General features: G+C 40.5%; 2 protein-coding genes and 1 long non-coding RNA gene across 4 annotated transcripts; 1 reads left to right on the top strand and 2 right to left on the bottom strand.

Annotated features, from left to right (window-relative positions):
- Nucleotides 1-1,627: 1,627 nt before the first annotated feature.
- On the top strand, nucleotides 1,628-8,520 carry ODAPH (odontogenesis associated phosphoprotein). Its single transcript, XM_059153736.1, has 2 exons — nucleotides 1,628-1,697; nucleotides 7,902-8,520. The coding sequence occupies exons 1-2, from the start codon at nucleotides 1,631-1,633 to the stop codon at nucleotides 8,297-8,299; spliced, it is 465 nt and encodes a 154-aa protein (XP_059009719.1). The 5' UTR covers nucleotides 1,628-1,630; the 3' UTR covers nucleotides 8,300-8,520.
- A 485-nt stretch (nucleotides 8,521-9,005) lies between these two features.
- Nucleotides 9,006-13,688, bottom strand: LOC131818948 (uncharacterized). The gene is made up of 3 exons (XR_009348982.1): nucleotides 13,549-13,688; nucleotides 10,286-10,442; nucleotides 9,006-9,544 (listed from the first exon to the last, which is right to left on the bottom strand). It is a non-coding gene; the product is annotated as an uncharacterized LOC131818948 (long non-coding RNA).
- A 9,927-nt stretch (nucleotides 13,689-23,615) lies between these two features.
- On the bottom strand, nucleotides 23,616-70,389 carry CDKL2 (cyclin dependent kinase like 2). Of its 2 annotated transcripts, none has more exons than XM_059159054.1 (14): nucleotides 70,254-70,389; nucleotides 62,537-62,735; nucleotides 47,150-47,344; nucleotides 44,590-44,768; nucleotides 42,967-43,079; nucleotides 41,637-41,776; nucleotides 38,891-38,979; nucleotides 36,542-36,677; nucleotides 35,029-35,327; nucleotides 34,341-34,434; nucleotides 31,587-31,710; nucleotides 31,237-31,343; nucleotides 25,258-25,346; nucleotides 23,616-23,759 (listed from the first exon to the last, which is right to left on the bottom strand). In XM_059159054.1, the coding sequence occupies exons 2-13, from the start codon at nucleotides 62,702-62,704 to the stop codon at nucleotides 25,281-25,283; spliced, it is 1,710 nt and encodes a 569-aa protein (XP_059015037.1). In that variant the 5' UTR covers nucleotides 62,705-62,735; nucleotides 70,254-70,389; the 3' UTR covers nucleotides 23,616-23,759; nucleotides 25,258-25,280. The 2 variants fall into 2 exon arrangements, with proteins under 2 accessions (XP_059015037.1, XP_059015036.1); XM_059159053.1 differs by lacking the exon at nucleotides 70,254-70,389 and adding an exon at nucleotides 65,552-66,022.
- Between the last annotated feature and the right edge of the window lie 1,700 nt (nucleotides 70,390-72,089).

Here is a 72,089-nt window from a genome sequence, read left to right as displayed (position 1 = left end):
ACTCCCTAGTTAATATTTGATGTCCCCGCCAGGCCATAAGCCTCAGGAGAGCAGAACCCCATCTCCCATCTCCGAGCCACGGCACCGAGGCCGGTGTCTGGCTTGTGACACGTGGCCCGCAGAGAGCTACCCCGTCAGTGGGTAACAAGTGCCTTGGCCTAAGGAGCTGAGCTCGTTCTCCATGACCCCTGCTTCCTTCCCAAACTGCCGACGACCCTCCATCCGTCCTAGAATTTTGCCTGGGATCATCATCAGGCCAGTGGGATTTGCCACTTTCTAGTTTGTGACTCTGCTTCCTTCCTCGTTTTGGTCCTCGGTTCGGACAGTCTCCCCCCGTTGGAGCGTTAGCCCTTCGAGGCCGGGGACTGGGTTCTGTTTGGCTCTTCCGGCAACGCCCAGGAAAACGTTCTGTTCAGTGTGAAGCCTTTTGAGACACTGAACGACTGGACAAGTATAACCTCCTCAGAGAACAAATTAAGAACTGGAGTCACTGGGGGCGCCTGGGTGGCTCAGTGGGTTAAAGCCTCTGCCTTCTGCTCAGGTCATGATCCCAGGGTCCTGGGATGGAGTCCCGCATCGGGCTCTCTGCTCCGCAGGGAGCCTGCTTTCTCCCCTCTCTCTGCTTGTCTCTCTGCCTACTTGTGATCTCTCTCTCTCTGTCAAATAAATAAAATCTTTAAAAAAAAAAAAAAAAGAACTGGAGTCACTGTAAGTTAATCACAACCGTCACCTCTGCCTTCCAGGCACTGTGGTCGGAGCTGAAGGTCAATTATTTCTTCTACTCAGCACAACAATCCTCTGCGGGAAATACCCATTTTACAGATGAGGCACCTTCATGTCTCAGGGACTCACTCTTGGTCACCCACACGGGAAGATAAGGCATCAGAATTGCAACCAGTGTTTCCAACTCCAAGATCCACGCTCTAACTTACCTGTGGCCACCCCCTCCCCTTCCCTCTAGACAGTTCTTCTCTCAAGAAGCAAACCAGGGACTGGTGTATCACGTCCCTGGGCCGTATGATGAAACAGAAGGAGCCCCGGAAGGACAACTCGCTCCGTTACTCTCCCAAAACTATTCCTGTTTGTGTAGACCGTGACCATGACAGCTACTTGACAACATAGCTTTCTGATGCTACTGCCCTTGGTTCCTCCACAAAAGCAACAAGAAGAAAAAGTCGTAAACTCTGATCCGAGGCCTGTGAACAGCGTCTTCAAACCACCCGGGTCAGGAAGCCTTTGGATAACGTCTTCCCCATCCTGTTTGGAATTTTTTTTTTTTAAGTAAACCACACAGAGGGAAACACTGTTGAGTACTTCCAGAGAGATTCTTTCTCTTCTAGAGAAGACGCTAACAGGAGAGAAGATTTGAGGGGATTTAAAGGGTAGTGAGGGCGCGGTTGTCCACAATCTGACCCTCAGGACAGAGGAATGAGGTCTGTCCTGACGAGAAGCTTCTGGTTGACAAATGCTGTCTGGAATTTCCTCGCTGACTTCTTACCCTCACACCGCAGGCCCTGATCCCTGTGGTCCGCTGTGCGAATGCAAATTACCTGAATCAGGCTGCGTGACTCACCCAGGCCCCTTTAAAGCAACCTTGGCTTCCAGGCCGCGACAGCTCAGCGTGGGAACCATGGCTCACGGGCTCCGCTTCTCCGACTGGCTGTTGGTCTGCTGGGCGGCGGTAGCTGTGGCAGCAGGTAAGGGTTTTGTGTTTATTCTCCTGTGGGTCCCTAATTAATAAGTTCCGTGAAAAGACAAGATTTGGTTGCGTAGCTATAGATATCCATCAATCAGAAGTGATTTTGCCAGCTTCCACCAGCTTGTCTCTCTGCCTACTTGTGATCTCTCTCTCTGTCAAATAAATAAAATCTTTAAAAAAAAAAAAAAAAAAAAAGAACTGGAGTCACTGTAAGTTAATCACAACCGTCACCTTTTAGAAAGAAGCTAAAATTTACCGTCTGAAGACCTTGGTCCTACTCTCAGCCTCTAACTGCATGATGTCAGACGTACTTAACCTTTCTGGTACCAGTCCCCTTGCACGTGAAGTGACAGAAAGAGTAGTAGGGATAGGGTTTATGAGGACCGAAGGAGCGATCGCCCGAGAAAAGCTCTTCCAGCTTCTAACACGGTAACCAGTCGTGACTGCCGTAGAGCTAACAATTTCCTCCCTTACAGCAATGTCCGCCTCTCACTATCCCCAACAGCACAGTAATTTTGAGGCTGCTTAGTCTCTCTTTGTTAATAGATTTAATTAATCGCAACTAGTTATTTCACAGTTCACCTTAGTTCCAGAACCAGATACTGTTCAGGGAGACGAGACCCAGGATCAAACCAAGTCCCTGCGGGCTCTGCAGAGGCTCGGCCAAACCCGACTCATCCCCCAACACATTCTTTGCTCCCCTCCCCCAAGGCTCACATAGCGTGGAGAGGGACCGAGACCTCACGGCTGGGGAGGACCACCAGAGGTCACCTTGCCCAACCTCTGCCCGAACTCTCTCGATCAGAGAGAGAGGAGATGTTACAAATAACACCAGCCCCGTTCCCAAGACCAGACTCCCAAGCCTCACCTGTGGAAGGTGATATCTAAAAGAGGCATTGTAGGGGCACCTGGGTGGCTCAGTTGTTAAGCGCCTGCCTATGACTCAGGTCATGATCCCAGGGTCCTGGGATCGAGTCCTGCATCGGGCTCCCTGCTCAGTGGGGAGCCTGCTTCTCCCTCTCCCACTCCTCCTGCTTGTGTTCCCGCTCTCTCGCTGTGTCTCTCTGTCAAATAAGTAAATAAATAAATATCTTTTAAAAATAATAGATACATAGAAAAATAAGGCATTGTAAAACAGAACTAGCCACCTGACATCTTTCCAGAAAGTGAAGCCTCTTCAGGGGGAATCATTGTAAATATGCAACTGAACGAGTTATAATGAGATTGCAGGTTTGTTCACATCTAAAAACCACTAATTAAATGGTCAGATTTGACTTGTGGATCTGGCTCACGCTTCGCCGCCGTCCCTGAGACGGCTCGGAAATCCTTCCCGTGCAGCTCTCTTCTGTCTGGGCAGCCAGGGCTCCAGCGGGCGGCTCGAGGACCCAGTGGGTGTCAGGACTCACCCTGGCCTCTCCCACTGCGAGGCTGCTCCCTCTTCCTGCTCTCACCTCCCCCGTGCAGCTCTGTCTCGCCATCAGGACAGCATTGCCCCGCAAAGGCTTTCCTACGACCCAGCTGGAAACTGCAGGCTCTCTCTGTCGCTGACGTCTGTGAACCGTCATCAGCCGCGGCTCGGGCCGCATTCCGCTCGGTGTCCCAGAGCCGTGTCGTTGCAGCACCTGCCCTCCTCTCCAGGCCCGGGCCTGTGTCTTTAGCATCCCCGCGTTTGCCACAGCACCCGGCACAGCAGAGTCTGCACAGGGGAAGGGGCTAGTTGGGAGCACGGAATGGAAACAGGCCTTGGTGACACTCGCTGGCCTCCAAGCTCTTTCTCTGTAAAACTAGAGATTTGCCAAAATAGCCGGTCATGCTGGGGTCTGCAAAATAAACTCAGTTGCCCGTTATTGTGTGAGAACTCATCACAGGACCCGTGTTCCTTTCTGGCTCACCTCCGGAAGCACCCACGATTCCACGAGCCGCATAAAGGAAGAACGGCACACTTGAACTCCATGCATAAAGCTTACTTCTCTTAAAAATCAGTACTGTTCATCACAGACCGGCTGTTGTCTGCCCAAATAACCACAGACTGCAGGTAATTGTGTGTTTGTTTTTCGTTTTAAAGAAAAGGAACTTCTCATCCTTTAAACAACAAAAAAAAAGTCATAGCTTTTGGTATGCTATGCATTTCATGTCTAGACTAAAATAAATCCACTTAAAGTTGATATCCAAACTTCAGGCAATATTTGGGCTTGATGTTTTATTATGCTCTAAATTCAAATGTAAGTTATTATTGAACATTTTCTGGGACTGGAATTAAATACTCACTGAGCTTCACAAAAACCTACAGAGAGCCTTCAGCACCTGCCTGTCTTTCATCCAACTTCTTGACTATGTCCTGGGTGGCTCAGTGGGTTCAGCCTCTGCCTTTGGCTCGGGTCATGATCTCAGGGTCCTGGGATCGAGCCCCACATAGCGCGCTCTGCTCAGCAGGGAGCCTGCTTCCCCCTGCCCCTGCCTGCCTCTCTGTCTGCTTGTGATCTCTGTCTGTCAAATAAATAAATAAATAAATCTGTAAAGTATGATCACATGAGCCCAAGAAAATGGGGCTTATGTTGATAGAATCTTTCCATAACGTTCAAGATGAATAATAACAGTAGAAAACACCTAGTAAATGCGTACTGTGGGTCAGACGTGTTCTGAGCTCTTTACATATCTTATTTCAGATAATACAACAAAGCAGTGAGTATTATTCTCTCCTTTTTCGAAATAAAGAAAAGAGACTCAGAAAAGTTAAGGAACCTGTCAACGGTCAAGGTTCCTAAACGGGAGAACGCCGGGAGCCTGGTTCTAGAGTCTGTGCTTTTACACACTATGCTCTTCTGCTCAAAGCGTTTTCAATCTGCTTTGAAATAGTTGGCCTACTTTGGTCTGATTAAGGTCGCAGGAGGGCTCTCATGTATGACCTTCAGTGCCTTTGGTGGCATGTTAATATGTTACATATTAAAAAACATTTATTTATAATGATCACATTATCCCTGAGAGGTGGAAAGATGGTGACTTTTGCAATTACAGAACAGAGATTTCTCTCGATCGGTTGCATTCCACTGCAGGCCCTGAGCTAGGGGTGAGAAGACACTGGTCTACAGGATGGCCATGTGGGTATTTCAGTGGATGAGGAATATAACCACTGAATAGTCATAACCTGGCTGATGAGTATTCCAAAAATGGACTCCCAGGGTGGTGTGGAAATATACTGCCAAGGGCCTTAAGCCAGCCTCAGGGTAGGAAAGGCTTCCCCGAGGGACTGAGGCATGAACTCTGCTTAAGAGTGATCCAGGCAAAAAGGACAGGAAATGGTGCCTAGACCTCTGGAACCAACGTGGTAAAAGCTTGGGACCATTGATGTTTTTGCCAAAATAGCTTTTGTGGAGTAGGAAAAGCATAGTCATATTCTAGTAGATTAAATATGAGGGGAGGGGTGGGAATTGAGCTGGAACTATGTAGACTTTTCTCTAAAGTGAGAGAAATAGGAACCAAAGAAGTTCATGGCAGATCACTGACGTTTCTTTTCTGAAATATGAGGCAAGGTAGTCTACTTAGAAAGACAGACTTTTGAAGAGAATTCTTCAAAGGAATGAAGAATGAGAATTTTGAAGAGGCTTTGAGAAGAATGTCAAAGGTTTAGAAGACAGCAGGATGGAGCAGAACAAGGAGAAACAAAAGAATGGATGAGCAGCGTCAACTCAGCCGGAGCTGGAGACCATGAACTGCATCAACCTCCTCACTCAGATGTGTGGCCTTACCCTGGGACAGTTTCCCAAATCAATCCCTGTGGTTCCCACATTTCAGAACACTTGTGCCGGCCGACCAGTGACCTGAAATAGTCATCATGTATCTAGTTTGCCAGAAGAATGTAGTTTTATGTGGTCCTGCCACATTCTTGGGTTGGTTGCTGGGACAAGCTTGTATCTTGATCTGGAGACCTTGGAAATACCCAGAAAAGAGCCCTGAACACTGCTGGATCTCCCAGAATTAGAGAAAAGTTGCCTAGCTGGCTCTAATACCCCACAGTCAGCAGGGAGATTTCGTGAGTAGTGTCCGATTTAAGAAATGAGATGAACACGAGAGGCAGGTGGTTGGTTTAACAGCTGGAATACAAGCATACTGAATAGCAGAGCTCGGGCCTAGCTAAGTCTGATCTAATAACAAAAGTGTCAAGATGGAACTTAAGAACAAAGCTAGCTTCTCCGCTAGGGACTGGATTCTCCTCTTACAGAAAGTTTTCATGTTACAAAGGTTCAGAACTGTTCTAACTGTGTAGGAGAAAAGAATAAGTGATGTGGGATTTAATCATCTTCTGTGGTTTGAAACAACTTAATCTAGTTTTAGTCATAGGGTTTCAATACTCAGCAGCCTGGGTGGGTATGCAAGAAAGGGTCAGTATTTAATTCAAGGAATAGACGCCCATTCAAATTAGCTCAAGAAAAGAGTAGAGTTGGAGGTGGAGTGATTACTAACGGCTATGTCCATGAGCCTTGAGCACAGCCAGGCTTCAGAAGGATCAGCCCTGGAAAGTCAAGAACCAAGGCCACTCTCATCACCAAACTGTTACCACGTAGTCTCTTGTCTCTCTTTTTTTGGGTCTTCCCGTGCTATAGCTTCTATGGAAAGACTGGCTTCCCTACTTACAACTGGCCAAAACCTAACACTCTTGTCCTTCCCCTACACTTTCTACTACCATCTTCCACCAACTGAGTCTCTTTGTTGAAATTCTCAAATGAGAAACTGATTGGTCATTGGTCAGCCAATGCATGAGCTGAGTGTCCCTCCGCCAAGGACCTGTAGGGATTCCCGGGGGTTGTGGGTAAAACAGAATCTCCAGAAGGAGCTACGGACACGGGCAGGCGATAGGCATTTCCTGTCCGACCAAGAAATCTGATCTAGGTTGTTCTAAAGGCAAGGGGAATCCAGCTCTTTGTTAGCAGTCAGCACTCTCAGCCTCCTGTGGGGCCTTTATTTTTCCATCATGCACACTCAGCCCATTTCAGGCCTGTATTGTAAGCCTCCAAGAAAGGGAAGGAATGATTTTCTGAAGGAAAGCTCACTACTTCATAGCCAGTTCAGTGGGCTGATACAGAGAAGTAGAGAAGACCTGGACACCAGAGTCCGATCCAAATTTCTTCTCAAAAACTAATTTCATCCTGGTTCTCAGTGCTGGTTCCCCTTCCTCGCTGCTGGGGAAGTGAAGCAGACCTCTTGGATTAACAGCCTTTGGGAGGGGCGGTTATTTTTATTTTCTTAATGTTAATTCTTTTTCTCCACTGAACTTCCTTTATTCAGTTATAATTTATGAACAATAACATAGACAAATCTTAAATGCACAGACTGATCACATTTTACATATACACGTATATGTGTGTTATATGTGTAAACATGTGTGTAAATGTGTGTGTGTGTGTGTACCTCCACATCCATGTGACAACCCCCTGGATCAATCTCAAGAATTCTACTTTTTCCACAAAATAACACATACCTTAAGTGTAAATTAGTCACTTTTTGAAAATTTTTTAACCACAGATCAGTTATATAAGTATGTACACTTTTATGTCCAACTCCTTTTGTCCAACGTAACACCCATGGGAGGCCTCCATGCTGTTGTGATAGTATCTCTTCCTTCTGGTGGCTTCTTTTCATCGTGCACACACAGCTTGGTTAGCCATTCTCCTATTGGTGGACACTTGCCCTGTTCCCCAGCTCAAGTTGGTGTGCATGAGGCTGCTACGAACATTCCCAAGGTAGTCTTTTGGAGATGCACACACTCATTTCTCTTGGGTACATTCTCCAGTGTGGGACTGCTGGGTCATGAGGTGTGTTCATGACTCATTCTTTTTTTTTTTTTTTTTTTTTTTTTTTAAAGATTTTTATTTATTTATTTGACAGAGAGAAATCACAAGTAGATGGAGAGGCAGACAGAGAGAGAGAGGGAAGCAGGCTCTCCGCTGAGCAGAGAGCCCGATGCGGGACTCGATCCCAGGACTCTGAGATCATGACCCGAGCCGAAGGCAGCGGCCTAACCCACTGAGCCACCCAGGCGCCCGTTCATGACTCATTCTGTTGGACCTTTGCAGTTTTGTCAACCACCTTTGAAGCCTTCTCTCGTTCTCTCTCCCAATCTTTCCACCCTGCTACCACCTAAAGTATCTCCTTCCTGCTTCTGTGATCAAGCCTGTTTCCCTGACTTGCCTACTCCTCTCCACAGGACAGAAAGAGGGAGCCACCCCTCCTGCAGGCTTGCAAGATAACGGAGGCCCTACGGACTGCGAGGTCTTCACTCTCACCCCTCCACCCCCCAGGAGGAATCCGGTGACAAGGATCCAGCCCGTCACAAGGACACCAAAGTGTCCCTTTCATTTTTTTCCATGGCAAGGACCTAGAGTCCCCATTAGGTTTCCACACAGACCTTTCCTTCCTTGGAGGTGCAACCACCGGTTTCCGTTTCGTCCATTTTTTTGGCCATACGGTCGCCTTACTCCTCACTATAGGTATATTCCCAGGGGAAGGCTCTGGAGAGGAAGCTCATCTGAGGAAAGCAGATGGAAAAGAGAAGTCCCAAATATGTGGAAGCAAAAGAAGCCACTGGCGCAGAGAAGACTCTAAACCGATTTCTGCTTTCTTCTTCCAAACGAAACCAATTGAACTTGAAGTATCTTAAACACCACAGACTAGAAGTTGTTCTTCTTGTCAGCAGGGAAGATACTGGTTTATAGGTTATTCAGGTTTGCTAATGGGAGCGGTAACTGCATTACTTTACTTTATCCCCGACTGTTAAGATCACAGGATATTGATGCAAATAAAATCCTCCAACAGGTGGTTCCGGGAATTCTTATACAGACTGAGATGACAGAAGAATCAGCTCTCTCTTCTCAATTAAAGTGAAAACATTTAAAGAAACTGATATAAACCAATGAAAACATTAATGACACCTTTTCTACTCACTGGAAAATTTACAGAGCAGGGTGTATTTACAAAGTGAACTTTAAAGGAAATTGCAGAAAACTGAGAGTTTTATTTTATTCTCTGTTTGGCAGTGGTGTAGATAGGGGTTATTCATTTATTTTTTTATTGAGGTGTTATTGACATAATATTCATATTAGTTTTAGACATGCAATGTGATCATTTCATATTTGTATATATTGCAAAATAATATACCGTAAGTCCTGTTAGCAACCATTACCATACACAGTAACAATTTTTTTCTTGTGAGAACTTTCAAGATCCACTCAGTTTCCTATCAACAACAACAACAAAAGAATTATAAAAATTAAAACAAAACAAATTACGGGGAGTCTAAGGTAATACCTTGAAGATATCATAAACTAAACTACTTAACTTAAAAAACTATTTTTAACTGTAATATCTAAAGTTACTTTAATGTTGACTGTTTAAGCAACCCCCTCCTCTCTCTCACTGTTTCTCACATTATCTTGTCCGGATACTAGCTTAAATTGTATAGTTCCCCTAAAATTTTCGACATGTGTCTAGGCCCAACCGTCTGATTAAAAGTTTACGTGGATGTTCTGGTGACTCTAGAGCTCCATGGACGTTAAGTTCACTCAACTCTAGGAACCTGAGAGTGCCAGAGAAGTAAGTCCCGCTGACTGCATTCACCGGGTATCGCTCTAGTCATTCCATAAAACACCGTCTCCTGATTGTGCCGCTCACCTTGCCTGGAACATGGAAACCTGGCTTTTGCATGTGAGGTCAGTGGTTTACACCTGTTCCTCCCAAGAACTATGTGCAAAAGTTGCTGCTGCCGCCACTGTTTCGACGGAGGGAAGAAAGGAACCTGAAGACCTGAGGACGCTGGGAGTGTTGCCTGGGAAAGGGAGAGACCACACTGTTCTGCCGTATGAAAAGATAAAAAGAAAAAAAATCATTTCCTTCATTTACTTCATAGCTAATTGTCTTATAACAGATATTTGCTTCAAAATTACGGGCTTAAATAAAACATATTTGAAATCCTCGCTAAGAAACTCTTTATTTTGTAATATATTTGCTCAATCTTTTGCTTTCTTTCTGACTAGAGGGGCATAACCAGAAAGGGGCCAACATAGGGACACCTGGGCAGCTCAGTCAGTTAAGCATCTAACTCGATTTGGGCTCAGGTCATGATCTCAGGGTTGTGGGATCGAGCCCCAGGTCAGGCTCCACACTCGGTATGGAGTCTGCTTCAGATTCTTTCCCTCGCCCTCTGCCCCTCCTCCCACTCATGTGCACGTGTGCTTGCTCTCACTCTCTGAAATAAATAAAGTCTTTAAAAACGAAAGAAAGGGAGACAGAGAGAGAAGGAGAGAAGAAGGAAGGAAGGGAGGAAGGAAGAAAAAAGAAAGAAAAGGGCCAGCCTTGGGCAAACCTGAAGACAGGGAAAAGGTTTGCGTTGGACTCTCACCTCCCTTTCTGGACCCCCTCTATGCCAGCATGTGCTCACAGGGCCACAAGTTGCCCAAACGAACTTGCTTGGACTGGGCTTTCTCTCCCCAAACATGAGAATTTTGCAATCCCAAACTCAACTGTTCTGAAACCTAGTCCATGAAGACCTGGCTGGTTTGATAGATAAACCTCAGGACACTGAGACAAACTCACCAGCTTCAGGGCTTCTCTCACTGCATCTGTTGGAGAAGGCAGCCTGCACCTGTAGTGTTTCACAGCAAGGACTGTTTTCAGAATAAGGCCGGGTATGACTGCATCATTCCCCACCCTCGGCCATGCGTCCAGTTGCCTATATGAGAAGTGCCTACATCTGTAATTGAAAACACATGCTTTCATGAATTTTTTTAAAAAAACTACATCCTTTTGCCTAATAAATTGTTCTTTAAAAATACAGTGATGAGGCACCTGAGAGGCTCAGTGGGTTAAGCCTCTGCCTTCAGCTCAGATCATGATCTCAGAGTCATGGGACTGGGCCCCACATCGGGCTCCCTGCCCAGCAGGGAGTCTGCTTCTCCCTCTCCTCTGACCCTCCCCCCTGCTCTTGCTCTCCCATTCTTTCTGTCTCTCAAATAAATAAATAAAATCTTTTTAAAAAATACAGTAATGCTGGGGTGTGGGCTCTGCCCTCCACGCAGAGTCCATTTAGGATTTCCTCTTCTCCCTCTGCCCCTCCCCTTACCCTCCCAATCCTTCCCCCTTCCAGTAAATAAACAAATCTTAAAAAAAAAAAAAAAATACAGGGAAGCCTAGCAGGTGTGTTGACTCAGGAGGAGAACAGTCTTCATCGCTAATACTTCAAAGTGAATTTATTTATCAAATATGTTCTTCTTAGGGGCACCTGGGATGGCTCAGTTGGTTAAGTCTCTGCCTTCAGCTCAGGTTATGATCTCAGGGTCCTGGGATCGAGCCCCACGTTGGGTTCCCTATTCAGCGGGAGCCTCTTCTCCCTCTCCCTCTGCTGCTCCCCCTGCTTAGGCATGCTTGCTCTCTCTCTCTCTCTCTCTCTCTCTCTGTCAAATAAATAAAAGAACTGTGAAAAATATATATCCTCTTAGTATACAGGTGATACTTGTGGCTTTTGAAGCAATGGCAGGGTGTGATAACTCTTGCCTGCATCTTTGTTTTGTGGTGTGAATAGCCTGTGCAAGTCTAAAGTTCCAGTCACGCTAAAGAGGCGTGACCTGAACCTAATCATCAGACAAGCCCAGACTGAGGATCTTTGACAAAACACCCGCTACGTACTCTTTAGAAGTGTAGATGTCATGGTAGACAAGGTCTAAAGGAGATTAGAGAGGCATGAGGAGCACCTGGCTGGCTCAACTGGAAAAGCATGTGACTCTGGATCTCACGGTAGTGAGTTCAAGCCCCACAGTGGGTGTTGACGTTACTTACTTACTTGCCTACATACATACATAAAATTAAAGAGATAAGATAACTAAATGTAACATATAGTCCTAGAAGTGGGAAAGAGAGGAGAGATTGCCAGAAAAGATATTATTGGGACAGCTGGCAAAATTTTAATGTGGACCATGTTTCAGGTCTTAATGTCAGTGTTAAATTTTCTGAATTTGATGATTATGTAAGAGAACATTCTTACATAAAAATATGAAGTATTTGAAAATATGAAGTATTTGAAGTACTTGACTATGATTTCTGCAACTAAATCTCAAATTATTCAGGAGGCAGCCAAACCAGGAGAGGAAGGACACGCAGGCTGCATGGGGTTTGCTACTAAATGATTGGTTTGTTGTGCATTAAAACACCAGGGTTTGCTAAGCTCCTGATTAAAAATGAAAAATTCAGAAAGAGTGGAATTATTTTATAAATATTACTTTATGGCACCTGCAAACTTAATTTAGGAGGTGTGTAAGTTTGGTGGCACTTCTATCACCAGATGCCACATAGTGGGTGGCTTAAACAATCCGAATTTACTTTCTCACAGTTCTGGAGGCCGAAAGTCAAGAATCAAGCTGTCAAGAGGATAGCTTTCCTCGGAGGCCTCTCTCCTCCGCTTGCAGATGGCTGTCTTCCCCTCTTCCTGTCTCTTTACATGGTCTTCCCTCTGGGCATGTATGCCCAGTGTCTTTCCTGCATATGCAAACTTTTTCTTCTCTATTTTGTTAAGATTTTATTTTTTTATTTGTCAGAGAGAGAGAGAAAGAACATAAGCAGGGGGAGCAGCAAAGGCCAAGGGAGAAGCAGACCCCCCACTGAGCAGGGAGCCCGATGTGGGACTTGATCCCAGGACCCTGGGTTCATGACCTGAGCTGAAGGCAGAGCTTAACTGACTGAGCCACCCAGGCGCCCCTAAATTTTCCCTTCTTAGTAAGGATACCAATCAGATTGGCTTAAGGACCACTCTAAAATCCTCATCTTAACTTAAATCGCCTCTCTAAAGGTCCTATCTCCAAATAGAGTCACATTCTGAGGTCCTGGGGGTTAGCACTTGGACATATGAATGTTGGGGGATAAATTTGGACCCTAACAGGAAGTATCCAATTTTGATAACAGTTAGCAACTAAACTCCTAGAAATGATCTAGAGAAAGCTGGCTTTGATTCTAAAGAAAAGAGCATTACAATGCTCAGGTACTTTCATACATAAAGAAATAAAGAGAGAATCAGCACTTTCCTGTTTTAAGCACAGAGCATATTTGACTTGTTTTTATAACAAAATGTAAGTGACTATCAGGTTCCCAGTAGAACCTCCAGGCTTGTTCTAAAGAGACACAAAGAAAACAAGGATGGAAGATCCAAGAAAGAATAGACACAAACTGAAACAATGTGCTTGGACCATTGGTTCCATATACCGCAGCAACTCCTAGGATCAGTGCCAAGTAAAACCGCTGAGTCATCATGAAACAGCTCTAAACTGGAGACACCAAGTCCATCCATCCACAGTAGAACTGATGAATCGTTACTGTATCATATACCCAAATACTGCACAGCAAGGCAGGACCATGGATTACGGCTTCACACAACAGCATAAATCAATTCCACAAGTTCATGTTGATGAAAAGAATTCAAATGCAAAAGAATAAGATTTGGGCGCCTGGGTGGCTCAGTGGGGTTAAGCCGCTGCCTTCGGCTCAGGTCATGATCTCAGGGTCCTGGGATCTAGTCCCGCGTCGGGCTCTCTGCTCAGCAGGGAGCCTGCTTCCTCCTCTCTCTCTCTGCCTGCCTCTCTGCCTACTTGTGATCTCTCTCTGTCAAATAAATAAATAAATAATCTTTAAAAATAAAAATAAAAATAAAAATCTTTAGTGCTGCAGTGTGTGGGAAATATGTAAATACATGCTAACTATAATTGTAGGTTTATCAAGCAAGCACTCAAATATCTATGATCAGTAGTTGGCAAGCTTGTGTAAAGTAATACTTCACTGATAAGTCAGACAAACAAGGACAAATACTGGGGCACCTGAGTGGCTTGGTCAGTTAAGCGGCTGCCTTCTGCTCAGGTCACAATCCCAGGGTTCTGGGATCGAGTCCTGTATTGGGCTCCCTGCTCAGTGGAAAGCCTGCTTCTTCTTCTCCCTCTGTTGCTCCTGTTTGTGCTCTCTCTCTGTCAAATAAATAAATAAAAATCATAAAAAAAAACACCAAAAAGACAAACTATATAATATATATACTGTATAATATCACATATATGTGGAATCTAAAAAAGCTAAACTCCAAGACACAGAAAGTAGAATGGTGGCTACCAGGGCTGACAGGCAACACAAAAAAATGGGGAAATATTGGTCAAAGAGCATAAACTCCCTATCATAAGATTAATATGTTCTGGGGCTCCTGGTGTGCCTCAGTGGGTTAAAGCCTCTGCCTTCCGCTCAGGTCATGATCCCAGGGTTCTGGGATCGAGCCCTGCATCAGGCTCTCTGTTTGGCAGGGACCCTGCTTCCACCCTCCACCCCTGCCTACCTTTCTGCCTACTTGTGATCTCTGTCAAATAAACTAAATAATTAATTAATTTTAAAAAAAAGATTAACATGTGCTGAGCATCTAACGTACAGTTTGGTGCTTACACCTAATAATACTGTACCAGAGAATTGAAAGTTGCTAAGAGAGTAGATCTTAAATATTCTCACCATGAAAACAGAACTGGTATTTATGTGACAGGATGGAGAGTTTAGCTAACACCTTTGTGGTAATCATACCGCAATATAGAAGTATGTCTAAGCACCATGTGGGATACCTTAAACTTACACAATGATAGATGTCAACTGTATTTCAATAAATTGTGGGGAACAATATTTCACTGGATCATCACATCGTAAGAGTAAGCAGAAGACCGCATGTTTTTTAGTCTGTACCAACAAGCGTTTGTCTTTCCCAGCTAAGGCAAATTTAAAACAGAGTAGTTTGAACAGCCTTAAATATAACCCTGTATGGGGGCGTCTGGGTGGCTCCAGTGGGTTCAAGCCTCTGCCTCTGCCTTCGGCTCAGGTCATGATCCCAGGGTCCTGGGATCGAGACCCCACATCGGGCTCTCTGCTCAGCAGGGAGCCTGCTTCCTCCTCTCTCTCTGCCTGCCTCTCTGCCTACTTGAGATCTCTGTCTGTCAAATAAATAAAATCTTAAAAAAAAAAAAATATATATATATATATATATATATATATATATATATATATATATCCCTGTATGCTTCATACAGTTGGTGAGCCAAAGAACCACACAAAGAGATTAACACACCTTCCAAACAGAAACTCTCACAATTTTGACATCGGAAATGTATGATAAGGGTTCTTATTACGACAGTAGCAGTTCAGTGATTTGTACAGAAGGGGCCACGACAAAGCATGATATCTGAAACCTCCTGACACAGACGACAGGGCCTCCGAGCGGCCTGCGTGACGTGGCTCGCCCCTCCCCATGCCCAGCCTCTCTCTCTGACCTCATCTCCTACTACTGTCTTCCTCTCTCACTGCACTCACACCCACTGCATTCCTGGCTGTTCCTCAACACACCAGGCCCGCTCCCTCCCCAGGACTCCCAGCACCCTTGCCCCCCTCCTTCTGCAGCCCCAGAAACCCACATGCTCCACCTGATCCTTCCCTCACTTCTCTCGGCACATTCATAAAATGCCACTTCTCCGCTCCCTGGAGATCCTAGCAAAATGCGCAGCCCAGATGCTCTTCCTCACCCCGTTCCCAGCTGTGTTTCTATCCCTAGCATGTGTCACATTCATTACTCTTAATGCCTTCCTAGTTATCTTTTTTATTTTTTGTCTTTCATCAGAAAATAAGTTCCTTGGGCGCCTGGGTGGCTCTGCCTTCAGCTCAGGTCATGATCTCAGGGTCTCTGCTCAGCGGGGAGCCTGCTTCCCCCTCTCTCTCTGCCTGTCTCTCTGCCTACCTGTGATCTGTCTGTCAAATAAATAAATAAAATCTTTTTAAAAAGAGAGAGAGAAAAAATAAGTTCCTTAAAGGCAGTGCTTTGTACCTATTGTGTTCACTCATTTATGTCCAACACTGACAATAACACCTGCATATACTAGGTGCTCAATAAATATTTGTTAATAAACTTTTAAACTTCCTGATATTCAACCATAGTTGCTTCCAAATCAGTTTCTACATATCAGGGGAAACCTCAGGATTTTAAAATCTCCCGAAAAAAAAGGAACTTCTATTGAGAAGTTCAAAAAAAAAAAAAAAAAAAAAAGCTGCTGCTACCCATGCATATTTTTTGCCTTCTTTTAGGAATTTTAACATGAATATTCCTATTTCACTGCTGATAACATTTCTCTCTCTTTTTTTAAAGATTTTATTTATTAATTTGACAGACAGAGATCACAAGTAGGCAGAGAAGCAAGCAGGCAGAGAGAGAGAGAGAGAAGCAGGCTCACCGCTGAGCAGAGAGCCCAATGCGGGGCTCGATCCCAGGACCCTGGGATCATAACCTGAGCCGAAGACAGAGGCTTTAACCCACTGCGCCACCCAGGCGCCCCCACATTTCTCTCTTTTAGGAGTTTGTTAGAGAACAAGTTGGAATGACAACCAGAGATAGAGAATCTACCAATTTAACTGCTCACTCATTTTGTAAATTTTTTTTCAGGTTTTTTAATAGCAACACCTGTCACTTTAAAAAAAAAAAAGAAAGATCTGAGTCCAGTCATCCTCGTAAAGTTTTCCTCCATGCTCAGGCAAGACATATACATTTGCTGGGAGGGCTAATTACCTGAGGTGTCTCTTCAAACTGCTATTCTTTAAATATCTGTTCGCCAGGGAGGAGAAAGTGATTTTCTGGCAAAATTAATAACACATCTTGGTTCATGTTCTAAACAGAAGGTTTATTACATGTTCTGTACATAGTAAATAATTTCTTTAGAACTTTCAAAATTTCCTTCACCTGGAGACTCAGATGCCCACCTTCTGTCAGAAGAGAGGTAGAGTCCATCCAGTAACTGTAATAAAGTTGTATTCAAAATGTGTGTTCAAGTTCTGCTCCCGTGTTGGCCAAGTATTTCTCGTTTTCCATAACTCTTTTTCAGTTTTGTTTGGTGAACTTTTCTCAAATCAACATGTGGAGAAGGACATTAAGGGCTTAAATTTTAGACACAAAACGGATCGCTTATTCCCCCTCAGCAGCATGCTCTACACTCCCCCAAACGCAGAGTCCCGGAGGACTGACCGATGACGTCCTCACCCCGGCCTGCTGACGTCACGGCTGGCGCGTGGCTGGGCCGCACGCTGCAGACCCCCGGCCGCACGCCCAGGGATAGGCGGTGTCAGGGCGCCCCTGCCAATTCCCACTCGCCGTGGGCATCAGCCCGCGTCTTGGGGCTCGTACAGAAACCGCACGGGAAAATCGTGCTTCCCCCGGACCCCAGGGTGCTCCGAACCCGCTCTGGATCAGCGCCCTTGGAAGTGCCGGATCGCAACCTCCTGCCGCTCTGCCTCGGCCCTTCTGCTCACATGTCATCGCTCGGAGGCAGATTTCCTTCCATAATTCTCCAGCTACGCCTCCTCTCAGGGTTGTCCGTGAAGTCCACGTGCTTCCCCACCCGCCCCACGCTCCCACCGGCCTCGCCCTCCTCCAGCGACGGCTTCTGCCTTCCGACCCGAGTCACCAGCCCCCTGCTGACGTCAAGGGAGCACTGACGTCATGCTGGGACGGACTGCGGGCGCCGGTAACGACCCATGTCCACGAGAGGGCGCCACTGCGCCGGCCGTACCGTGGGAGGCACCGCGGATCTTGGTTCCCCTTCGCCGCCCCCTCGGTTCAGACAGATAAGAACTCATCAACATTGAGCCCTTAAAGTGGAAAAATGCCCTTTATTGCATGAGCAAAGGGAACGGATGACACCCCTTAAGTTCATCACGGCTCTTAGGCCCTTGCCCTGTGGGTTGAGCGCCGTGAGCGGGGCTGCGCTGCCGCCTCCTGGATGGCGCCGGCAGCACGGGGCAGTCCCGGAGCCTGAGGAGTGGGGGTCACCGTGGTGGAGTGGATTTACAGCCAAGTGTGGCAACCCCCAAGCTCAGAACTTCCATAATTCTCCTTAAATAATCCCTATCCGCCCACACAGAACTGACTTCTTCTTCAACCTCTACCCTAGAAGGAAGAAGTATTTCTATTTCTTCTCAGATGCAACAGAAGAATGGGCAACTGACCACCTTAAAGACAAGTGTATTTAAGAATACTTTCTGTTGTCCAAAATCTATAAAGAACTTAGCAAACTCAACACCCAAAGAACAAATAATCCAATCAAGAAATGGGCAGAGGACATGAACAGACACTTCTGCAAAGACGACACCCAGACGGCCAACAAACACATGAAAAAGTGCTCCATATCACTTGGCATCAGGGAAATACAAATCAAAACCACAATGAGATATCACCTCACACCTGTCAGAATGGCTAAAATTAACAAGCCAGGAAATGACAGATGCTGGTGAGGATGTGGAGAGAGGGGAAACTTCTTACACTGTTGGTGGGAATGCAAGCTCATGCAGCCACTCTGGAAAACAGCATGGAGGTTCCTCAAAAAGCTGAAAATAGAGCTACCCTATGACCCAGCAACTGCACTACTGGGTATTTACCCTAAAGATACAAACATAGTGATCCGAAGAGGCACGTGCACCCGAATGTTTATAGCAGCAATGTCCACAATAGCCAAACTATGGAAAGAACCTAGATGTCCATCAACAGATGACTGGATAAAGAAGATGTGGTATATGTACACAATGGAATACTATGCAGCCCTCAAAAGAAATGAAACCTTGCCATTTGCAACGACATGGATGGAACTAGAGGGTATTATGCTGAGTGAAATAAGTCAATCAGAGAAAGACAACTATCATATGATCTCCCTGATATGAGGAAATCGAGAAGCAATATGGGGGGTTTGGTGGGTAGGAAAAGAATAAATGAAACAAGATGGGATTGGGAGGGAGACAAACCATAAGAGACTCTTAATCTCACAAAACAAATTGTGGGTTGTGGGCGCGGGGCGTAGGGAGAGGGTGGTTGGGTTATGGACATTGGGGAGGATATGTACTATTGTGAGTGCTGTGAAGTGTGTAAACCTGGCGATTCACAGACCTGTATCCCTGGGGCTAATAATATATTATATGTGAATTTTTTTAAAAAAGAATACTTTCTGTTGGCTGGCACTGTGGAGACAGTATGGAGGTTCCTCAAAAAATTAAAAAGAGAACTACCATATGATCCAGTAATTCTACTACTGGAAATTTACCCAAAGAATACAAAAACACTAATTTAAAGGGATACATGCACACCAATGTTTATTGCAAGCATTATTTACAACAGCCAAATTATGGACAACCTAAGTGTCCATCAACAAATGAATAGATAAACAAGATATGGTGTATATATACATACTGGAATATTATTCAGCCATAAAAAGAGTGAAATCTTGCGATTTGCAATAACATGGATAGATCTAGAGAGTAGCATTAGCCAAGCAAAATAAGCCAGTCAGAGAAAAACAAATACCATATGATTTCACTCATACATGGAATTAAAAAAAAAAAACAAAAAACGAATAAAAGGTGGGGGTTGGTGGTGAGACAAGCCAAAAAATAGACCCTTAAATAGAGAACCAATTGAGGGTTATTAGAAGTGGGCGGCAGAATGGGTGAAATAAAGGGGATTAAGAGTGCACTTACCTTGATGTGCACTGAATAATATAGAGAAATGCTGAATCACTATATTATACACCTGAAATGAGCATAACACTCTATGTCAGTTGCATGGAATTAAAATAACATTTTTAAAATAAACAAGTAAATACATTCTGTTGGCTGGGCTGCATTTCCCAATACAAAATAATTTTGGTCTAAAATACAGCTTGAGGGACACCTGGGTGGCCCAGTCCGTTGAGCATCTGACTTTTGACTTCAGCTCAGGTCGTGATCTTGGGGTCCTGGGGATCAAGCTCTGTGTCAGGCTCCTTGATCAGCGTAGAGTCGCTCATCTCTCTCCCTCTGCTCCTACCCCCCGCTCTCTCTCAAATAAATAAATAAAATCTTTAAAATATAGCTTAGGCCAAATTGTATTATCTAAATCTGATGTTTGCCTTTGTTTTCAATAGGAAGGAAAAACATTTACAAAGGAAAATCTCCAAAACTCAAGCTACAATCTACTTTACCTTTTTTAAAAGACCTTTAATATCTTTTATTCACAGGAGGAGGAAACCAAATGACTGATACACAAAAAGAAAATATATGTAAAAATACATGTAACCTCAGTAGTAAACAAGAAAATATAAAGCAAGATAATTTTTGCCCACCAGATTGGTCAAAATGGAAATTATTAGTAATATCTAACATGGTCTGGGTGTGGAGAAATAAACTTCCTCAAACACAGTGGGTAGAAATATAAAATGGTGCAGCATTTTTGGAATGCAGTTGGGCAGAATCAGTCAAAATCTACAATGAAACATACCTGGAGCTCCTGGGGGGCTCGGTGGGTTAAACGTCTGACTCTTGGTTTCAGCTCAGGTTCTGATCTCATGCGTCATAAGATCGAGACTTGTGTTGGGCTCCATGCTTAACGGGAGTCTGCTAGGATAGTCTCTCCCTCTGCCCCTTCCCCTATATGTGTGCCCTCTCTCGCTCCCTCTAAAATAAATAAATAAACAAATATTTTAAAAATAAAAATAAAGGACGCCTATTTGGTTCAGTCAGTTGAGTGTGTGCCTTTGGCTCAGGTTGCGGTCCTGGGGTCCTGGGATGGATTTCCATGTTGGGCTCCATGCCCAGCAGGGTGTCTGCTTCTCCCTCTACCTTCCCCCATGGTTGAGATCTCTTCCCTCTTACACTCAAATAAATGAATAAAATCTTAAAAAATAATTAAAATAAAATGAAGCAGGGGCACCTGGGTGGCTCAGTGGGTTAAGGCTCTGCCTTTAGCTCAAATCATGATCTCAGGGTCCTGGGATTAGGCCCCACATCAGGCTTTCTGCTCAGCAGGGAGCCTGCTTCCCTTCCTCTCTCTCTGCCTGCCTCTCTGCCTACTTGTGATCTCTGTCAAATAAATAAATAAAATCTTTAAAAAAAAAAAAAAAAAAAAACAGAACCACCATATGATCTAGTAATTCTACCATGGGGTAGTGGAACACAAAACTACTAATTGTATTGAATACAATACAAAGAATACAAAAAGACTAAATCAAAAAGATACATGCACCCCTATATTTACTGCAGCATCAGTTACAATAACCACATTATGGAAGCAGCACGAGTTCCATCTACAGAAGGATGGATAAAGAAGTGGAATGCAATATTTTTCAGCCATTAAAAAAAAAATGAAATCTTGCTGTTTGCAACAACATAGATGGCTCTAAAGAGCAGCATTAGCTAAGTGAAATAAACCAGTCAGAGAAAGACAAATACCATATGATTTCCCTGACGGGGAATTTAAGAAACAAAACAAACAAAAGGGGAAAAAAGACAAACCAAAAAACAGACCCTTAAATAGGGAAGAAACAGAGGGTTACCAGAGTGGGGGGTAGGTGGCGGGATGGGTGAAACAGGTGACGGGGATTAAGAGTACACTTACCTTGATGAGCTCTGAGTAATGTACAGAATTGCTGAATCACTATAGTGTACACCTGAAACTAACATAGCTCTATGTTAACTATGCCGGAATTAAAATAAAAACCCAATTTAAAAAAAGACAACTTGCCACCCCTGTATCCAAGTTTCCAAAAAAGAATTAACAGATTATTTCAAATTTATTTGTTAAATTCCATACAATATTGTATACATTATTTGTATTCTCTTAAATAAATGCAAATGAAATCATCTATGGAGCTCAGTAAGATATAATATTTATTAATTGTAAAACATACATTCAACAGCAAGCCCATTTCTCCCGCCAAGACATACACATATTTCCGATTATGTTTAGTCATATCCTTGTAAGGAAAACAGAGTAATCTTAAACTGAAAGAATTATTTTTGATTCAGTATCTATAGCCCCAGTTTGCAAAAATCTTTTTTCAAGTAGTTCCGCCCAGGTTCTAACCAGATATGATCCTCAAGTCTCAACTTGCACTTAGAGTAAATTATATTTAGTCCCTTAATTCTAAAGTTTACACAGTGTTTTAATAGGCGAAAGATACCAAAAGCAAATACAGATAATTGATCCTAGATCCTCACACATTGAGGTGATATGTACACACTGTCTTTAAATAAAAATTACATCAAAATAAGTTGGAAAGCCACTTGGCTTTTAAGTTCTATCTGCTTCCCACACTGTACAGTCTGTTGGCAATACATTTTAAAGTAAAAATGAAACAATATTTTGTAGGCTATTAATGCCTACACATTAATTTTGTCTAGCATGTTAGTCATACCAATTTAGTCAAACACCTGGTCAGAGTTTAAAAATAGAGCTTCAAAATCAAGATAGAATTTTAATTGAACCACCTATAGATTTCCAATTGGAACCCCTCATTTTGTCTCTTCCTGAATGTCCTGCTTTTTTGAGGACCAAGTATCTAAATTCAGAATTTCAATATTAAGCTCCACAGAGTTATAAAGAAAAGTGCTAGTTAAATTCTTGGGCTAAGTTCTAGTCAGTGTTTTTTGGAAAAAAACATGTTGTTAACCGGTTAAGGCCAAGAAAAACACATAAGTTCTGGTCCCCCTAACAACGATTCTCTAAAACAATAAATGCAGAGTGTGACCAGCAAACTGGAAACCAAAAACCTAGAGTCAAACTGGCTTCAGCTTCCCACCCGGAAGCCGTGGACTGGGGCATGAGTTAAGATGTGAGGACTGTAGGTAGGTAGATAGTTTTGCCAATTGGTGAAGAACTTTTGGGAAGGCCTAAGTGAGGAAACGAGAAGATAGGAACATCTCTGGGTTCTATCTGCTATCACCTTCAAACCACCAGTGGACAGGAGAGAAGTCCATAACAACGGATGTTCCTTCCCAAAGCCTCTATGGGGCGGGGGTGGGGGGTGGGGTGGGGGGTGGGGGGGTAGATCAACAGTAATTGGCCAAGATAAAGTAACCAGTCCTAGTCGGTCAGTAAGCCAGTGTCCCACTTCCTAATTTTGCACATATATGCTTCCTTTCTCAAAGGCACAGTCCTCAACTTGAAGGTACACCTACAAAATTCTCCTTCACTGTTCTTACCTCAGTCCTGTTCCTGTACGCAGGAACACTGGCACCACAGTCTTAAAATACAGAGGATTATCTAAGGTCAGGCCATACTAAATCATTAGACAAAAAAATGTCCTTGAGACGTTTGCAGTAGTGTGGTTCTTAGAAGATCAGCAGAGAGGCCAGATTCCCATAACACAATGATCAAACATCAACAATAATCACAGAAACCAAAGACGGACGCCTATCCACAGAGAGCAATTACTTATCTCCCTAAAGCCTAGAAACAAACAAGCTTTTTAAATGTGTATTTACAGTTAAATTAGGGTAAAGGAAACATTTTCTCTTACTGATCCTAATTTTTTCATTTCTTCAACTGATCCTAGTTTTTAATCACTTACCTCCACCAAACCCATTCCTAAATAAATGTATACATTTATATAGATAACACAGAAAGTTCATATAACATGACCATTATAATGATTCTTTCTCTCTTTTTAAACTTTTTTTTTACTCTTGGGTAATTTTAAATGCACAAGTTACTAACAGTAAATACACATTCATGTAACAAGAACCATATCACTATTCTTCCATTGGATATATCCTGAAATAGCAACAGAGACCTTGAAAGGTGACAAGATAGCAGTCGGGGAGGAGCACTTATTCAATCTTGCTTGGAAACACTTGGAAGTCTTTTTTTTTTTTTTTTTTTTTTTTTTTTAAAGATTTTATTTATTTACTTGAGAGAGAGACAGTGAGAGAGAGCATGAACGAGGAGAAGGTCAGAGAGAGAAGCAGACTCCCCATGGAGCTGGGAGCCTGATGCGGGACTCGATCCCAGGACTCCAGGATCATGACCTGAGCTGAAGGCAGTCGTCCAACCAACTGAGCCACCCAGGCGTCCCATAAACACTTGGAAGTCTTTATCTTTTTTCTTCTGCAAGGCCTTTCTCAGAAAATGCAGTTCAGAAGTAAAGGACAAAACCACGAATCTCTCTCTGTAGGATATCAGCACTTCTGTTGCAAGGGGATGTCATCTCAAGGGCTAGAGCAGCATCTAAAATCACAGGGGAACATATGCCCAATGGTTTACATAAGATCTTTCTAGAAATCCATTTCTATCTCACTTGCTTTCTCACATTGAAGATATTTATAATATTTTAAGTATTACACACTCTAAGAAAACTTTAGACTAAACCATATATATCAAAAACAAGATTTTAAAGACATTCTTTAGGATAATTGTCAATCGAAACTATCATGTATAGCATATCATCTCCTTGTCTGTAAATGATGACTGGTTTTGACAAAACAGATCCGAGTTTCACAGAGGCTACAGTTCATACAGTATGTGTAATGAGTTCATCGCCAAGACTTCTCCCAGAGTTTTGGAAGGGACCCGTGCCAGTGAGGAATTAAGACTTGTTCACTTCATAGTAAATTCACATATGACGGCACAGACATTCAAAATGCTTTGTGGGGATTAATAGATTAATGAAACGACATATTTATAAGAAGGTGGGATTTTATTATCATCACATTTTATAGCTAATAAGATACTAAACATTGGATGACTTGTCGCATAGTAAATTCGCACTCAAAAGGTCTGATTTTGGGGCACCTGGGTGGCTCAGTGGGTTAATGCCTCTAGCCTTCGGCCCAGGTCGTGATCCTGGAGTCCTGGGATCGGCCCACCTTGGGCTCTCTGCTCAGCAGGGAGCCTGCTCCCCCTCCCCACTCTCTGCCTGCCTCTCTGCCTACTTGTGATCTCTGTCTGTCAAATAAATAAGTAAAATCTTAAAAAAAAAAAAAAAGATCTGATTTTTGTTTTCCATTTTTTTAGTACTAAACAGTTATACTTAAAGGAGGGAAATTCTGTTACCATTTAAAATTGACATTTGATTTTCCAAGTCATTGTTGATGCCTAATCACTTATTATTAATCTATCCTGCTTTCTTTAAAAAAAAAAAAAAATGTGTGACTTGTATTTATCCTGTGAATAGGTCCACAATGAGGTGGGAAGGTGTTCCAGGGCCCTGTTTTCTCTGCCTGGAGCTTGCAAGGCTGTTTTTCCTGTGGTATAGTAGCAGGACAATGTAAAGACCAGTAGAAGCAAAAAATAAAAATAAGTAAATAAATATATAAATGGGAAGCAATCATCTGGTATAGTGCTAATCCTTCTTTATAGGGAAGAAGATTACCAGGCAATCATTTTGTCTTTCTTGCTTTAAAAGCCCAAAGGGACAAATGACTGATAAGGGAGATAAGTATATATCCTTCCACAGCACTCGCCATCCTAAATTCGCATTACCGGAGCGAATAAAATGCAGGAGATTAGTTTAAAAGCAAGAAATGTAAGCTCTATGAAAAGGGATTTCACCCCAGAAACAAATGTCACTTCTGTATTTTTAAGTGACACAACTCTTTCTCCATCAGGAGTTCTCATGGTATCAATCACTGGAGATTACTTTAGCGGCAGAATCTGAACTTCAGAAAGCTACGAAATATTCCTCATGGGAGAATACTTTGCTTTAAGTATGAAACACCTGACATACCCAGTTCAGAACCAAAATGGCTCTCAGTGCTGGTGTTCCATTCGAGGCAAATCAGCCTCCAGGTCATCTGACGGGGGAGATCCGGATACCTATAAGTGAATAATCAAGCATCACAGTATCCAAATAGTTGTAGAAGTCCCACTCCTCCCAAAATCCCAATTCTTGTTCCTCAAATACCAGATGCTTAGAATTAACTATTCATAGTCCCAGCTGCTGCCACAGAAGAGGCTCACGAAGTAAAGAGATGTTATTCTTCGACCTCTTTGTTGATACGTAAGTTAAAGAGACTTCTGATGTGCGGAGGTAGTACAAACCCACTATAACCCATCTCTCCTACTTATTACCAAACCAATAAAACCCTTTTGGAAAAATATAAAAAAAACAACTGAAGATTAAGCAAAGGAGTCAGAAGTTGGCGATGTGGTCGTTCACATGGATGTAGCTTCCCAACTTAGTTTTTTATTTCTGTGCCTCTGTCCAAAAGGCAGGCCCTAATCTCAGAGCAATGAAGTAGTACAAGAGGCCAAAAGTCTGAAAGAAACTCCCTTGTTGGGGAGCCTGGGTGGCTTAGTGGGTTAAGCCTCTGCCTTTGGCTCAGGTCATGATCCCAGGGTCCTGGGATCGAGCTCCGCATCGGGCTCTCTGCTCAGCAGGGAGCCTGCTTCCTCCTCTCTCTCTGCCTGCCTCTCTGCCTACTTGTGATCTCTCTCTGTGTCAAATAAATAAATAAAATCTTGAAAGAAAGAAAGAAAGAAAGAAAGAAAGAAACTCCCTTGTTATCCCAGAAAAAAAAACAAGAAAAAGGGTCCCTGAATGCCAGCAGTTATGTGGGGAGAGGGATGGTCCTGGAGGGGAGAGGGGTAGAGGAGGGGCCGTCTCATTCCGTGTGCACCCCAGGAGTCTCAGCTCAGTTCCTGCAGCATGGCAGTGCTCCACCAACACAGCAGAGGCTTGAGAGAACCGAACTGAAATTTGAATTGCCTGTACAAGTCTCTAGCTAACCCCAAAGCCACGTAAGCACAAGACAGATGTGAACTAGGATATCAAAGACTTAGAGAACTGAGATTTGAAACACTTCTCACAGGGGATAAGGCAGAATGTATAGTGTGAACAAAAGGGTTGCCGGGGGGAGGGGGTTGGGGAGAAGGGGGTGGGATTATGGACATTGGGGAGGGTATGTGATTTGGTGAGTGCTGTGAAGTGTGTAACCTGGTGATTCACAGACCTGGGGATAAAAATATATGTATATAAAAAATATATGTTTATAAAAAATAAAAAAAAAAAAAAATGAAAAAAAAAAAAAAAAAAAAAAAAAAAAAAGCTGAATGACCGCCTGCTAAAACAAAAATTTCAACATTCTCCAGAGGATTATGAAGGATTAAAACAGGACCCAGAGGCTACAAAACATAACATTCACAGTTTCCAAGATACAGTCAAGATTTTGGCCATAAAAAGATCTATTGGGGCGCCTGGGTGGCTCAGTTGGTTAAGCGTCTGCCCTCGGCTCAGGTCACGATCCCAGGGTCCAGGCCTACTTCTCCCTTTCCCTCTGGTTGCCACTCCCCTTGCTTGTGCTCTCTCTCTGTCAAATAAATACATAAAATCTTAAAAAAAAAAAAAAAATCCAGGAAAGTGTAAACAATTCTCAAGGGAAAAGAAAATCAATAGATACCAATCCTGAGATGGCCCAGATGTTGGGACTTTATAAACTTAGGGAAGTTATATATGAGGATTTGTCACTCATCAGACCTGCTCTGGAAGAAATGCTAAAGAAAGTTTTTCAAGCTGAAGAAAAATGGTACCAGAAAACAAAACTGTAATCTTTAAGAAAGAAGGTAAGAACCACAGAAATGCAAGTGGTTAGGTAAATAGAGAAGACTACTTTTTTTCCTAAATTGCTTAAAATATTTATGACTATTTAGAGCAAAATGTATGACCTAGTACAGTTTTCAATAAAAGATATAAAATTCTTATATAAAGTCTAGGTTGAAGTAAAAGGAAATATGTCTGCAAGTTTTCTGCATTTTATAAGTGGTACAATATTTAAGTACACTGTGAGAGATTAGTTATGTACATTGCAAAACCTAGAGCAATTACTAAAAAAATCATACCAAGAAATATCCCCAAAAAGCCAATATTAAAAATATTCAAATACAAAACAAGACTGGAAAGGGAAAACAAAGAAATAAAAAAACCCAAATAATATAAAGAGCTAGATCTTATATCTATATGAGATATATATTATATATATATATAGATCTTTATACCTATATAATATATAGAGCTAGATCTAGATATATCAACCATCACATTAAATGTTAATGGCCTAACTATTCATTAGCAGGCAGAATTCTGAAGCTAACACCCTAAGTTTCCTGTCCCTGCTTAGTCAATCAAAGTAATTTAGCGTCTGCTATGAAGCAGCTTTGCGCGTGTAATTAATGTTACTAATCAGCTGACCCTCAGATAGAAAGATTATCCTGGCAGGCTTAATGTAGACCTGGTAAACCATCATGTGCACTCTTAAAAGCAGAAGAGTAGGGACGCGTGGGTGGCTCAGTTGGTTAAGCGGCTGCCTTCAGCTCGGGTTATGATCCCGGTGTCCCAGGATCGAGTCCCACATCAGGCTCCATGCTCGGCGGGGAGCCTGCTTCTCCCTCTGCCTCTGCCTGCCACTCTGTCTGTCTGTGCGCTCTCTCTCTCTCTGACAAATAAATAAAAATAAATTTAAAAAAAAAAAAAAAAAGCAGAAGAGTAAGTCAGAGATGAGACAGAAGGGGAGGCAAGAGAGGCTCAAAGAGTAAGAACAACTTGACCATTATTGTTAGCTTTGCAGATGGAGAAGTAGGCCACAAGCCAAGGAATGTGGATAGCCCCTAGAAGCTGACAACAACCCCCTACTGAAATCCTGATTTCGACCTGTGAGACACAAGGAGAGAAGCAGCTCTGCCCAGGCTTCTGATCTATGGAAACTGTGAGATAATAATTATTAAGTTGGCAGGAGTTTATTAGAATGCATAGAACATAAATACACATTTCAATTAAAAGAACTGAACTGATAGAACGGATACAAAAGAAAGACCCTACCTACAGGAAACACGGTAAATTTTAAAAACAGATTCTACAAAAGTAAAAAGATATACCACGGAAACAAGTAAGTATAAGTAAGCTGGAATGGCTGTCTTACTCTCATATAAAATGGACTTTGTGGCACAGAGCACTGTAAGAGGTAAAGAGAGATGTTTTATCATGATAAAAGGAAGAGTGTATCAGGAAGACAAAAACAATTATAAGTGTGTATGTACCTAATAATAGAGATGGAAAATACATGAAACAAAAATAAACAGATATAAGAGAAAAATAAATAATTCCACAGTCAGTAAAAGATTTTACTGGATTTTTCTATTTAATGTTAATTTGGGGACTATTTTCTACTAATTTAAATGTTATTTAAATAATATGTGATGTTAAAAAAAAAAAAAGATTTTGACAGCACTCTTTCAGGAACCGATAGGACCAAACAAAAAAATCATGAAGAACACAGAAGATCTGAAGAACACTACAACCACCTTAATCGAATTTCACATTTAGAGTAGGCTATGTCCAACAACTGAAGTATATGTTGTTTTCAAGGAAACAGGTTCATTCACCAAGACAGATCCTATGCCAAGTCATAAAACATACCTCAATGAATCTAAAACAATCAGAATCATACACAGTATCTTCCCTGACCACATGGAATTAAATGATAAATCAATAATAATAAAATACTAGGGAAACCCTAAATATCTAACTATAAAACAACACATTTCTAATTAATTCCTGGGTTAAACAAGAAATTACAAGGGAACTAAGAAAATGTTTAGACTGAGTATAATGAAAATACAACATATTAAAATTGGGGGGATGAAGCTTAAACACTGCTTGGAGAAAGAACTGTGTTGCAACATACATAGAAAAGTATATAATGGGTGTAAGGGTGTAGGAAGGGAGCGAGCGGAGACAGATTCCATGGATTATGCCATACTTTACTTACAAAAATCTATCTTGCAGACGTTCCACAAGTCTATAAAGATAGGCTTTTATACATGTGAGAATGTTTGTGTTAGGCGCAGAAACAAAATACAGTTCAACGTATTGATCCACATCATGAAGAGGCGAGTAGAGTCCCAGCTTCTGCCAGAAAGTCACTTGCTTTCAGACTCCTGTTGTTTCTCTTCCCATTCAGATTTTCCACACACAGATTCATCTTATTTTGGTATTAATTTGTGTTTTTCACTACACCTACTTTCTCGTTTAGTGTATTTAAATACAACTGGGAAATGAACAAGTAAACTAAGAGTAAAAACGCAGAACCAATTTATAAATATAAGAGGATTGGTTCAAAGGAACAAATAAAAATTTGAAAAATGAAGGCCGCCAAAGCCTTCTTCCATTTCATGAAACTAGATTTAGTTATGCGACTCCTGAAAAGTGGTTTTGAACAATACTACTACTCACAGAGAGCAAGTGAAAAATTCTGCACCTTTAAAATCTACATTCAGGGGCACCTGGGTGGCTCAGTGGGTTAAAGCCTCTGCCTTCGGCTCAGGTCATGGTCCCAGGGTCCTGGGATCGAGCCCTGCATTGGGCTCTCTGCTCAGCAGGGAGCCTGCTTCCCTTTCTCTCTCTCTGCCTGCCTCTCTGCCTACTTGTGATCTCTGTCTGTCAAATAAATAAATACAATCTTTAAAAAATAAATAAATAAAATCTACATTCAATTTAAGATTAGAAGTATACAAGGAATTTATTGAGAATCTCTAGTTCCTAAAAGTAAAATGTGTGATGGTAATTAATCTTCACACAACATGAATTTGTTTAGTTTTTATTAACTTGCTCCAGAAATTGTTAGCAGGAGTTAAGGCAAAGTGATAGCAGTCAATAAACCCGTTTCTCGGTATCTATGGGTAACTACCACTGTAATTTGTTACCCTCAACAATATTATTCCCTCTTGTAGAGCTCTACAAAATCACTGAAGGAGTACTGGTAGAAAAAAGCGCCCACACAGATTCAGAAGCAACATACGGGTGCAATCCAGGAAACAGAAATGCTTCAATAATGAGGATGGAGAAATACATCCCAAAACAAAAGCTGTCCAGCACCAAGGAGAAGTGAGAAATCCTTAAGTGAAATGATACATATCCAAAGTTTATAACTAGTTAGGATTGGCTCAGGAAATTTAAAAGTTTGCCAGTGTTCTTACTGTGAAAATGAGTGATATGACTGTTACTGAAGCAGCAGAAATGTAACTGTTCTGAAGAATTAAGAGAAGTAATAGAAAAATGATTACATATGGAAGAACCAGTCTTTAACATACATGGAGCGGGTTGTCTTGGGGGAAAATGTCAAATAGATGATACATTAAAAAAAAATAAAAACAGGGGCGCCTGGGTGGCTCAGTGGGTTAAAGCCTCTGCCTTCAGTTCAGGTCATGATTCCCAGGGTCCTGGGATCGAGTCCCGCATCAGACTCTCTGCTCCATGGGGAACCTGCTTCCTACTCTCTCTCTGCCTGCCTCTCTGCCTACTTGTGATCTCTGTCAAATAAATAAACAAAATTTAAAAATAAAAAATAAATAAAAATAAACATAAAAATAAAAACAATTCAAGGAGTGAAATATGGGTTATAACATTTGGGTGAATGCAGTGAGATAATATAAATTACCACAAAAGTTTTATAAAAGTCATAGCTAGGCTGCATACACGGTGAGCGCATTTTTAATCTATAAAAAGTTGATGACTGTGCTGGAAAATGTCTATATAAACATATGTGTGATAAAGGTACTAGAGCAATGAACAGTAAGAAAAAATTTAACAAACAAAATCATACAGATCCCACCAATAGACACGCCTAATCCTTAAAAGCGAACTTTTCCTAAGCTACTTTAATAAGGAAGTATAAGACCCAAGTTCTATCCAACCTAGAGAGGATTCCTGTACCTGATGTAATGCGACACTGGGCGTATGCAAGTCAATAGTGGCCAGAGAAGGAATTCGAGATTCTGAGAGATTCTTGTTCTCTTTCCTTATTAACCTGGAATTTCGAGCTAAATAAAAACAACCATAAACACAGTGAAAAATTAGACATTTTTGTTAGTTTTTCCACATTCTGTATCTGTCCCTCAGTATATACTCAGTGTACATATTTACTTACATAAATCTGTACATATTTACATAACTATGTAAAGTTACTACATTTTTTATTTTTAATATTTTGTTAGTTTATTTAACATATATTTTTAATAATGTATACAAAAAAGGCTGCAAAAGTAAGAGCATTATAAACAAACCTATGCCTTCCAAGGCTCTTAGTTCAGGGAGATGACTGTAGTTTAGTTCAGGCAAACGGACATCTGTCTTAGAGTAGTCCCTTCTTTTCTTATTTGCCTGAAGTAGGTTCTTTTCACTGGCGACCTAATATCAGAATGATTAACACAAGTGAATTAGCTTCCAGGTAAGCCTGGCTTGCCCCTTTTGTAACTAATATATTGATATCCTAAACTTCAGGAGAATTTAAGAATAACACAAAATTTCAGAAGTCCTGCAATGAGCTTTTCAGTTTTTTATTTGGATGTTTCTACTCGTTCTTTTATTAAAGTAAGTACTAAGGTCTTGGTTCAAATCAGTTATAAAATAAATATTTAGTTCAAAAAAACTGTAAGTACAAAAAAATGAGTTCAGACTACTAGATATACATATTCAAAGAGTGACAAATAAAATCTATGAGATGTTTATAATAATACGCTATTCAATCTCAGAATTAGAGCAAGAGGCAGGGGAGCAGGATATGGGATCTAAACCTAGATGTTGAAGAAAGTTTAGGCTTAATTCTGCCTCAATTAATTTTCATCATGAAAAGACTCAAGTGTGTCTTCTCCCCACTAATCTCTACCTCCTCTCTTTTTTTTTTTTTTAAAGTTTTTTTAATTTATTATTTATTTGACAGAGAGATCACAAGTAGGCAGAGAGGCTGGCAGAGAGAGAGGAGGAAGCAGGCTCCCCGCTGAGCAGAGAGCCCAATGCGGGGCTCGATCCCAGGACCCTGAGATCACGACCCGAGCCGAAGGCAGCGGCCCAACCCACTGAGCCACCCAGGCGCCCCGTCTCTACCTCCTCTCTTAACTGCCTCTTAAAAATAAGGATAAACAGAAATAAGATCTAAAAGTAACAGCCAGCTCTGATTACACAACGCCCGAAAGAAGGCGCTATCAAGTCCAGCAACATGGGATTGAGCCAGCTACTCTGAAAAGTCCTGCCGATCAAAGTAATCTTCCAAAGCAGACCAAGAATGTAAAACACAAAAATATCTACAAAGAAATCAGAAGGGTGTGAAAAAGAGTACTATGGTTATAGAAATCATGGGCCAAGAATAATGAAAAGAAAAGCAGATGTAATGCCAAATCAGGAGAGATATGAAAAGAAGGTTATATTTTTCAGCCTGAAGATAATGAGAAGGGCAGAAGAGGGAAATCTGGGAGAAAAACACTCCTTTGGGAAATCCGCATCTCCCATTAACTGGCAGAAAAATTCACTCACATCCCTTAAGCATCTTCTATGTACTAGAGTAGATAAGGGTAGTGGGGTGGAGCTGTAAGGAAATAAACAAAGCACATATTCCTGCCTTGGAAACTTACATACTAGTTGGGAGAGACAGACGATAAAGATAGAGATAAATGCATATAGAGCTCGCTCTCTCTCTATATATATATAGATAGATAGATAAATGCATATAGAGATCTCTCTCTCTATATATATATATAGATAGACAGATAAAGATATAGATAAATGCATATAGAGGCTTTAGGTGTATGCAATGGAAAAAAAATTTAAGCAAGGAGAGAGGATAGAGAGCAACGGGCAACAAAATGAATTAGGATATTAGGGAAGCGCTCACAATGAGGATTCATGTAAGCCAAGGAGGAGTAAAGGCAAATTCTTTGGGTTATCTGGGGAATGTTCTAAAGCAGAGGAAATAACAATGTTCTAAAGCAGAGGAAATAACAAGCTCCCAAATGTAGGAGCAGGTCTGGTCATGTTCAAGAAATACAAGGAAATCAGTGGGTTGGAAGAGTTTGATCAGGAATGAGAATAGCCCGGGGCGCCTGGGTGGCTCAGTGGGTTCAGCCTCTGCCTTCAGCTCAGGTCATGGTCTCAGGGTCGTGGGATCGAGCCCCAAATCAGGCTCTCTGCTCGGTAGGGAACCTGCTTCCTCCTCTCTCCCTGCCTGCCTCTCTGGCTATTTGTGATCTCTATATGTCAAATAAATAAATAAAATCTTTAAAAAAATTTTTTAAAGGGGGGGGTGTTAAAAAAAATAGAATGAGAATAGCCCACGTAGAATAGAGGGATGGGGAAGTAGGTCGAGCAGGGACTTGAAGGCCCCATCAAGGACTTCGGTCTTTACTTAGAGATGACAATGGAGGGTTTTGAGTGGAAAAATAATGATGCTTTAAGTTAATTTTAAAAAGAGGCATGCTAGCAGTTATGTTGAGCATAATAACCCTCCTATGAATCTTCAGAAGACCTGTGAACCTTATGCATGCTTCTACTATTATAATCCGACACTGGTTGAATTCATTAATCCTATACTAGACCATGAACTCCTCGAAGAGAGGGATTTGATTTCCTCATTTCCAGCGTCTCATACAGTATACATAATCAATAAATATTTATGAACAAATCAACAGAATACTTTCACCAAAAATCTGGCATGAGTGAGGTACCACGATTTATCTTGTCACCTACTCTACAAAAGAACTGATCACCAAGTATTAAGAAAATTTACTATTACCAAAAAAATTAAAGCAGATGTCATTTAAACAATATCTTATATTTAAACTTCCAGACTCGCAAAACTGACTTAAACTTTAACAGTTTCACATTGTTTCTTATGACAGGTTGGGATGATATACATATAACTAAGGTTCCACTTTACGATATTTCTCCAAATAAAAGTCTCAGTTTTTCATTACTATATTTAACACGAGTGGAAGTCTGGAAATGACTAATACTTGCTCTTCTACCACTGGGAATAGTTCACTTACGGATGTGGTCACATTAATATTATAAATGCCTGATGGAGAATGTTTATTTGGTTTAACAAATGGGATACAATACTTCTTGGTTTTTTCATCCACTCTGTAACAACAACGAAAAATTTAAGTTAGAACCAGCGGTAATTATTTTTCAAGCACAAAACCACAAAACCAAGCGACCTGCAGTTTAATCAGCATTTAATGCCTGTTCTTAAATACACAATGAACATAGATCTGGTGAAACATTCAGTCTTTTGCCACTACCTTCACGACCCCCACCTACCTCCCAACTCCAACCAAATGAACTACTTTCCTTCCAGCAAAATTTCCAAAGTGAACATCTTTGGACCACCAAATGCCCACAGCCATTCCATGTAGGCAGACCCTTAAAACCAATTACTTCCTTTATTATGATAATCTCCTTTCACATTTTTAGACTAAATAGTTGTAGACCATCTTCACCTTAAATAATACAATCCTTCTTTCCTATTACTCAGGTGAATTTTGTTTGTTTGTTTTTTATCAAATGTTAGTAAGTTTCGTCAAGTAGGCCAAAAAGGCTTTTGAAACAGAACCTGACAGGAAGGAAGAGACCCCAGAAGCCTGGACGTAACCCAATGTGGCTGCATGGACAGACACTTGCAATTCGTAAACACACCTTTAAATGACACTTTGTTCTTAGTTTCCTAATTCATACCTGTAACTCTGAACTCCCGGGATAGTCACCATTCCAGAATTAATACCGGGAGCCACTGCAGAAGGATTGTGCGCAATGGGCGGGATCGCCACGGCCGGATTTCTAGTGTGATCGCCGCCGCCGTTGCTGCAATCCCGGAGGCTGGTTGAAGGCACGGTTCTGACGTGGCTCGTCCCATTGTCGGGGAGACAGCTGACATTGGAAGTTCGACTGACTTTTTCAACTTTTTCTCCATCCATTTTTGACCCTTTTATTTTAAATACTTTAGAATCTTTAATTTTGGGATCAGCATTGGTATCCTGACCATTAAAAAAATGGTAATAACATTAATGATCTGAAGAGATTGAAAAAGCACCTCTTATAAAGAATTTGTCAACGAAAGCAGAATTCCATAAATGTCACCTTACTGTACCCCTGTTTTCTTCATTCTATCTATGGAATTAAAATTAAATCCAGGATTCTTGGTCAGACATTTATTTTGAATAAAAATGCAACTCATGGGCTACCTGGCTAGCTCAGTCAGTAGAGCATGCAACTCTTGATCTTAGGGTTGTAAGTTCGAGCCCCATGTTAGGTGCAGAAATTACTTAAAAAAAAAAAAAATCTCAAAAAAAAAAGAAGAAATGCAGTTCACACTAGCTCTGAGATAAATATATACATATATATATGATTAACATGACACATACATATATTAAATTTATATATATATATTTTAGTAGAAAACAATGTGAAAGAGGAATTAAGTATGCTCCTTTTTGTTCTTAGGAATCTAAAGTACAAAACTTGAAATACAAAATTGAGAATTCCCTTCAGTTCACTTGAGAAAATGGCAGTGGGTTGGCAGTAGACGTGAATTACCTCACCAAGAACAGATTCTGGATAACCTACTTGCAAAAATAAACTTTAAATAAATATCCAAACCTCAATTTTAAAATGCTCTATGCAAAATTTTTTAATGATATTTTTCACTCCTATCACTTAAGGGAAAAAATGGTATGTGCATGCGTTCGTGTCCTTGTGACTATACGTGAGTACATGTGTCTAAATGCTCTACGGTAAATGTGGTTTCCTGACAAGACCTATTGCACAGTCTGATATACAGTAGGCACTCAATACATGATATGTTAAGAGAATTTTTTAAAAGGTAATGTCCAAAGAGAAGATAACATTTTTTTATAACTAATCTAAAAGTTAACGTGTTCAGCACCAGAAAACATTTTTTATCTTCATTTTTTAACTCCAAAAATTTAAAGATAAATTAAATCTAAAACTTAACACTGGAGCACCTGGGTGGCTCAGTCGGTTAAGCATCTGCCTTTGGCTCAGGTCATGATCCCAGGGTCTTAATATCAAGTCCCTCATAGGGCTGCCTGCTCTGTGGGGAGCCTGCTTCGCCCTCTGCTCCTCCCGAACACCCCCATCTTGTGCGCGCTCTCTCTCTCACATACAAAAATAAATAAATAAACTTAAAAAAAAAAAAAACCTTAATGCACATTAACACATGGTGATTTACCTGTACCACAAGTGTTTTTCTCTCTTCACCTAAGGAATCATCTTTTTCCTTTTCCTTCTTTCTGTTCTGAGATTTTTTAGATAAAGAAATATTTCTGGCATCTTTCTGTACTTTTAACTGTAGCTCTTGAGAAAATCTACGTAAAAATACATTTGTCAATTCAATAAAATTGTATAAGACAGACAAATCTAGAAAAAAATTCACTTTCAAGATATTGATTTTAAAAATTGAGTATTAAGGAGCACCTGGGTGGCTCGGTTGGCTTAGCATCTACTTTCTGCTAAAGTCATGATCCTGGAGTCCAGGGTCGAGCCCCGTGTCTAGCCCCTTGCTCAGCGGGAGGTTTTCTTCCTCTCCCCCTGCCCCACCCCCGGCTCCTTCGCTCGCTCTCACTCTCTCACCCTCTCACCCTCTCTTTCAAATAAATAAATAAAATCTTTTTTAAAAATTGAGTATTAAACTAGACTATGGGGTGCCTAGGTGGCTCAGTCAGTTAAAGCATCTGCCTTCAGCTCAGCTCATGACCCCAGGGGCCCGGGATAGGGCCCCGCACTGGGTCCCCTGCTCAGCGGGGAGTCTGTTCTCCCTCTCTCCCCTGCCTGTGTGCTTTCTCAAATAAGTAAATAAAATCTTTAAAAATTAAAAGAAAAGAACAGGAACGGTGTGATTATTGGAAATACAAACTCAACTAGCCACTCCTTTCAGGGAACATTTTTAGTTGAAGAAAGACTGACAGAAAACTACTACTACCGTTATTCAGACTTGGTGTATCCTGCAGACATTTTTTTTTAAATGAACAAAAGAAAACAACAGATATTTGTGTTAATGATAAAATTCTAATTTTTAAGAAAATTAGAATTCTGTTAAATTTGTGTCCACTACTGTGCCCTTAACAGAGTCCCAATACCTAAAAAGACTTTTCTGATGATGAGAATGTGGCTTTTTGATACCATATAATAAAATACATTATCATTTTAAAGAGCTACATTATTTAACAAAACAGTATTTTCCAAATGACTCATAATGATGTTACAAAAGCATGCACAGGTAACAAAGATCTACTCAAAGTGCAAGATAGACAAATGGATTTTAATGTAATAGGGTAAGAAAAGTTCACTGATATGTTCCAGACTCCATAATACAACCAGTCTTTAAGAAACTACCACTGTCAAGTTTTGATATAGTATCAGAGTTTGGGGTATGGAATCAATAAAGAATACTAACAATTATCTAAAAGGGTTATTAAATGGGTGCCTGAGTAGCTCAGTGGGTTAAATTAAAGCCTCTGCCTTCGGCTCAGGTCATGATCCCAGAGTCCTGAGATAGAGCCCCACATCGGGATCTCTGCTCAGCAGGGAGCCTGCTTCTCCCTCTCTCTCTGCCTGCCTCTCTGCCTACTTGTGAACTGTCTGTCAAATAAATAAATAAAATCTTAAAAAAATAAATAAAAGGGCTATTAAAATACTCTTCCATTTCACAACTATACATCTGCTGAGGCCAAAGTATCTTCATATATCTCAATCAAAACAATATATCACAACTAGGTGAATGCGAATGCAAATATGAGAACCAGGATATCTTTCATTAAGCTCAAGATTAAATAGATTTGCAAAAATATAAAGCACTGTCATTGCCACCCATCTCACTATTTTTGGTTTCATCAACTGCATTGATGCCAGCAGCTGGGACAGCACAAGAGACCATGCCAACGGGTCTGGTGCACCCAAGTTTGGCCCAGCAAGGTCCCAGCACAGCAGTGGCAACAGCATCATAGGACTGGGTGTGGTGTGAGGTCAGCGGCAACAGGAGATGGCATGTCTGCAGTGCATTAGCTCTCAAGATGACGGCATCACACAGCTGGTAGCAACATACAAATCAGTAACCTGAGTGGTAGATGTCACCCGCAGGAGCCAGAAAAAAAAGCATGAAGTGACTGTTTCATGAAAACCAAGATCCTTAACTTAGTGAATTCAGGGGACCATTCCTAGGAACTGCATAATTGCTAAGGGTGAGTAGTGGTAAGGTGGTAGATATTTGAGATCCTATAAAAGCAGGTGGTTGGGCGCCTGGGTGGCTCAGTGGGTTAAGCCGCTGCCTTCGGCTCAGGTCATGATCTCAGGGTCCTGGGATCGAGTCCTGCATCAGGCTCTCTGCTCAGCAGGGAGCCTGCTTCCATCTCTCTCTCTCTCTCTGCCTGCCTCTCCATCTACTTGTGATCTCTCTCTATCAAATAATTAAATAACATCTTTAAAAAAAAATAAAAAAATAAAAGCAGGTGGCTAAAGAAATAAGAGAATACCCTTACTTTAACTCTAGGTTGGGGTACCCCAGAAAACATGAGTACTATACCTCTCGGCAAATCCATCCTTATGAAAGAAATCATGATGGAGGAGTTCAGCACAGAAGGGTCTTTTGTCTGGGTCAATATGTAAGCATTTCTGGAAAAACAAGGAATATACACAACTCATATCAATGATAAACTGCCTACATTTAGATTCCTAAATATAGAAAAATAGAAAACTGGGGTATCTGGGTAGCTCAGTCATTAAGCATATGCCTTCAGCACAGGTCATGATCCCAGGGGTCTTGGAATCCAGGCCTGCATCAGGCTCCCTGCTTAGTGGGGAGTCTGCTTCTCCCGCCCCTCTGCATCTCCTGTCCCCCTCCCCCACTTTTGCTCCCTCTCTCTCTCAAATAAATAAAATCTTTGAAAGAAAAAAAGAAAGAAAAATAAAAAATTACAATTTATAGTCAGCAAATTTTAAAAGCATATAATAAATGATAAAGAGAAAAGAACAAATTTAGACAATGACCACCAATGGTTGCTAAATCACAAAAAGAAAGACTACCAGACATTTTATGTCTCTAGATGGAAACATACAAATTTCTGATGTAGTCTTGTAAAAGTCAATCTGATTCTGATCAAGCTCTAGTTCTATTATGAGTTTATAAGAAATACAGGAAACAGAGGACCATATTAAACTATACTCTGTATAAAATTCTAACGGTCAGGACACCTGGGTGGCTCAGCCTCTGCCTTCAGCTCAGGTCATGATCCCAGGGTCCTGGGATCAAGCCCCTCATCGGGCTCTCTGCTCGTCGGGGAGCCTGCTTACCCCTCTGTCTCTGCCTGCCTCTGTCTATTTCTGCTCTGTCTGTCGTATAAATAAATAAAATCTTTTAAAAAAAAAATTCTAAGGGTCAAACAACCTACTTTCTTTATCAAATAAGTGGCAAGATTTAAATAAAAAAGAAAGGCATGAATATGAGCTTCTACATTAAGATATATCAACCAGTTGTGATCTACAGACATCATGTACACCCTAATTCAAACTATAAAAAGAAATTTTGAGAAAATCAATGAAACTTTGAGCATTGGCAAGATGTTTTATAATATTGGGGAATTATCACGAATTTTTAAAATCTAAAGGCCTTGCAGAATGGAAAGGAAAGGGCCTGTTCTGTGTATATTATTGTGCTGGACACTTTATGCAGATTATTTTATTTTAATGCAGGTCTTGTTCTGATTTATTGGAACCACTTAATGCCAGAAAAACGGAAGGAACTCCATAAAGAGCTTTAAGCGAACAAGAAAAGCTCTACAAATAATTAAGGAATTTATAAGTGAAATAATATAGTATCTGGGATTTGGTTCAAAATACTACAGAAAACGAAGTTGAGGAAGGTGAAGATAGGTAAAAGATTGTCAAAAGATTATTAATTGCTGCAGCTAGAGGATAAGTACATGAAGGTTCATTGTATTCCTATATTCTTTCTACTTCCTTTACTATATCTGAAAATTTCCATAACAAAATTATTAAAAGTTATATAATTATATAGTAAGGGACATAAATTGAATAAAAGTTTTACTTTAATTCCCTTTAAATATCTATAGACATCATAAAGTTGGTCTCAATAAAAAATGTTTGAATCTGCTTTAAGATTATGCAGAAAAGTAGAAATTGTTCTAAAAACATAATAACTTTATAAGCTTACTAAACTTTTTTTAATGAGTTATTTCAAAAATTTAAGAAGCAAAAAAACCTTGAGAAAATGTCACAGGATCCTGGTGTTTCAGATAAACTGTACTTACTTTATCAATACTCCAGGACAGTCCTTATAAACAAGAATTTTTTGAGCTAGCAATTACAAAGGTCCAGTGAGAATTTCCCTAACATCTTTCTCAAAGACAAAGCAAAGATGATGATCTTTTATTTTTAAGTTCACTTCATTGAGCTTCCCAGGGAAGGGGGCTTGGGAATACGACACATATGGGCAAAAGCCTCTCTAACAAGGCAGTACCGGTCATGATCCTATGCCTTATATTTTAATATTTTGCTACTGCTTTACCTTTCTTTTTATTTCCTTATCCTACTTTTCTTCTCTTTTCCATTTGCGTAGGCTTACATTTTAAGTGTTAAGCATATTGTTGTGAGGATGTTTTCACACTTACAACATGCTAGATAGCAACACTAAATGGTTTCTTAAGCAAGTTTTTCAGGTCTTTCTCTCTGAAAATCACCCTGCCAAATTATTTAAACTCTTTCTTTATGTACAAAGATAAAAATCAGGGGCGCCAGGGTGGCTTGGTCAGTTAAGCGTCTGCCTTCAGCTCAGGTCATGATCCCAGTGTCCTGGGATCAAGTCCCATACCAGGCTTCCTGCTCAGATTTTCTCTCCCTCTGCTACTACTTCTGTTTGTGCTCTCACTTTCAAATAAACAAATAAAATCTCTTAAAAAAATTAAAATCAGTAGAAGGGCACTTGGCTGGCTCAGTCAATGCAGCATGCAACTCTTCATCTGAGGGTTGTGAGTTCAAGCTCCAATATGGGCTAAGAGCTCATTGGCCAAAAAAAAAAAAAAAAAAAGAGGCAGGGGTGCTGACCTCATGGCTGGTTCAGTTGGTAGAGCATGTGTCTCTTGACCTCAGGGTCATGAGTTTGAGCCCCATGTCAGGGGTAGAATTTACTTGAAATAAATTAATTTAATTTAACTAATTCAATATTGAAATTATTAACCTAAAAGATCAACTAGACAAGACAACCAAGACTCTACGATATAAATTCACTGTAAGAAAGTGAACAGTACAATTACCTTTGCTAAATCTATCACAACTTCAGAGAGTTTGGGATAACGTCTTTCAAGAGGTTCTATTTCCTTGATTTCTGGCAACCTTACTCCAGCAAACACGGGATTTTTATAAAACAGCTCCTGATGTCTTGGAATGAGATTACCTGAAAGTGGGAACAGCACACATCTCTGTCATTGCACATCATGATAAAAAGAGCAAAGAAACAGATAATGTGGAGTGGATAAGAGTAGAACACGGCTTATGGACTTGGGGTGCTTTCAATACCCAAATCAACTGAAAACTGTGTTCTTATGGTGGTGGCACCTAGCAGGCTTCACAGTGGTGATGACACAAGTTAACTCAAGAAAATTAACATTCTTATCTCAACCTACTGATTTAGAAAATTCACAAGCCACTATGTATAGAACTGAAATCATGAGGGAACAGAGAAAAAGCACAAGGACATTTTATAATTTTTTAGATATAAGTACCAACACTTCATTCCTAACAACAAAGCATGAAGTGCTGTCCAAAACAAGGAAATTTTATTAGTCATATGATCAGAATCGAACATAGATAAATCAGTTCCACCCTTTAAGTAGAATTCTAAATTCAGATTAAATTGTTTTAATTTTTTAAATTAAAACTGTTTTAAAATTTTAAAAATCTGATTTTATAACTGTGTCCAGGGTCTGATTTGAGCACTTTTCATCGTCTTCTTCCATTTTGATACCTAATCTAATATAAAATATGAAAATTCTGCTGTGAGAACCTAGTGTATTGTTTATTGAATTTCTACCTGGGAAACTGAAAGTCCAGTTGTTAAATAACTCAAGTATTTTCCCATTATCTCCATTTTCCAAGTTCCATCTCCCAACATAAAGCTGATATTTCAACAAATGTGAAAAGAATTTGATAGTCTAGCTTTAAAATTCTGTTCAAAGCACTAAGATTAAACTACCTAGGAAGTCTTTGCGTCTCTTCATTTGAAGGTGAGGATGACGGTACCAGTCATTACATGAACTGCTTGCTAACCCAAAGAAAATAAATGATCATTTGCATCCCCTACATGTGATATATTGAGTGCAAAAGTGCAAAGAAAATTCTGTCTTTGCTCCTTTCTTTGCGGAGAGTGTGAGAGGAGGGTAGAGGCAGCACGCATGAGGCTGCATGTCAGATAAAGCAAAGCCACTCTGAGAATGAATTAATACAGATGGGGGAGATTTCCCCATGCTCCCTCCTGCCACCTAAAACACGTATCATCTTGAATATACCAACAACTTGTAAAACCAGTATGAGCAAAAACATAAGGGAAAAGCCTTGAAAATTTAAAATGCAGAGGTATAATCTTACCTAAACACATCATAATATGATATAGCTGATCAATATCAGAATCTCCAGGAAAAAGGGGTTCCCCCATGAGCATTTCCGTTACCAGACAACCAATGGCCCATACATCAACAGCCCTGGAATAAAAGCAATGTGGTATAAAATCCGGCATCCCACTACATTCACTGTGACTGAATCTGTCCTGCATATTACTATTTGGCATTTTTGGTATTGAGAATAGTAGTAGTAAGCTTCAAATTACTCATAAAAATACATTTCCCTATAAACTTAAAGTACTAATTCCCAATTTTACCCAAGTTAGATCTCCAGGAACTTCAGTTATTTGACTTAAGAGGGAAAAGGCTTCTGGAAAGTCAAAGTCGTTATTACGTGTACTTTATTCTGGAAGTAAGCCTTCTGGGTTTTCATTCAGAGCCTATTTGTTCTTGGTTTACACGTAACTGTAGTAAGGTTGATCATCTATCCCGCCATACCCTGAAAACAGCGTATCAGAGGTTGTCGGAGACACATTCAGTAACAACAAAGAGAACTGATAGCTAACTGGGGAAAAAATTAAAAAACCGTCTTAAAAATCAGTCACAAGAATTTAAAGAAGAATATGCTGGTGTCATTAGAGTAGGGACAACTACCTTGAAATTTAATTTTTTAAAATATTTTATTTATATATTTGACAGAAAGTGCACAAGCAGGCAGAGCGTCAGGCAGAGGAAGAGAGAGAAGCAGACTCTCCACTGAGCAGGGAGCCCAACAACATGCTCCCAAGACCCCAGGATCACGACCTGAGCCGAAGGCAGAGGCTTAGCCAACTGAGTCACCCAGGCACCACTACCTTGAAATTTCTTAGGGTCATAGCTGAATTATAAAATGGTACAGTGGCGCAGTCAGTTGGGCGTCCCACTCTTGATTTCAGCTCAGGTCATAACCTCGGCTCAGGTCATGATCTCAGGGTTACCAGATCCAGCCCTGCATCGGACTCCCTGCTCTGCACAGAGTCTGCTTAAGACTCTTTCTCCCTCTGTCCCTCCCCCTTCTCTAAAGTAAATAACTTCTAAAAAATAAAATAAAGTGGTATAAAAGCTACAGTATAAAAATAAAATGAGAACTCAGAGTAATCAAGAAAATATTAAATGATGTGTGCACTGAAAACACAGAAAGTACAGAAAACATTTTAGGAAGATTTCTACCCAAAGGAGTAAAAGTCACCATCCCTTCTAATCTGAAGAACTCATTCATGCAGGTACTTCATGTTTCAGAAACATTTCACTCAATTATGATTCTACCCTCATTCTTGCCAACTCCAACGTGTCTCATTCCGACAGTGTCAGACTTGCCCAGTCAATGTTCTAAATGTATCTATTTCCAAGCCGCTGTACAAAACAGACCAGGTATTCACCTTTATTTCCTTACCTTTAAAATAAAGTATGTTTTCTCCAACTCATTGCACAAAAGACATTTAAAGGGGAAGCACCAAAAAGAACAAGTCACCTTATAAAGCTCCCTAAATGCAAAAATTCCTTTCATTGTTAGAGGGATCCTTTATTATATTAGAAACATATTCCATTTTATCAAGAAAAACAGTGTTAAATCGGCCCTCCCGGCTCCCCCACCCCCTAGCTGATGTCTTACTTGCCATACTTGACATCACCGACCAATAGCTCTGGAGCTCTGTACCATCGGGTCGCCACGTAATCCGTATAAACTTCCCCGGGGGCTGCCAATGTTCGCGCAAATCCAAAATCACATAATTTGACAACGCCAGACTGTGAGACTAATATATTCTCTGGCTTTATATCTCTGTGTATGATCTAAGACAAAAAACAGAATATGACACATATGGGCACATCGAGTTAAGCAAATCATTTTTTGAGCACCTGCCATGTGTACTGTACTGTTTTTGTCCCTCTCGTGAATACAAATAAAAGCATATGAAATTGTTCCCAGCTTTGAAGTAACTGGGACCTGGCTAGGCAAGAAAGGACACTCACGCTTGAAATTTCACTTAAACAATCAAACATATTAGATGAAACATTTATTACTAGATACCAGATCGATTGTTCTATTAATGACTACTCTCAAGACTAAAAGAGTAAGGCTATCATTGAAGACTAGGGTGGTCATGGAAAATTTTTATGAAAGGGGTCGCTTCTAAGGTAGGACTCTGATTCTACGTGCAACCTGGGTAAATACAGAAATGGAAGGACGATCTGAGTGAAGGAGAGTAAAAGAGTGAAGACCAGGGGCGCCTGAGTGTCTCAGGTGGTTGAGCATCAGGCTTGATTTCGGCTCATGTCATGATCTCAGGGTTGTGGGATCCAGCCCTCTGTCACACTCCCCACTCGGGGGGGCTCTCCCTTTTCCTCTATCTCACCTCCCCTTTCTCTCTCTTTCTCAAATAAATAAATAGGGGTGCTTGAGCGGCTCAGTCATTCAGTGGCTGCCATTAGCTCAGGTCATGATCCCAGGGTCCTGGGATCGAGCCCCGCATCAGGCTCCCTGCTCAGCGGGAAGCCTGTTTCTCCCTCTCCCTCACCCACTCCCCCTGCTTGTGTTTTCTCTCTCACTGTCTCTCTGTGTCAAATAAAGAAAAAAAAATCTTCAAAATTAAATCAATCAATCAATCTTTTTTTTTTTTTTTTTTTTTAAAGAAAAATGCTGAAGAAAAAAATAGATTAGGAAACTCCAGGGAAATGTTTTCCTAAAGTAAAGGTTATGTACTAGGGAGGAAGACTGCCTCAACTGCCAGCCTGGGAAGTCTGAGATTGTGCTAAGACTTCCCAGGGAAGGGGCGCCTAGGTGGCTCGGTTGTTGGATTGTCTGCCTTCGACTTGGGTGGTGGTCCCAGGGTCCTGGGATCAGCGTCGGGCTCCCTGATCGGTGAGAGGCTTGCTTCTCCCTCTTCTACTTCCCCTGCTTGTGTTCCCTCTCTCACTGCCTCTCTCTCTCTCTGTCAAATAAATAAAATCTTTTTTTGTTTAAAGATTTTATTTATTTATTTTCTAGAGAGAAAGAGCAGGAGAGAGAGAGCAAGTGAGCAAGAACACAAGCGGGAGAACAGCAGAGGGAGAAGGAGACACATGCTGCCTACTGAGCAGGGAGCTCTATGTGGGATTCAGTCCTAGGACTCTGGGATCATGACTTGAGCCAAAGGCAGCTGCTTAACCGACTGAGCCACCCAGTCATCCTTAAAAATATATTTATTTTAAACTCTTTCAGAGGACAAAAGCAACCTGCTATTGCTGAGCATTTTGCATAAGCTACCAACTTCTCTTACATCCTAGACATTCGTGGTGAGGTCACAGGATCAGCCCCACAGCTACTACTAGCATTTGTTATTTATCTACTCACACACATTTAAAAATATGGCAGAATCAATATATTGAGTTATTTATTTTATACTATATTTGTAAGTGTCATTTCACCTAGGGGGCTTTTATATGATTCTCAAAGGATATAAAATTAGGAGCGCCTGGGTGGCTCAGTCCTTAAGCATCTGCCTTCCGCTCAGGCCATGATCCCAGGATCCTGTGATGGAGCCCAGCGTCAGGCTCCCTTCTTGGACAGAAGCCTGCTTCTCCCCCGCCCCCTGCTTGTGTTCCCTCTCTTGCTGTTTCTCTCTGTCAAATAAATAAATAAAATCTTTTTAAAAAATAGATATAAAATTATGATAGACTATAGGGTAAGAGCAGGGATTTTCATACTTTACAACTAGGATAGAGAATTTGAACTTAAAATTTGTGCATTTCACCCAGCAAATGTTACCTAGGGGGAAAGAAAAAAAAAATAGCAAAACTCTAGATTAATATTCATACCTGAAGTATTCAAAGTTGAAGTGTACTGATATCTGTAACTTACTTTCAAATGCATAAATTAATAAGACAGGTTAATGGGTAAATGGATGACTAATGCAAATATGGCAAAATGTTAACAAGTATAGAATCCTTGTGGTAATTATATGGGTGTTCATATACATGCTTTCAACTTTCAGTACAGCCTAAAATTTTTATAGTAAAATATTGGGGGAAAGACTCCATGTTATTATGAAACATGAAAATTGGCAGTATCAAAGTAACACGTTCATTTCAATTACTTTATTGGTCCAAACTTCAGGCTAGGCAAGTATCTCATGAAGTGATGGTATCTGGTAAGTTAACCATTGGCAAAGTAATTATTTAAACTAAATACTTACATTGTGACTGTGACAAAATCCAATTCCATTAATAATCTGAAACAAATACTTTTGAACCAGTTGGTAGTCTAGACCATTAGGAAAGAGCTCCAAGTCATCAAGAACTGTATGGTCAACAAATTCAAAGACCAGGTACCATCGTTTTTTTTTCTTACACACTTCCAACAAATTCACCAGATTTTCATGCCTCAGTTGCTGTTGTAAAAAAAAAAAAAAATGCAAAATTGTTTTTACAACATTGAATTATTTAGCAGTCACTAAAATCTTCATGTAAGAAAAATATATAAATAAAATTTATAAACAGTATAAATTGTTAAAAGCATATTTTGGTTTTTTACTTATAGTCAAAAGGCCATACTTTCCCCTTCTCCTATCAAGGAATACAATTAAACTGATGAGAAAAAAATGTAGCTCCGTCTTTGATGAAACTAAGCAGGATCTATGACCCCTATCCACAACAAACAAGGTGGCACTGCCAAATGTAGTCAAGATCAAACAGAAGTTTATGAAGATACCAAGAGATTGCCTGTAGCTAAAGAGCTGGGGAGAGCACAGTAATCCAAAATTGGTGACATACCCTGAAAAGGGAAAAACAAAACAAAACAAAACAAAAACAACTCCTTATTTGATAAAATAGGAACAAGATTTATGGGCTGTTAGTGAAAGCAACCCTAGAACTGAATGGTACCAAAGAGCAGCAAGGAAAGGAGGCCTGAATAATCACACAAAAACTCATTTGCTGGAAGCAAATCTCTTGGTGAGGCCAAGTAGAAGGCAAAACAACTCATTATGAACAAACCAGCAAATGCAAGTATAACAGAAGTCAATCCCACAAACCAGGATTGCATTGTAAGGAACATCATTGGGAACCATGGTGGAGTCCTGCTAGCCTAGAACAAGATCACAGCTTCTCCCCCAAATGAAATAGTCCAGGAAGGGCTCACTTTGTTACAAAATAAGAAACAATAAAAAAGAAAATAATCCAGGATCTATTCAAAGATACTCTAAGAAAGAAATGGTGGCTGAATACTCATTAGAAAATGTTGCCCCATTCAAGGGAAAGAAACTACTAGCACACAGCCCTGAAAACCTTCAGTGAAATAATGATCCAGGAAATTTATACCCAATAAAATTGTCTTTCACGTAAACAATGACAATGAAAAATTTTGAACATTAGCAGTAAATCCATTAGTGCAGGACTAAGTCTTAGACAAATGTGGACATCAGGGTCACAAAACAGAAAGTGAATATTTAAAACTTAATAGGGCACAAATGATATTACTAAAAAATTTTGAAGAAAGAAGAAAATGCAAACAAGAGTGTATGTACGCTGATTTCCTTGTCAATGGGTCAAAATTATTTTCAAATTGAAATTTTAAATTACAAGGCCTAATTACAAGTTACATGGTAACACTAAGAGAAATAAGATGTCTTTGAAAATCAAATGAGTGAGTGGGAGAGAAAAGGAAACAGAAACATAATAATTAGTTTATAAAGGATTACATATTTTATATAATGCTATAGTTATGAAAGTAACAGATAGTAAAAAATACTAAAAATAAAAATAAAAAACAGTAACAAATAATTACAAAAAGTAATTTCCAAGTTATCAAAGGAAACATATCCAGTATTTTAAAAATAATTCAGAGTATATAGAAAAATAATCTTAAAGGTGTACTAAAACATCATAATACAATAAATAATAATAACAAATATTTACATACTCTTTACTATGTTCCAGACACTATTCCAGCACAAAAACCCTATGAAATAGGTACCATTATTATTTTATTTTACAGATGAGGAAACTAAAGCACGTAGAAGTTAAATAACCTATCCAAAGTCACACAGCAATAACTGCTAGGAGGCCTCTGTCTTTTCCTAAAAACACTTCATTTTTGTTTAGTTCCTTGTTCACTTCCAGAATGTCTGCAAAGGAAGCACACCCAGATCTGCAGCTGACTTGAATGCAGAATATTTAGATTTCTTATTCTTAACCACTAAGCCATACTGACTCCTTTTTTTAAAAGATATTATTTATTTATTTGAGTGAGACAGAGAGAGAGAGTAGGAGAAGGGAAAGGGAGAAGCAGACTTCCCACTGAGCAGAAAGCCCAGTGCAGGGCTTGGTCCTGGGACTCTGAGATCATGACCTGAGCTGAAGACAGATGCTTAACCAACTGAGCCACACAGGCGCCCCCATATTGACTCTTAAAGGGGAAAACAATGAAAACTAAGACTGTACTTATCTGTTACATAATAACTCTAAATGGGCTAAACTCGCCTATTAAAAGATTCCAGATTGAACCACAAAGCACTTTCCAATATATCACTGGTTAAGTGAATTAAGGAGTATCCATACAATGAAATAAACTGCAGCAATTAAAAAGAAAAATGTAGGGGCACCTGGGTGTTTTAGTCAGTTAAGAAATTGGGGAAATGTGGGGTGCCTGGGTGGCTCAGTGGGTTAAAGCCTCTGCCTTCAGCTGAGGTCATGATCTCAGGGTCCTGGGATCGAGCCCCATGGTGGGCTCTCTGCTCAGTGGGGAGCCTGCCTCCCCCTCTCTCTGCCTGCCTCTCTGTCTACTTGGGATCTCTGTCTGTCAAATAAATTAAAAATATTAAAAAAAAAAAAAAGAAATTGGGGAAATGTGTTGCCAGTGGACTTGCCTTGCAAGGAATGTTAAAAGAAATACTTTAGAGAGAAGGAAAATAATATAGGCCAGAAAATCTGGTCTACATAAAGAAAGGAAGAGAATCAAAGGAGTAAGTGAATATTTTTCTTATTCTTAATTGATATAACAGATAACAGTTTATTCAAAATAATAATATGAATAATGTATTTGATCACATGCTTATGAATATATCTTCTGTATATAAATGCTTAGGTATGCTTATATAAAAGTGAGATGAATGGCAACAATGGTACAAGAGACAGGATGAAGGAATTAGGATTACTTTATTATTAAAAATCATTCATATACATGTGAAGTGGTATAGTGTTATCCAAAAGTGGATTTGGATTAGTTGTAAACGTATGTTGCAAGTTGTAGGTTAAGTACCAAAAATAAAAAAGTTTAAAAGGAACTATAACTGATAGGCTAAGAAAGAAAAAAAATGGAATCATATTAAATTTTCAATTACAACCACAAAAGGCAGAAAAAGAGTGGAAGACAAAAGCAGAAACCAAAACAAGGGCAAGAAATAGGAAATAGTAATAAATATGATAGAGAAGGTATGTGCTATAGTGAATACTGTGAAATGTGTAATGATTTGCGGACTGGTACCCCTGGGGCAAATAATACACTATATGTTAACAAAAATAATTTAAATAAATAAATAAATATATAAGGTAGATATTAAAACTATATCACAAAATAGCCAATTTGAACATCAAGGATCTAAATATTCCAATTAAATGATGCAGAATGTCAGAGTGGATCAAAACACACAACCTTACTATATGCTATCTATTAGAACTACACATTAAGGGGTGCTTGGGTGGCTCAGTCGTTAGGCGTCTGCCTTTGGCTCAGGTCATGATCCCAGGGTCCTGAGTTGGAGCCCCGCTTTGGGCTCCCTGCTCACCGGGAAGCCTGCTTCTCCCTCTCCCACTCCCCCTGCTTGTGTTTCCTCTCTTGCTGTGTATCTCTCTGCCAAATAAATAAATAAAATCTTAAAAAAAAATAAAGAAATACACATTATAAAATGTGTATAAAACACATACAAATGAAAAGTAAATGGAGGGAGGGTACCTGGCTGGCTCAGTCAGTAGAGCATGCAACTCTTAATCTCAGGGTTATGAGTTCAAGCTCAGTGTTGGATTTAGAGATTACTTTAAAATCTTTAAATAAATAAATAAATAAGGTAAATTAAATGGATGAAGAAAATGTACATACTAAGCCAAAGAAAGCAGGAGCAGTTATATTCCAGACTAAACCAAACTGCAAAGTAAGAAAAGTTATCAAGGATAAAGAGGGCATTTCATAACGAAAAGGTGTTAATTCTCCAAGGAGACATAATAATTCTTAACATGTATGTGTCTAACAATGGAACATTAAACTATATGAGATAAAAATTGATAGAATTGCAGGGAGAAATAAACAAAACCACTATCATAGTTGAAACTGCCAACCATTCCTCTCAGAAATACACAGGCCCAACAGGTAAAAAATCAGTAAGGACTCACAGTTAAATTCAGCAACACCATCAACCAACTTGATATAACTTGACATCTACAGACTACCCCAAAACAGAATTTACATTTTTCTCAAGTTCAAATGGAACACTCACCAAGAAAGACCACATTGTAGGCCACAAAACATACCTTAACAAATTTAAAATAATAGAAATCACACAATGTCTGCTCTTGTAGCATAGTGGAATTAAACTAGAAATCAACAAAAAGATAACTAGAAAATTCCAAAATATATGGAGACTAAACAACACACTTCTAAAATGAAAACACAGACTAACAGTTCTACCTTCCTCTTTCTCTCACTCTTTCTCTGTGCTTTTATTTTTAAAAGCTGATGATTACCACATTTGGTAGGGGTCCGTAACTCAAAACAACTGTCCTATTGAGAATTCTTACAAAGTTAAACAAAATATTTTTAAATCCTCTTAAACAGGGGCACCTGGGTGGCTGGCTCAGTGGGTTAAAGCCTCTGCCTTTGGCTCAGGTCATGATTCCAGGATCCTGGGATCGAGCCCCACATCGGGCTCTCTGCTGGGCAGGGAGCCTCTCTCTCTCTCTCTGCCTGCCTCTCTGCCTACTTGTGATCTTTATCTGTCAAATAAATAAATAAAATCTTTAAAAAAATAAATAAAATCTTCTTAAACATATAAAAGAGCCAAGAAGACAGTAAGGAATTACTGGGCCAAAATCAAGAACAAGAGAACTCAGAGAGTTAATTTCAATACTTAAGCTGATTTTGCCATTGACCAACAGGTGTGTAACTGAGCTTGGACTTTTGTGGCCTGTTGGGTCTAAGAGGGAAGGAAAAGTCAAAGTTCAAATGCCTTCCAAAGGTGGAGTTTCTGAAGCCCAGTGCAAGCTGGGCCCCTAAGAACTATATCTTCCCCAGTAAAAATGGACAGAAATGAACCAGTCCCCAGTAGGCTTCACTTTAGCCTCAAATTATTCCTAAAAAATGTTTCAAATAATTTCCAGTGAAAAATCAAAGACAACCAGGTATAAAAAGAAATGCGATACCACAAATAAAAACTATAGGGACATAAAGAAAACCAAAGCAGATACAGCATGAGTTCAGATATTAGAATTATCAAATAAGGGGCGCCTGGGTGGCTCAGTGGGTTAAAGCCTCTGCCTTCGGCTCAGGTCATGATCCCAGGGTCCTGGGATCGGGCCCCACTTCCGCAGGGAGCCTGCTTCCTCCTCTCTCTCTGACTGCCTCTCTGCCTACCTGTGATCTCACTCTGTCAAATAAATAAATAAAATCTTTAAAAAAAAAAAAAAGAATTATCAAATAAAGCTACTATGCTTAAAAAGAAAAAAGTCAACCTCAAAAAATTGTGGGAACTTGAGGCACCTGCCTGGCTCAGTTGGTAGAACATGTGGCTCTTGATCTCTGGATGGTAAGTTCGAGCCCCATGTTGGGGGTGGAGTTTAAGTAAGTAAGTAAATAAATAAATACAAAAAAAAAAAAAAAAGGAAAGCTTAAAAAAAAATGGGGTACCTGGCTGACTCAGTCAACAGAGCATGTGACTCGATCTCTGAGTTGAGTATAGAGCTTACATAAAAATTTTTTGAAAGAGCTTGAAATCAGGGGTGTCTGGGTGGCTCAGTGGGTTAAAGCCCCTGCCTTCAGCCCAGGTCATGGTCTCAGGGCCTGGGATGGAGCTGGGCATTGGGCTCTCTGCTCAGCAGGGAGCCTGCTTCTTCCTCTCTCTCTGCCTGCTTCTCTGACTACTTGCAATCTCTGTCTATCAAATAAATAAATAAATAACCTTAAAAAAAAAAAAAAAGAACTTGAAATCAGAAAAAGTGATATAGAAGACTTAGAACCAAATAAAAATTTTAGAACAGAAAAGTATAATAATTTCTGTTTACAATAACAGTAGACTAGGTAATTTATAATAACTCTCATACTGAGTACACATAGAAAAGCAGGACAAAAATATAAAACCACTGTTGTAAGGAATAGGAGAGATAAAATAATAACGAATATCTAGACTAGGATCTTGAAGACAGAGACCCAGGGAAGTAAGCCAAGCAATTAGTTATTTTTTTTAAAACCCTGGAAACATACAATTCAGAGAGAAGATTAAGAGTCTGAGTGGCACTTTTGATAGTCTTATGGACTGAGATAATAGCATTTGGGGTCTGGAGGCCATCAAGGTAGAAAGAAGGGGTACAGCCTGATGAGACCCCTTCCTACTTTGGGTTGGCCCCAAAAGTCCACAAACTATAATGCTGAATAATAAATAAGCATTGTCATGGACCACAATTCAAATTCAAATAATGCAAATTCCTCAAACTGGACTGAGATGATGGTACAATGTTAGGTTTCCTGGAGTACGCTCAAGAGCCACATAAAAGCAAGTGTAATTCCTCTCAGGGGAAAGATAGCATCCAGAGACTCAAGCTATGTATACAATTTTTAAAAATTAATACAGGCATATCAAAAGTTAATTTAATAAAAAACCAAGAGAAAAAAACAAACAATAGAAATAAACATATGGGAGATCCAGATAATAGGTACTTAAATGAAGACTTTAAAAAAGACAAAATAGTCAAAAAAAATCACAATAAAGAGTTTTGGCAGCAAAATGGAAACTAAAAAAAATCCAATAGAAATACCAGAAGAATTGAAAAATACATCTTTAATTAAGAAGTCAATGCTTAAGTATAAAAGTACATTATAGGGGCGCCTGGGTGGCTCAGTGGGTTAAGCCGCTGCCTTCGGCTCGGGTCATGATCCCAGTGTCCTGGGATCGAGTCCCACATCGGGCTCTCTGCTCAGCGGGGAGCCTGCTTCCTCCTCTCTCTCTGCCTGCCTCTCTGTCTACTTGTGATTTCTGTCTGTCAAATAAATAAAATCTTTAAATAAAAAATAAATAAATAAAAAAAAATAAAAGTACATTATAAACAGTAGGTTGAAAAAGAATTACTGATTTTGAGGATAGGTTGGAAGAAAATATCTAGACTGAACCAGGGAAAAATGAAAGGCTGGAAAACACAGAGAGTATAAGAGACACATGGGGAAAATCTAATATATGAAACTAAGTTCTTAAATGGAGAAGAGAGAATAAGACAGTAGCAATACATGAAACAATAATAGCTAGGTATTTTCTAAAAGTGACAAATGACATTATTTTACAGATGCAAGAAACATAAATTCAAGGTAAAAAAAAATAGGGAAATTAACCCCACATCGAGGCCATTATTACTAAATTGCTGAAAATCAAAGTCAAAAAGAAAATCTTAATGCATCCAAAAGAAAAAAGACACACTAAGAAATATCTGACATTTCAATAGAAGCAATAAAAACCAGAGGAACAGTGGAAATGATATCTTGGACACAATGAGTGTAATGGACTGCCAACTTAGAATTCTATATCTTTTGCCAATAGTCTTTAAACAAAAAGTAAAATAAAGGTGGTTTTTTTTTTTTTTTAGACAAACAAAAGTGGACAGCATTTCCTACCAGTGGATCTGCTTTAAAGAAACTAAAGGATATGTTTTATTGTTTTATTTATTTATTTATTTATTCATTCATTCATTCATTCATTTGGCAGATATTCATTCATTCATTTAGTTGACAGAGAGAGACAGCAAGAGAGGGGACACAAGCAGGGGGAGTGGGAGAGGGAGAAGCAGACTTGCTGAGCAGGGAGCCCAATGCAGGGCTTGATCCCAGGACTCTGGAATCATGACCTGAGCCAAAGGCAGCCACTTAATGACTAAGCCACCAAGGTGCCCCAAGGATATGTTTTAAATACAAGGGAAATGACCCTATTAAATACAAGGGAAATGACCCTAGATGGAAGCTCAGAAATGTAAGAATAATTGGTGAGTAATGGGAAGGATAAATATGAGATATGTCCTAATAAATACTGACTGAACAATTTGGGAGGAATTTAATTATATATAGAATAAGATACATAGCAGGGACAGCACACGTATCTGAAGTGATTCCTAGAGTGAATATGGAATGTAAGATACTGGCACAAACTTAGACAAATATACCAATGGAACAGAATAAAGAGCAGAAAAGCCACCCCTACATATAAAGACCTATGGCAAATGAGGAATTCAGAACCATGGAGAAAAGATGCTATTTTCAGTAAATGTTTCTGGGACAATTCTGGGATATCAATAAAGAACAAATAAGACTTGACTGTGTCATACACCATAATTAAGATCAAGTCTAGGTGTACTGAAATATAAATATGAGAACCAAAGCTATTAAGTTTCTGAATAATAGTATAGAAGGATACCCTAATCTCTAAGTAGAAAAAGACTTTTTGAGCAGACATAAATGGTACCAACCATAAAAGAAAATATTAAACATTATGCTGAGTGAAATAAGTCAAACAGAAAAAGTCAATTATCATATGGTTTCACTTATTTGTGGAACATATGGAATAGCATGCAGGTCATTAGGAGAAGGAAGGGAAAAATGAAGGGGGAGAAATCAGAGTGGGAGAGACACCATGAGAGACTCTGGACTCCAGGAAACAAACTGAGGGTTTTAGAAAGGAGGGGGTTGGGGGGGATGGGTTGGCCTACTGATGGGTATTAAGGAGGGCACAGAGCACAGGGAACATTGGGTGTTATAAGCAAACAATGAATCATAGAACACTACATCAAAAAAGCAATTGCACTACCGGGTATTTACCCTAAAGATACAAATGTAGTGATCTGAAGGGGCATGTGCACCTGAATGTTAATTGCAGCAATGTCCACAATAGTCAAAACTACAGAAAGAGCCTAGATGTCCATCAAGAGATGAATGGATAAAGAAGATGTGGTATATATATACAATGAAATACTATGCAGCCATCAAAAAATGAAATCTCGCCATTTGCAAAAACATGGATGGAACCAGAGGGTATTATGCTAAGCTAAATAAGTCCATCAGAGAGACAATTATCATATGATCTCACTGATATGAGGAATTTGAGAAACAAGGCAGAGGATCATAGGTGAAAGGAGGGAAAAATGAAATAAGATGAAACCAGAGACAGATACAAACCATAAGAAATTCTTAATCTCAGGAAACAAACTGAAGTTTGCTGGAGGGGAGGAGTGTGAGAGGGATGGGGTGGCTGGGTGATGGACATCAGGCATAGTATATGCTGTGGTGAGAAAAAATAAATTAATTTTTAAAAACTAATCATGTACTGTATGGTAACTAACATAATGGAAAAAAATATTAAAAATTTGACTACAGGGGCGCCTGGGTGGCTCAGTGGGTTAAAGCCTCTGCCTTCGGCTCAAGTCATGATCCCAGTATCCTGGGATCAAGCCCCACCTTGCGCTCTCTGCTCAGCAGGGAGCCTGTTCCTCCTCTTTCTCTGCCTGCTTCTCTGCCTACTTGTGATCTCCGTCTGTCAAATAAATAAATAAAATCTTTTTTAAAAGTTTTGACTACATTGAAATTAACTACTGTTGAGTGAAAGATAACATTAAGAGAGCAAAAAGAAAGTTTTTTATGAGGATAATAAGTAAAATTAAACTATAGTAGTTAGGAATGCACGTTTATTTGGTAAATGTAGGGGAAAAATCATGGCAGTGACTAACATGCAAGTCGGGATAGTGTTTACCTTAAGGGGGAAGGAAGGGGCTAGGGTGATTGGGAAAGTACAAGAAAAGTGTTGTTGGCAATGTCTGATTTCTTGACCTGGTGATTCTATGAATGTTTGCTTTCCAATAATTCACTAAGCTATAATTATATTTCTGTACACCATCTAATACAATACTCAAAATTAACAATTCAGTGATGGAGATTAACCATACTGAGGAGAAATTATTTAACTGAATGATGAATCATAATAAATTATGCAGAAGGGGCATAGAGAGACAAATAGAGAAAAGAAAAACAGGTAAAAAGATAATTCAATGAGAAGATTTATGTTAACTGAAGTCCCAAAAATAGAGGAGAAAGGGAATGAGTTGAAATAATATTTGAAGAAATAATAAATGAGAATTTTGTTGAATTAATAAAAGAAATTATATCATAGATTCATAAAGACCCCAATGAAGCAAGATAAAAGTTATCCAAACTATGGGGCGCCTGGGTGGCTCAGTGGGTTAAGCCACTGCCTTCGGCTCAGGTCATGATCTCAGGGTCCTGGGATCGAGTCCCACATCGGGCTCTCTGCACAGCAGGGAGCCTGCTTCCCTCTCTCTCTCTGGCTGCCTCTCCGTCTACTTGTGATTTCTCTCTGTCAAATTAATAAATAAAATCTTTAAAAAAAAAAAAAAAGTTATCCAAACTAGACACATTGTGAAATTTCAGAAAAACAAGATCAAAGAGAAAATTCCAAGTAACAAGAAAACAAAACTAACTTATGCTGATAAGAATTAAGATAGTTGTGGGGCACCTGAATGGCCCAGTCAGTTGAGTGTCTCACTCTTGGTTTTTGGCTCAGGTCATGGTTTCTGGGTTGTGGGACTCAGCACTCAGCATGGAGTCTACTTGAAATTCTCTCCCTCTGCCCCTCCCCTCAAATAAATAAATAAAAACTTAAAAAAAAAAAAAAAAGAATTAGGATACTTGTGACCTGGATAGAGGAGGAAGGCAGTAGTGGCTACAGAAGACATAAGGGAAGCTTATAGAGTGATTTTAATGTTCTCTCTCTTGACTTATACGGTGGTAACATGGAGTTGTTTAATTTTTTAAAATATACAGAGATGTATTCTTATGAGATACATACTTTTCTATATGTCCATTTAATGTTAATAAAAAGCTGAATGAAAAAAAAATGCAGACATAAAAAAATAAGTATCAGATCATGTTAGACTTGAACAAATGTCTATGATAACCACTAAAAAGAAATATGATGTATAATTTTCAAATTATTAGAAGGAAATAAATTATAAATGTAATTAATCCAAAGAAGTAAAAAGAAATACAAAAACAGAAAGATAAATGACACATAAGATGGTAGACTTATGGTGAAATATACTAGAAATTACATTATGTATAAATAGACTAAATATTCCAATTAAAAGGCAAAGGTTGCCAAAGACGACGAAAAGCTAAATGTGACGATATGATGTTTATGAGACACATATCTTAACAAGAATTGAAAAACTTGGGGCGCCTGGGTGGCTCAGTGGGTTAAGCCGCTGCCTTCGGCTCAGGTCATGATCTCAGAGTTCTGGGATCGAGTCCCGCATCGGGCTCTCTGCTCAGCAGAGAGCCTGCTTCCCTCTCTCTCTCTCTCTGGCTGCCTCTCCATCTACTTGTGATTTCTCTCTGTTAAATTAATAAATAAAATCTTTAAAAAAAAAAAAAAAAAAGAATTGAAAAACTTCCAAGTAAAAATGTATAAAAAGATACACTATGCAAACACTAACCAAAATTAAACTAGTGTAGCTTTATTAGCTTCACACAGACTTTAAGGAGAAATATTAATAAGTTGTTTCATGATAAAATATTTGATTCAACATGAATATATAATTCTAAATTTAATGTACTTACATAGCTTTTCTGTTTATAAACATTAAATGAACTACAATGAAAAACAGACAAATCAATTAACTCAGAGAAAGAGTTTAACATATTTCTTCTCAGTACCGTGGATGGTCCTCCTCTATCAGGGAAGGTCATCCACAGTAGACTGAATGTGCAGCGTTGGGAGAGATGCACATGGAGCAGTGAGGTGATGAAGGGGACACCACTGCAGCCAGCCAAATCAACCCTCAAGATCAATGGGGTGACAGATGTCACAGCCAGATCACTCTCAAATCCAATCCCTATCAAAATACCATCAACAATTTTCAGAGAGCTGGAACAAATAATCCTAAAATGTGTATGGAATCAGAAAAGACCTCAAATAGTCAAAACAATCTTGAAAAAGAAAACCAAAGCTGGAGGCATCACAATCCCGGACTTCAAAATATATTACAAAGCTGTAATCATCAAGACAGTATGATACTGGCACAAAAACAGACATACAGATCAATGGAACAGAATAGAGAACCCAGAAATGGACCCTCAACTCTGTGGTCAATGAATCTTTGACAAACTGAGAAAGAATGTCCAATGGAAATAAGACAGCCTCGTCAACACATGGTGCTGGGAAAATCAGACAGCCACATGCAGAAGAATGAAACTGGGCCACTTTCTTAGACCCTATACTAAAATGAATTCATAATGGATAAAAGACCTAAATGTGAGACAGGAATCCATCAAAATTTTAGGGGAGGGGAGGGGCACTTCAATGGCTCAGTCACTAAGCACTTGCTTTTGGCTCAGGTCATGATCCCAGGGTCCAGGAATCGAGTCCCATGTTGGGCTCCCTGCTCAGCGGGAAGCCTGCTTCTCCCTCTCCCACTCCTCCTGCTTGTGTTCCCTCTCTTGCTGTCTCTCTCTCTCTATCATGTAAATAAAGTCTTAAAAAAAATTCTAGAGGGGAATATAGGCAGAAACCTCTTTGACCTCAGCCACAGCATCTTCTTGATAGACATGTCTTCAAAGGAAAGGGAAAAAAAGGCAAAAATGAACTATTGGAACTGACTTAATCAAAATGAAAAGCTTTTGCACAGCAAAGGAAACAGTCAAAACTAAAAGGCAACCTACAGAATGGCAAAAGATATTTGTAAATGTCTCATCAGATAAAGGGCTATATCCAAAATCTATAAAGAACTTATCAAACTTAGCACCCAAAGAATGAATAACCCAGTCAAGAAATGGGCAGAGGAGGGGCACCTGGGTGGCTCAGTGGGTTAGGCCACTGCCTTCAGCTCGGGTCATGATCTCAGTGTCCTGGAATCAAGTCCCCCATCGGGCTCTCTGCTCGGCGGGGAGTCTGCTTCCCTCTCTCTGTCTGCCTCTCTGCCTGCTTGTGATCTCTGTTTGTCAAATAAATAAATAAATAAATCTTTAACAAAAAAAAAAGAAAAAGAAATGGGCAGAGGACATGAACAGACATTTCTCCAAAGAAGACATACAAACAGCCAACAGACACATGAAAAGATGTTTAACACCACTCAACATCAGGGAAATACAAATCAAAACCACAATGAGATACCACCTCATAGCAGTTAGAAAGACTAAAATTAACTCAGGAAAAAACAGATGTTGGCAAGGATACAGAGAAAGGGAAACACTCTTACAAGGTTGATGGGAATGCAAACTGGTGCAGCCACTCTGGAAGACATTATGGAGGTTCCTCAAAAAGTTAAAAATATCTGCCTTCAGGATAGAGCCCTGCATCTAGCTCCCAGCTTAGCAGGAAGCCTGCTTCTCCCTTTCCCACTCCACCTGCTTGTGTTCCCTCTCTTGCTCTGGGTGTGTGTGTGTCAAATAAATAAATTAAAATCTTTAAAAAAAAAAAAAAAAAAAGAGCTACCCTACAGCCCAACAATTGCACTATTTGGTATTTATCCAAATGATACAAACATAATGATTCGAAGGGATACCCCAAAGTTTATAGCAGCAATGTCCACAATAGCCAAACTATGGAAAGAGCCCAGACGTCCATCGACAGATGAACTGACAAAGAAGATGTGGTATCTATCTTTAATGGAATATAAGTCAACCATCAAAAAGAATGAAATCTTGCCATGTGCAATGACATGGACAGAACTAGAGGGTATTATGTGAACTGAAATAAGTCAGTCAGAAAAAGATAAATATCATATGATTTTACTCGTATGTGGAGTTTAAGAAACAAACAGAGGAACATAAGGGAAGGGAAGGAAAAATAAGACAAAACCAGAGAGGGAAGGAAAGCATAAAAGTTTAGGAACAACTGAGGGTTACTGGAGAGGAGGTGGTGCATGGGGGCGGGGGGGGGGGGATGCAGTAACTGTATGATGGGCATTCAGGAGGTCACATGATGCAATGAGCACTGGATGTTATATGCAACTGATGAATCACTAAATTCTACTTCTGAAACTAATAATACACTATGGGTTAATTGAATTTAAGTTAAAAAAGAAATACAAAATAGAGAAGATCAAACACTATCTTCCTAAAGATAAATAAAATTGATAAACTTCTGGTGAGACTGATTAAAGAGAGAAAAAGATCCCACAGTAGGCCTGAGACCTGAGACTTTGAAAGGTCTGCTTGCGGGGCGCCTGGGTGGCTCAGTCGTTAAGCATCTGCCTTCAGCTTGGTTCATGATCCCTGAGTCCTGGGATCGAGCCCTACATCGGGTTTTCTGTTCATCGGGAAGCCTGCTTCTCCCTCTCCTACTCCCTAGCTTGTATTCCCTCTCTCGCTGCTTCTCTCTCTGTCAAAAAAATAAATAAAAATCTTAAAAAAAATAAAGGTCTGGGGCGCCTGGGTGGCTCAGTGGGTTAGGCCTCTGTCCTCGGCTCAGGTCCTGGTCTCAGGGTCCTGGGATCAAGCCTTGTGCCTGCTTCCCCTTCTCTCTCTGCCTGCCTGTCTGCCTACTTGTGATCTCTCTGTCAAAAAAATAAATAAAAATCTTTAAAAAAAGAAAGGTCTGCTTGCGAAGGGAGCAAGCACGTGGGAACTTGGATGTTATGAGGGGTCTCGTCATTTCCAGAACTGATGAAGTGGCTCAATGTGTAATAAAAATGTTTACGCTGAATCTCTGTGTTCCTTTTGGGACTCTGAAATTTTGGTATGAGTCAGGCAGAGGGTGTCTTACATGAACATCCTCCAGTAAAAACCCTGGACACCGAATGTATGGAATCTCCTTAGTAGACAGTATTTCACATGTGCCGTCACAGATCATTTTTGGAAAATGTATAAGTGCATCCTATGTGACTCCACTGGAAGAGGATTCTTGGAAACCTGTGACAGGTTTCCTCTGGAATTCATTGCATGTGCCTTTTCCTTTGCTGGTTTTGCTTTATATCCTGTCACTATAATAAATCACAGCCATGAGTACAACCTCATGCTAAGTGCTCTGAGTCCTCCTATTGAATCATAGCATGTGGAGTGGTCTTTAGGACCCCCCACAGAGATGACTGATAGATACACAGGTAGATAGATAGGCAGATGGATATAGAAAGAAGCAACTAATATTTCAAAATCATGTTTATATTCATAGGACAAATGAATATGCATATATAATCATTTTATTTATTTAATGTCAAAAAAGAAATTTATGTCTTAAATTTTGGCATGGAAATTAATATAAGAACAGTAATTTTTTTCTAAAAATGCAATCTTGATCAAGAAACAACTTTTTTTTAACTCAGTATTTACTCACCTTTAGTAATTTGATTTCTCGCATAGCAATTTTTTTAACCATTTTGTCATCATCACTTTCTAAGAACTTCTTGATGGCCACAATTCTTCCACTATCTTTATTCCTACACTTCATCACCATTCCATAGCTCCCTTCTCCAACCAATCCTAGGTTCTCATATTTTTCCATTTTAATTCAAAACCGGTAGGAATTCTTCTTGCTGTGGAAACCAAAACATAGAGTTAATAATGCTGAGCATATTAATTTCCTCCACCTTTCCAGTAAATTAATTCTTCCCCACTTGTTTTCCATATTAGAGCAGTTGCTGTGTTAATGGATCTTCTGCTCTGACTCACAATTTCTTACTGCTTCTACATCTAAGCTATGTTTCTCAAATTCTTTCATTTAAACAAGACATTTCACAGTAGACAAGAATTAAAGCCATTAAGTTTAAATTATTAGATACCATATTAATGAAATTCAACATATTTTTAATTCAGATAAAGCAATATTTGAACTATCATGGAAAACAATTATAGCTTACTTTAGGAAAAAAACAACTCCTTTTCACTCAGAGGTGAAAAAGCACAAGTAAGTTTTGTTTTGTTTTTTAAGATTTTACTGTTAAGTAATCTCCACACCCAAGTGGGACTCAGACTCATAGCCCTGAGATCAAGAGTCATTCACCCTACCGACTAAGTCAGCCAGGTGCCCCAATGAGTTTGGTTTTAGTGAAGATCATATTTATTTTTTTTACATCAGGTTTAAAAAAGCAAAGTTGAGGGGCAAGTAGGTGGCTCAGTTAGTTAAGCAACGACTCTTAGTTTAGGCTCAGGTCATGATCTCCTGGTGGTAGGATCGAGCCCTGAGTCGGGCTCCAGGCTCGGGTTGGGGGTAGGGGAGGGTCTACTTAAGGATTCTCTCCCTCTGTCCTTCCCCCCACTCATGCTCTCCATCTCTCTCTCTTTCTCAAATAAATAAATCTTTTAAAAAAGCAAAGTTGAAAATCTTTATGCACTTTCTACTCAGTTGGGAAAAATATTTGTTCACAAATGATCACGTACCAAGTTAACACTAAGAAACTTTCACAAAGCTGTTTTTCTTTACCTTCCTTAATGTCGTAATTAAATTCCCATATTGAACTTACAAAATAACAACAATAACATCACAGTATATAAGCAAATTGTTTAAAAATTAAATTTTAGTAGGACCAAATACAGTAATTCAAAAATCCTTTTAATGATTACTCACTTTGAGTATGATCATTTGAATTTTGTGTTTAGAATTCTTTTACATCTCATTATATGACATTTTTGGATAATGGCTACCCTAATAATGACTGATGAAGGATCAGTGAACACTCTTCTACATATTTTGGTATAGAAAAAAACTTTTCAATTCAAATACAGATAGATTTTAATTCACAAGACTTGACTGTCATGAAATATAAAAGCTAGTAACTCCAAAGTTAAATTTATTTATTTATTTATTTATAAAATATTTTATTTATTTATTTGACAGAGAGAAACACAATAAGAGAGGGAACACAAGCAGGGGGAGTGGGAGAGGGAGAAGCAGTCTTCCTGCCAAACGGGGCGCCCAATGCAGAGCTGGATCCCAGGACCCCGGGATCATGACATCACCAGAAGGCAGACACTTAACAACTGAGCCACCCACGTGCCTCTGTAGCTGATTTTTTTTAACCTAACAATACAAGAATACTCATTCATAAAACGTTGAAAGAAAAAAAAAAGTCATCTATTTTATTAATTGTGTCCTATGGCAATCTAAAACTAATTTACCCAGATTGTGAATTGTGATGTTTCATTTTCTTCCATACTTATCAGTTATCAGCACACTGACAACAAAAACAAAATAAATACCCTCTTTGTTCTAGCAAACTGTGATAATCCAGCGTGTATACATTTTCATCAGTTTACCTTAATAATCTAAGGATAGATAGATAGGCAAACAGACATGGAAAACCAGAAGACTGTGCCGAAGTGGGAAAAGATGACCATAAATTCCCATCAACACCAACTCCAACTATTTCATATTTTACCACTAGCTTTGATAGTAGTTTCTATCAGCTGTTTACAGAGCAGTGTCCACAACACTAACTTTCCATATGTGACATATTAACTTCCATTGAATCTCTACTATTTTTTTTAAAAAATGTTTGTCTGAAAAAAATTCTCAGTGTAATTCTCTCTTCTCCTTTCCTGAAATTTTTTCCCCCTTCCATTAAGACAGCATGCTTTCTTAAGGACTAGACCTTTAGGTTTCTCATGCCAAGAGCAAAAATAGGGGGACACTATAATCTGAATCGTTTTTAAACACTTTGCAATTGGTGTCCTCAATGCCTGAAAATGCAAAGTGAACAAAATTAAGATTACCTTAAGCAGGTCTAAGATGTGATGAAGCGTATCGCAAGCTAACAGTAAGCAAGTTTTATTCTGGAAACCAACCAGGCACGCTGAACACACCTGCTTTTTACTTTTTACTGCCCACAAATACCTTAGAAGTATCCCAGCTTAAAAAGCCTCTGGTTTCCCGAAACAGTTACTCATAAACTACAGTTTTTCATGCCTTCTACTCCTGTGCACAGACTGAAAGGCTGCCTGGCCAAATTGGCAATGCCGTATTCCTGGACACGTGCCATGGAAGCATATGGTTCTAATGCCAACAATCAGGTACTAAAAACAATGCTTTTTTTTATTATTATTTTGTTAAAGACAGACTGAAATCTATCATAGATCAATGAACGAGATAGTAAAAGTTTTTTAAAGTATTGTACAAATAAAATAAAAAATTTTAAAAAATAAATAAATAAAAAATCAAAGTACTGTACTTGGGGCGCCTGGGTGGCTCCGCTGGTTAAGTGACCGCCTTCAGAGCGACGGGATCAAAGCCCGCATCGGGCTCTCTGCTCAGCAGGGAGTCTGCTTCTCCCTGTGACCCTCCCCTTCTCATTCGCTCTCTCAGATAAATCAATAAAATCCTTTTATAAAAAGATGACACATGTATTGTGCTTACCGTTTCTTTAAAATCCTTTCACATGGAAAGACCCAAAGGTTTCCAACTTGGAAACAAATTTGGGGCGAGATGCATCTCGCTCGCAGGTCTACCAGACGCTGACTAGCAAGCCGGCAGTTCCGGAGCTGGCTGGGTCTCTTGTGCGGACGCAGCCGCGGGCCGGGGGCGAAGCGGGAGGGGAGGCAGAGCGGCCTCGGCCAGCCGCAGGCGCGCACTCGGGAGGACCGCGGGCCGCATGCTGCCGTCGTCAAGGCAACGACCTCACTCGGCCCCAACCATCGGCCCAGTCTCCCGAGAGAGATACAGCCCGGGTCCGAATGCGCGCACGGCAGGCACCGACACGCCCGTCAAGGCCGCGGCCCGTAAAGAAATGGGCTGGACGGGAGGCGCCGACTCCCCGCTCCCCAGGCGCCCAGTCCCCCGCGTCGGTGAACCTGCGCGGCTCCCGCAAGCCCCGGGCGAAGGCGTTGGCCGCCGAGCTGCAAGGGGGCGGGCTCTCACCCGCCCGGCCCCGCCCCGAGTGCGCCAAGCTTCCCGTGCTCTGATTGGCTGGGCCCTGTCGTCACGAGCCACGATTGGCTCAGCGCCAGCCACCCTGCCCCTGCACCTGGGGCTTGGCCGGGTTCCGCTCCCCGAGGCGCCGACGCCTGCGCCCGCTGATACTTCGGTTCTGGAGCGGAGCGGCGCCGTCTGCCTTCGCCGGGAGGCCTGTCCTCGCCGCGGAGGGCTGCAGGCGACTCCGGTGCTCGCGGAGAGAATGAAGGGGTGGTGGCGCTGAGGGACTGGGAGAAAACAGAAGAGGGACACAGGCAGAGGGCGACGAAGCGCTCCTCCCCGCGGCCCTGCGGGGGCGGGGAGCCGGGCCTGCCCTGGGCGCCCCCAGCCGGGAAGGTGCCGGCCTGACCGCGATTCGATGCTTCCCTTCCGGTCGGGGCAGTGGGGCCGGGCCGGGCCGGGTGGGTGACGAGGGTGACACCCTAGGAGGTGATGATTAGTAGCTGAGGCAAGGTGAAAGCAAGCAGGTGACAACGCAAGCGACGTCAGGAGGGACCTCGAGGACAGCTTGGGCACTGAAAGCGAGGGCCACACGGTGGCTGGAGATAATGGAAGGGGGAGAGAGGAGAAGGGCTAGGGCGTCCGGGAGGCTGGAGGAGAGGTGCAGCGCGGGCGTGTGGCCGCCGAAGAGGGTGCGGTTGGAGTGACACTTGAAGGCCCAGACAATGCCTCAGGGCTAGCTAGATCCAGGGCCAGGCAAGACTTGGTGGTTAAGAATGACGCACAGGCTTGAGTCACATTAAGAAATGGGGTTTTAGGTAGAAACATAGTGATCCGAAGGGGCAGGTGCGCCTGAATGTTTATAGCGGCAATGTCCACAATAGCCAGACTATGGAAAGAACCTAGATGTCCAGATGTCCATCAAAAGATGAATGGATAAAGAAGAAGTGGTATATGTACACAATGGAATACTACACAGTCATCAAAAGAAATGAAATCTTGCCATTTGCGACGACGTGGATGGAACTAGAGCGTATCATGCTTAGCGAAATAAGTCAATTGGAGAAAGACAACTATCATATGATCTCCCTGATATGAGGAAGTGGAGATGCAACATAGGGCTTTAAGGAGGTAGGAGAAGAATAAATGAAACAAGATGGGCTTGGGAGAGAGATAAGCCATAAGTGACTCTTAATCTCACAAAACAAACTGAGGGTTGTTGGGAGGAGGGGGGTTGGGAGAAGGGGGGTGGGGTTATGGACATTGGGGAGGGTATGTGCTTTGGTGAGTGCTGTGAAGTGTGTAAACCTGGCGATTCACAGACCTGTACCCCTGGGGATAAAAATATATGTTTATAAAAATTAAAAAAAAAAAAAAAGAAACAGGGTTTTCATCATCTTCAAGTAGTTTGGGGTTTAGGCCATGCCCCTCCAGTGAGAGGCTTTAACCGTTTGGATCTTTTCACATTATGTCATGAAGACTGGTACCCTGGTGGACTCAGTCCACAGAGCGTGCAACCCTTGATCTCAGGGATCCTGAGTTTGCGCCCCTCGTTGGGTGTAGAGATGATGTAAATCTTTATAAAAAGAAATCATGAAGACTAAATGTTTTATCATTGTATTTGGTCTCTAGAACACCTTGATCCAAGTAAGAGAATGTCCTGGAGCAGCAGATATCTACAACCGTAGTCAAAATTAGGTATTAATTCCTTCTTGTACACTGAGAAATAAATGTTCTGATTTATAAATTATCTTCTGTGAGCATGGGTAGCATGAATTAATCTTCCAGTGCTTGGTCACCTTGGTCAAGCTGCTTAAAATCTAGTTCCTAACACTATAATTATGAGGAGTAGACCTAGGACCTGGACATGGAAAGAATACAATTCTTTGGTCAATTTAAGATCTCATAACATAGAAGTTACCTCTATCCCTGGCTCTAACCAAGTTGGAGGGAGCCATACCCGCTCTGTAGGTTATACCTACTCTGATGAATTTTTTATATGAATTCAGGAGACCCTCTATTATAAAGTAGCAAATCCAGTTTCGTTAGGACTGAAGCTTGAAGAACAAGAATATAAAAATATTTTACTTTTCCAACCTTATAAGTATATTCAACAATGTAAACATTTAAAGGCCCCTCCAGGCAAGAGGCCCTGAAACTTAAATAACCTGTTTATACCCCACAGGGAAACCAAAAGGATAAAAACTAAAAATACTACATTTGGTGAGTAGACAATGCTTGAGAAAAGAGTTTAAAAAAAAAAAAAACTGAGTTTGAAAGCCAACTGTGAAGGAGACATAGGGTATTCAACAATTGTACATCCTAGGTAAAGCTACCTACAGGTTTACTAAGGAGTAGTATTAGGTAGAAACAGGATTAGGTTATTGCTTATTTTTCTTTTTCAACTGGGAAATCTTTGTAGGAAAAAAGAATGCAGGGGTGCCTGGGTGGCTCCGTGGGTTAAACCTCTGCCTTCAGCTCAGGTCATGGTCTCAGGGTCCTGGGATTGAGCCCCACGTCAAGCTCCCTGCTCAGAGGGGAACCTGCTTCCCCCTCTCTCTCTGCCTGCCTTTCTGCCTACTTGTGTTTTCTCTCTGTCAAATAAATAAATAAATAAAATCTTAAATTAAAAAAAAAAAAAAAGAATGAAGAGAAGCTTTAAAGAGGCATGAAAAGGGGCGCCTGGGTGGCTCAGTGGGTTAAGCCACTGCCTTCGGCTCGGGTCATGATCTCAGGGTCCTGGGATCGAGCTCCACATTGGGCTCTCTGCTCAGCAGGGGGCCTGCTTCCCTTCCTCTCTCTCTGCCTGCTTCTGTCTACTTGTGTTCTCTGTCAAATAAATAAATAAATCTTTAAAAAAAAAAAAAAAAAGAGGCATGAAAAGCCCAGGACAGGTATTAAAGGTGGTAAAGTATGAGATGGTCTTACCCTTGAAGAGGCTTAGAGAAAAAAGGGAAAACTAAGAAAAGTGTAGGACATACACATTAGCTTGCTTGGATCTTCTCAGTAAAAGAACTTCATCTTTATTGAAAAAGATAATGGTGAGATTGAGGCTTAAGGATTTAAGAGCAAAAATACCTTGAAATAGGTAGTTATGAAGACGTCTTGTTCTATGAAAAGAATACAAAATAGTAAAATGTGCCCATTTGAGCCTGGACACCATTAATTTGCAGTGAAACCAACTGACTCTGTTTTATAGGACTTGGCATCCCCAAGGGCAAGAATGGAGAAAGCAGATGGCACACAAGCTAACCCTGAGATGATTGGTACTGCAAGGAGAATAAATAAAGGAGTTAAGAAATTAAGTATGATGGAGGGCTACTAGCTGGCTCAGTTGGAAGAGCATGCGACTCTTGAGCATTTCTTCCTGGCTATCCAACTGGCATATGAAACTTAACATGGCTAAGAGAACAGTTGATTTCTCCCTCCACAATCTACTCCTGCTTCTTCGTTACAGAGTACAGCTTCGAACGGCTTCGAACAGAGTACAGCTTTCCACCCAAGTTCTGTAAAAACCCCAGGGATCATCCTGAAACATTCTCTTTCCCTCACATTCAGAATCTAATACATAATTAAGTCTTCTAGTTCTGTCTCCAAAATGTATCTTACTAGCTGGCTACTTATCACCATCTTCACCATTGCAATCCTAACCTAAGCCACCATCAATCATCTGATATTCCTTCCTGACAGGCTCCACACGAATTCAGATCACATCACCTTCCTGTTCAGATCCCTACAATCCCGGAACAAGGGTAAAATCCAAACTATAAGGCCACCCACAATTTAGCTCTTATCTTTTTTTTTTTTTAAAGATTTTATTATTTTATTTGACAAAGATCACAAGCAGGCAGAGAGACAGGCAGAGAGAGGGAGGAGGAAGCAGGCTCCCTGCTGAGCAGAGAGCCCAATGTGGAGCTCGATCCTAGGACCCTGGGATCATGACCTGAGCCGGAAGGCAGAGGCTTTTTTTTTTTTTTTTTTTTTAAAGATTTTATTTATTTATTTATTTGACAGAGATCACAAGCAGACAGAGGCAGGCAGAGAGAGATATAGAGAGAAGCAGGCTCTCTGCTCAGCAGGGACTCGATCCCAGGACCCTGAGATCATGACCTGAGCTGAAGGCAGCGGCTTAACCCACTGAGCCACCCAGGCGCCCCGAAGGCAGAGGCTTTAACCCACTGTGCCACCCAGGCGCCCCAGCTCTTACCTCTTGATATCTGCTGTTATGAACCCACCAGTCCTCGGACACACGAAGCTTCCAAACACAGAGCCCGAGCCCGTGCATTTGTTCTATTTGGAATGTCTCCTACCAGTATCATGGCTGCCTTCTCTTTATTTTGGACTCCAAATGCACTTCTTCAGAGAGGCCTTTCATCACCACCCTCGGTAATGATTACAGAACAGCCCATTTTCTGTCACTGTTACATTCTCCTCTAGCTCTGCCCTGTTAGCCATGTGACCTTGGGAAAGTAGTTAACCCCCAGGCCTGAATTAACTCTTCTGTAAAATAAACAGGGTTCTTCCTCATAGGATTATCGTTCGGATTGTTTTGTGCCCAGAACTTATCAGGACTGAAATTCCTTATTTCCATGTTTGTTGCCACTCTCCCTCAAAAGATACAAGTTTCCAGAGGGTAGGCTATACCTGCTGTATTACTAATCAGCATCTAGGGGGATTTCTGGCACATACGGAGATTCTAATAAATATTCACAGACTGCTGTGTAAATCCTTCTCACTTCTGTCACACGTGTTCCTTAAGTGCCTGCTTTGAAGTATCACTCTAAGTCATTTCTGGTAAGTCAGGAATTGAAAGGTCTCTCACGTCTATTTTCTAAGCCGCTATCCTCATCACCAATATGCAAGAATTTTTTCCCATTACGAGCTTCAGTTCACCTCTGTAAAAGAAAAAAATTTAAATAGATTCTTAGATTTTAAAAAAGACATGTAAAATGACGGTCCCTCAGAAATTATTCCTTACCAGCTCAGAGACCTCAAGTATTTGAGTGCTATTTGATTTCTCAAGGACTTTTTTTTTTTTTAAGCTTTTATTTATTTATTTGACAGACAGAGATCACAAGTAGGCAGAGAGGCAGGCAGAGAGAGACGGGGAAGCAGGCTCCCCACTAAGCAGAGAGCCCGATGAGGGGCCTGATCCCAGGACCCTGAGATCATGACCTGAGTTGAAGGCAGAGGGAGAGGCTTAACCCACTAAGCCACCCAGGCGCCCAGGACTTTTTTTTTTTTAAGTGAGCTCTACCCCTAACGTGATGCTGGAACTCAAGATCCAGATTTCAAGAGTCACATGCTCTACCGACAAAGCCCGACAGGCGCCCCTGCGATCTGATTCTGCCCCAGTGCTCTACTCTGCCCCGTTACTTAATCCTGTGGTTCCTGAATGCAGTTGCTGATTAAGGGAGCCTTAATTTTAGGATTCAACTAAGGCCGGAGGCTGTGATTTTACAATTTCCTAAAACCACCCCAGGATAAAAACGCATCGCATTCCAAGTTTAAATTTCTGGTATTTCAAACTCATTTTCTAAAATTAAATAAATCGCCCTTTAAAGCAGACCGACACTTTTGGCTAATGCAGTATTTCAAATCACGTCATACTAGTATGAGTGCAATACCCCCTTTTATTTTTTTTTAAGATTTTATTTATTTGACAGAGAGAGATCACAAGTAGGCAGAGCAGCAGGCAGAGAGAGAAGGGGGAAGCAGGCTCCCCCAGAGCCTGGGTTCGATTCCAGGACCCCGAGATCACAACTCGAGCCGAAGGCAGAGGCTTCACCCACTGAGCCACCCAGGTGCCCCAAGTGCAATGCCCTTTCTGAGCTTCAGAATCCTTGGCTGTAAAATGACTAACGACTTAGCTTTCCTAAATATGAAATCAGATGTGAAGCTACCAGAAGTGTGACTCAGTTTACCTTCAAATAGTATAGAAAACTAATTTTAGAGATAAAAACGGTGTAAAGATATTTTACTGGTTGAACTATTTTTAAGTGGAAGCATCTGCTTTTCATTGCTATCCGTTTGCTATCCGTCA

This window comes from Mustela lutreola, chromosome 1 (genome assembly GCF_030435805.1).
Source record: "Mustela lutreola isolate mMusLut2 chromosome 1, mMusLut2.pri, whole genome shotgun sequence".
In the NCBI taxonomy this organism is placed as follows: Eukaryota; Metazoa; Chordata; class Mammalia; order Carnivora; family Mustelidae; genus Mustela; species Mustela lutreola.
This window is presented reverse-complemented; position numbering and strand designations above follow the sequence as displayed.

Coding starts and splice junctions, on each gene's coding strand:
- CDKL2 (XM_059159054.1), bottom strand. CDS start 62,704: ATGGAAAAATATGAGAACCTAGGATTGGTTGGAGAAGGGAGCTATGGA. Junction 36,678..38,890: donor AAGGATGGATTTGCCGAGAG/GTATAGTACTCA, acceptor ATTTTTACGTAG/ATTTTCTCAAGAGCTACAGT. Junction 31,711..34,340: donor ATATTAATGTGACCACATCC/GTAAGTGAACTA, acceptor TTCTGATATTAG/GTCGCCAGTGAAAAGAACCT.
- ODAPH (XM_059153736.1), top strand. CDS start 1,631: ATGGCTCACGGGCTCCGCTTCTCCGACTGGCTGTTGGTCTGCTGGGCG. Junction 1,698..7,901: donor GGCGGTAGCTGTGGCAGCAG/GTAAGGGTTTTG, acceptor TCCTCTCCACAG/GACAGAAAGAGGGAGCCACC.